Consider the following 72,089-nt stretch of genomic DNA (forward strand, 5'->3'; position numbering starts at 1 on the left):
CTCCTTCAGAGGGTCAGAGGCTATTTAGTCTCAGCAGTTATGGATGCTGGTGCTGTGACTTTGCACCAGCTACCGTGATACCCTGCATTGCTCTCTTGTGATTTCTGACCTGACTTGTGCCTGGAACCTGACTACGTCTGTCTGCCGCCTGCCCTGACCTGTGCCTGGAATCTGACCACGTTTGTCTGCCATCTGCCCTGACCTATGCCTGGAATCTGACTACATATTTCTGTCGCCTGCCCTGACCTGTGCCTGGAATCTGACCATGTCTGTCTGCTGTCTGCCCTTACCCTCGCTTGGCTCCATACTGCATTGGCCTGCCACCTGTCTCCACACTGAGGCTGCTCCAGCCTTCCTCCTCAGGTAGTGTGACCCCAAGGGTGACAACCTGGGGACCCCCAGCAGCAAAGAGGCCTTTAGCCTCCTGGCTACTGGTCCATCACCCCTTGCGGAGTGCCCTGGTGAAGACCTAGTGTCACTTAGACTCCGCACCTTGGGTGATCCCGTGCTACCTGCCTGGGCAGATCCTGACAAAATCGCAGCAAAAATGTCGGCTTCTGGAGACAGCACACCTCTTAAGGAACTGTGCAAGCAGGTTGCTGAGCTCAAGATTTCTGTACAAGAGGTTCAGAGAGGGTACTTCCGTTTGAAAAGCCGTTTTCAAACTTTGCCTGCTCAACCTCTAGCTCAGTCACACCTGATCCCAAGATCCCGCTTCTGGACCGGTTCGCTGGGGACCGCAGCCAGTTCCAGGTCTTCCTGCAATTCCTGCCAGTTATATTTTTCACTGCAGCCTAGAACCTTTACCGAGGAACACACCAAGATGGGCACTCTAATTTCCCTCCTCCAGGGGGAACAACAGGCCTGGGCCTTCTGATTGATGGAACACGGGGATGAAGCCTTTGGTAATGTTAATGTACTATTTGAGAAATTGGCAGAACTTTATGATGATCCCTGGCGTGCTGCCACCGCTGAAGCAGACTTCCGCAGATGGAGCTTTTATCCCGGTGGAATGACGCCGCTCTTAAACATGAATTTCACATTGTCATGTCTGAATCTCTGAAAGAAGAGCTAGCGAGAGTTGGATGTTCCAGACTCTTTAAATGATTTAATCAGGCTAGTAACTCAAATTGACAGAACATTATGGGAGCGCAGGATGGAGAATTCAGGAACCCCTTGCTCGCCCTGGTCTTCCATTTCTACACCTCCTCCCTCACCATTACCCACTCCACTTCCTGCCTCCACAGATTGCCCAGAACCTATGCAGTTAGGTCTAGCCAGACCCTCACAGTCAGCGGAGGAGGCATTTTCAGGCCAATCTCTACCTGTATTGAGGCTCTCCTGGTCATCTGTTGTGATATTGTCCCGGGGGGGAAAGGTGAGTTGACTCCCTCACCCCCAGCCATGCTAACTCCTCCATCCTCAGCTCATATTTCACTCTCCTTGTTCCTCCAGGGCCCTGATAGAACTATTGAAGTACAAGCCATTGTTGATTCTGGGGCTTGCACCTGTTTCTTGGACATCAACCTGCCAAGCTAATCCTTGTACCTCTTTGCAACAAGAAACAACCTCTCTTTCTGCGACTCGCAGACGGCTCTACCATTAAGACTGGACCAGTTACATCGGAGAAAGTTCCCCTTTTATTATTATTATTAATCAAGATTTATATAGCGCCAACATATTACGCAGCGCTGTACAATAAATAGGGGTAGCAAATGACAGACTAATACAGACAGCGATACAGGAGAAGAGGACCCTGCCCCGAAGAGCTTACAATCTAGTAGGTGGGGGAATTTACACACAATAGGAGGGGAGATATGTAGTGGTGGGAAGTAGGGATGGTTTCAAAAGGAAGAAGAAGATGGGTAGGCAAGTTTGAAAAAATAGGTTTTGAGTGCTCTTTTAAATGAGCAGAAGCAAAAGTAGGAGCAAGCCGAATAGGACATGGAATACCATTCCAGAGAGTTGGGGCAGCTCTAGAAAAGTCTTGTATCCGTGCGTGTGATGTGGTTATGAGCGAGGAAGTCATTAGTAGGTCATTGGAGGAGCGGAGAGAGCGGCTGGGGGAGTACTTTTTTACCAGGTCAGAAATGTAAGTGGGACAAAAACTGTGGAGGGATTTGAAGGCAAAGCACTGGAGCTTGACTTTGATTCTAAGGTGAAATGGAAGCCAGTGTAGAGATCTGCAAAGAGATGCAGCAGAAGAGAAGTGGTGGGAAGGATGGATGAGTCTGGCTGCAGCATTCAGATTAGATTGTGAAGGAGAGAGTTGGGTTAGTGGAATAGAGGAGGTCACAGTAGTCCAGACTAGAGATGATAAGAGCGTGTACAAGGAGTTTGGTGGTCTCTGGGGACAGGTAGGGGTGGATTTTGGAGATGTTGCGTAGGTGAAAGTGACTGGTTCTGGAAATGTTCTGAATATGGGGGGTAAATGAGAGGGCAGAGTCAACGGTGACACCAAGACAACGTGCCTGAGGGGAGGGCCAAATAACAGTGTTGTTAACAGTTAGATATATGTCAGGAGGAGATTTGGAATTTGAGGGGGGGATGATAATGAGTTCTGTTTTATCCAGGTTGAGCTTGGTCAGACATCCATGATGTGATGGCTGACAGGCAGCATGAGACCTTATCCAGGACTGAGGGAGACAGATCAGGGGTTGACAGATAGATTTGAGTGTCATCAGCATACAGATGGTACTGTAGGCCAAAGGAGGATATGAGACTACGGAGAGAGGAGGTGTACAGAGAAAAGAGAACCGGTCCAAGGACTGACCCTTGGGGAACACCAACAAGGGGGAGAGTGGGCAAGGAGGAGTTACCATTGAAAGAAACTTGAAAAGAGCATTCAGAAAGATAGGAAGCAAACCAAGTGAGAGCAGTGTCACTGATACCAATGGAGCGCATGATTTGTATTCGAAGGGGTGGTCAACAGTGTCAAAAGCAGAGAAAAGATCAAGGAGAAGGAGCAAGGAAGAGTTGCCTTGAGACTTAGGTCTGATGAGGTCATTGGCCACTTTAGTAAGGGCTGTTTCAGTGGAATGGGCAGCACTAAATCCAGACTGGAGAGGGTCAGGGAGAGAGTTGGTGCTCGAGTAATCGGTGAGTCTTTTGTAGACAAGGCGTTCAAGAGATTTAGAGACATATGGGAGAAGGAATATAGGATGGTAGTTAGAGGGTAGGGAGGGGTCCAATGGGGGTTTCTTTAGGATGGGGAGAGTTATGGCATGTTTGAAAGCTGAGGGGTATTTACCAGTAGAAAGAGAGAGGTTAAATAGTTCGGTTAGGGCAGGGGCCAGGGTGGATGAATCGGCACGGAGTAGATCAGAGGGAATCGGGTCAAGCGGACAGGTAGTAGATGGAGATGATGAGAGAAGACAGGTGACTTCATCCACAGTACTAGGGGTGAGGGAGGTCAGTGATGATTTACAGGTGGAAGCGGTGGGTATAATTGGAGTGGCTCGGTGAGCAGAGACATCATGTCTGATTTTGTCTATTTTATGTCTAAATAAGGTGGCAATGTCTTGGGCAGAGAAGGAAGTTGTCGGGGGAGCAGGTGTGGGGTTTAGGAGGGAGTCAATTGTTGAGAAGAAGTTGCGTGGGTTGGAAGCTTGGAGGAAATGACTGTGGAGAAATAGTATTGCTTGGTGACAGTGAGCTCTGTGTTAAAGCTTTGTAGCTTGGCTTTGTAGTCCATGAAGTCAGCACTGAGGCCAGATTTTATCCACTTGCACTGCACGAACAGTCTTTTGTAGCTGTTTGGTGTAATTGTTGTGCCAGAGTCGGGGGTTGGCAGGGCAGGGGTAGCAGAAGGTGGCAGGGGGTACTTTATCCAAAGCAAAGGAAAGAGAGTGGTTTAACATGGTGGCAGCATCATCTGGGGGAGGGTGATTTTGGAGAGGGTGGGGGTTAGGGACGCAAGGCAGTTTGAGAAAAAGTTGTGGTCAATGTTATTGATATCTCTCTGCCATTGACCAGGTCTGGGATGTGGCAAGGGAGGGCAAGAGTTCGATAGGTTGAAGGTGATAAGGTTTGTGATCAGAAAGGGGAAATGGTGAGTTGTCAAGGAGGGTGAGGTTGCAGAGTTTAGAAAATACCAGGTCTAAAGTGTGTCCGACTATGTGTGTGGGGCCATTGATGTTCTGAGTGAGTCCAAATGAGGAGGAAATGGAGAGCAGTTTGGTTAAGGAGGAAAGGTTGGGCTCATCCATGGCAACATTAAAGTCACCAAGGATGAGGGTGGGCAGGTCATGGGAAAGAATGTGTGGGGGCCAGGATGCAAAGTTATCTAAAAATTGTAATACTGGGCCAGGGAGGAGGTAAACAACAGCAACAATGAGGGGTAAGGGGCTAAAGAGACGGACAAAGTGGACTTCAAAAGAGGTGAAAATGAGAGATCGTGGGGTAGGAAGGACTCTGTATGTACAGTTTGGTAAGAGAAGGAGACCCACACCCCCCCTACTTTGTTGCCAGGTCTAGGGGTATGTGTAATGTGCAGGCCTCTATAGGAGAAAGCAGCAGCAGAGGCAAAGTCAGAGGAGGAAAGCCAAGTTTCAGAAAGACCCGGAAAGTTCAGAGATTTAGAAAGGAGAAAGTTGTGTATGGAGGTAAATTTATTGCCAACAGATCGGGCATTCCATAGCCTGCCAGAGAGAGGGGGTAAGGACTTATGGGTAGGGTGAATAGGGATGAGGTTAGGAGAAGGGAGTGTCTTGCTGAGAGTATATGGAAGGGGGTTAATCGCGCAGCTGAAATCTAATCGCCTTAATTGGCAGATTCGCGCTCCCTATTGTGAAGGCTGGAATCCGGCTGGTAGTGAGGCGAGTGTACGCGCATACTCGAGTCCGGACTGCGGTAATCCGCGATCAATGGCCGCGCGTACGTTCGCGCTTCCAGCGAGCGCAGATTTCATTGATGAATCAGGGGCAATGAGTTATCAGACTGGGGAGAACAGGGAGTAGTGCCAACAAAGAGAGAGCAGGGTGAATAATACATTTTTACAGATAATTGCAAACCATAGGTGCAAATTAAACAACGTGGCAAACTGAATTCCAAGAGAAGCAGTCGAGTAACATGGATTCAGGTGAGGCTTGTAAACTTGCTGAGTTCCAGGAGTGGGGGATGATGATTCAGTCAAAGAGATGGTTTGATGAAATATCAGTTCAGAATGGCAGCAGCAGAGGAGTTCAGATGGATAAATCAGTCCAAAGGCAGGAGATGGGAGTGGCAGAGTAAAATAGTATGTCCAAATCTGTTTCAATTCCTGTGTCAATTCCCTGGATTAATTCCCATTGCACTTATAGTTTTGGCACTTAACATTTGGGCACGTGACTAGGGTCCCAACGTGATCTTGCCTGTTGTTTAAATAGAAGTGTTTTGGGTCCTGATTATGGATGGACTGATCAGAGTTTAAGGAACTTGGGATATCAGTTGCTGTAGAAGGAGAGATAAATAAAGATTAGTTGCAGGCAGATGAAGAAGATGAATTCATCAGTGATGTTAGTAGAGGATGATGATGATGATGATGGAATTCCCTGGATTAATTCCCATTGCTCTTATAATTTTGGCACTTAACATTTGGGCACTGTTGTTTAAATAGAAGTGCTTTGGGTCCTGAATATGGATGGACTGATCACAACCATACAACCTGGGCATCAGGAGCTTTTAAGTTTCAATGTGATACATTCACCACTCTTTCCTGTTATCCTGGGAATACCATGGTTGCGGGCCCATAATCCCTGTAATAACTGGTCCACTGGCGAAGTGACTTTTTCGTCTGCGTATTGCCAGCAGTGTTGTTTCCCAAATTGCAACGAGCTATTGTGCCTGGATCCTGAGAAGAAAGGGCTTATTCCCCCTCCTTACCATGACTTTTTGGACGTTTTTGACAAAAAGGGGGCTGACGGCCCTTCCCCCTCATCGACTTCCCAATTTAGCTTTTGCCTGGAGCTGAGAGTCCGTTTGGCCGCATTTACCCTCTCTCTGAACCTGAACTTATTTCCCTCAAGGAGTACATTGATGAAAACCTGAAGAAGAGATTTATCTGGCCTTCTATTTCACCTGGAGGGGCCAGCCATTTTTTTGTACAAAAGAAGGATGGTACCTTCTGTTCTTCTATAGATTACTGGGATCTTAACAGGGTGACAATCAAGAACCGCTATCCTTGGCCCCTTATTCCAGAACTTGTACAGAGGTTGCCAAAAGCCAAAGTTTTCACCAAGCTGGACTTGCGGGGAGCCTATATTCTAGTAGGGATTCAGGAGGGAGGCTAATGGAAGACAGCATTCAGAACCCACTTTGGTCACTTTGAATATGTTGTCATGCCTTTTGGGCTCTGCAAGGCCCTTGCTACCTTCCAGCACTTTGTAAATTACATTTTCTGTGATTTTCTAGTAGTCTACCTCAATGACATTCTGATCTTCTCTTCATCTTTGGAGGAGCATAGAAACCATGTCAAAATCATCCTAGGTCACCTCCGGGTTCATAGACTATATGCCAAGCAAGACAAATGCGAGTTTGAGAAAGACGTCATCAAGTTTCTGGGTCTTATCATTTCCACCCAGGGGATCGCCACGGATCCTGAGAAAGTATTAGCAGTAATGGAGGGGCCAGCACTGACCAACTGGAAAGGTTACAACAATTTTTCAGGTTCCCGAACTTTTATTAGAAATTTTTTAAGGGGTTCTCCACTATTGTGTCCCCTCTAACGAAGCTCACGAGTCTGCCTTTGACCGACTAAAGGTGTTATTTACCTCCGCTACAATTCTGAGACATCTGGATGCATCACTCTTTGTCCTAGAAGTGGACGCACCAGAATCTGCAGTTGGGGCCATCTTATCGCAATGTTTTGGACCCAAGGCTCTGTTGCATCCTGTCTCTTTCTTCTCCCGGAAGATGAGCCCTGCTGAAAGGATCTATGACATGAGTGACTGGCTTTACCTTTTGGAAAGAGCAGCACATCCTATTCTGATATTCACTGATCACAAAAATCTGAAATACCTGAAAAAGGCCAAAAGGCTTAACCCTCACCAGGCCCATTGGGCTCTTTCCCAGCGTTGATTTTCATGTAACCTTCCGCCCTGGGGTAATGAATACCAAACCCACTGCCCTATCTCGTATATTTCCAGAGGACCTAACCTCATCTTTGTCTGATACTATTCTAGCTGCCAAGATGTTGATCTGTTCTGACCTAATGGAACAGATAAAGAGAGTGTTGCACACCTACCCAGTTGACCCAAGCCTCAACCTCACCAGAACAGGTGATTTTTTGATGCATGAAGGGAAGAGTTTTGACCCTGAGACACTCTGGCTTGCCGCTCTAGAAGCTTGTCATGACAACCTGTTGGCGGGTTACTTTAGAGTGTCCATGACTCTGGATCTCATACAGCTGACCTTTTGGTGGCCAGAGCTTCCCCAGGATATGTAAGACATTTGTCTCCTTTTGTGCCACCTGTGCCTGTTCCAAGAGTATGAGAGGTAAACCATGGGGGTTACTTAGACCCTTGCCCATCCCAAACCGGCATACAATCCAGCATGCAATCTATGGACTTCATTGTGGAACTTCCACCTTTTAGGGGTGTACAACTCCATTTTGGTACTGGCCGATAGACTCACCAAAATTGCTCATTTTATCCCAAACATGGGGACACCCTCTGCGGGAATGACAGCTGAGACATTCCTAAGGGAGATAGTCCGACTCGATTGAATTCCGGTTGATATTGTACCTGATAGAGGGGTGCAATTCACCTACAAGTTCTGGCACAAGCTCTGCAAGAAGCTTTGTAAAAAACTTTATGAAAACTTCTTTGTCCTTTGGCTATCATCCCCAAAGTAATTGTCAAACGTAGAGAACTAATCAAACCTTTTAACAATATCTCTGCTGTTTCTCAGCTGCTTCACAGGACAACTGGGCCTCCCTGCTGCCCATGGCGGAGTTTTCATACAACAATGCTGTTCATTCAGCCACCTCTCACTCACCGTTTTTTGCGAATTATGGATTTCATCCTACCTTGATCCTAAATTGAGTCTTCAGTATTTCATGTGTCTTGTTTTAAACCGGTTGTAGTGAGTCCCTTGGCTGGCAGATCCTCTCAGCCACCTACGCCGGTATTGGTTGAAGGCAATGAAGAATTTGAGGTTGAGGCCATCCTAGACTCTAGGAGGTCAGGAAGCCGTCTTCAATACATAGTTTAATGGAAAAGATTCGGTCGAGAAGAAAACTCCTGGGAGCCCTCTGGTAATGTTCATGCCACCAGGTTGGTAAGGGCTTTTCATTGGGCACACCCAGATAAACCAGGCCCTGGGGTCACCCTGGGGTTGCCCCTAAGGAGGGGGCACTGTCACATAACCTGTCGGTTCCCACAGCGGTCCCTGCTAAACTGTCACAGATGGAAGAAACAAGGTACTTAAAAAGTAGATAGGTTACCTCTAGAAATAATGTTAAAGTACAGACAGAACATGCAGTTATCTCTGAGGATGATTGAAAGGCATCAGTTCCGGAGAAGAGGTGGAGGAGGAAGCAGAAATGTTGTGGAAGTTGGTATCCTATCTCAATTTCTTGAATTGTGGAGACAAGGTAATTGAATCCTCAATTGGGGACATGATGCCCAAAGATTTTATTAAGGCACATAGTTCCTCCAATAGAGGGCAGGAGTAATGTTTGCCTTTGTAGGAATACACAAATCAAAATATAATTCCCCATTTACAAATAACCAAGTAGGGTTTGAAGGTGCGTCTTTTTGCGAAGGTAGGTAGAGCTAGATCGGTAAAAAACTTATAATCATGTCCTTGAAATGAGAGGGGGGTCGACTGGCTTTTTTCCCTCAATGCTTGTAACAGGCGTTCTTTAGAGTAAAGTAATTTGACCACAATGCCCCGTGGGGGGCCTGCTGGCTGTCATTTAGTAAGGGCTCTATGGTATTTTTTCATTTCTAGTCTGTCAACTATTGCTGGAATGTCAGTGATATGCTCAGGTAATCCATGGATTCTCAAGTTGGATCTACAAGATCTTTTATTTGGATCCTCAAGTTTAGCTTTTAAGGATATATTCTCATCTTTGAGAGCACATAGGTCTTTGCCTTGTGTAGACATGGAGACTGCAAACAGATTGGTTAACCTTGCCCTGTGTAAGCCCTTCTCAGCCTGCTGGTGCTTAGATTGGTATTGAGCGTGCTGGAAAATCTATCTTTAGGGTGTGGGCTGAGAGGCATTCATCACACACCTTACTGCTTACAGTAGGTCTATGAATATGAAAAGTTAACAACATAATGTTAATGGAAGACCTCACCCTGAAAGTGTGCAGGGACTTCTGACAAATTAAATGCTGTCTGGGGCAGCTGGAAGTATTACAGAGAAACTCTGGACCTTAAGTGTCACCTGGACCCCATGTTTTCATGATATTGTATACTACATGAATATTTGTGCCTTACTTCTGTGCTTTACATGAAATAAATATGGACTTCGCTTATCTCTTCTCTCCTACAAACAGAACTGTATTCAACTGACATTGTTCATCTTCATATGAACACACATTTTGTTTTGCCAAGATCACAACAGACTTTGATATGCCTCGCTTGTTGGTGTTATATGTCTTCTTTTGTTTAATGGTTGAAAACCTATAAATAATGTTAAAAAGACAAAAAAAGGTAGAGAAAAACTGTACTGAACTGAACTCCAGACTAATTCAAATACACTAAACAACTGTAATTGTAGCAAAGGATGGTCCTACAAAGTAATGTTTTTATTTAATTATTGTTTTGGTAAAAAAAAATGTGTACTTTTGTACAAAAAGTGGTAGGCATATTGTGTAAAAGATGCTAACTAGTGTTGGGCGAAAAGCTCACTATTCGATACGACCGCTATTCGGTCGAATAATGCATAATTATTCGGGTGAATGAACGTCGAATTCGAACTTCATTAAAGTCAATGGGGGAAAAGTTTTGGTTGTTTTTCGGGACTGTGTAGAGCTTCTACAGCCTATAAATACATTTGAAAAGACATGTCAAGACTCCCCCAGCTCTGCACAACACTGTACAAGTAAAAAAAAATAGGGAAGTCTTTTTTCTGTTGCTGGCAGGGCCATTTTATGGGGCGGTCAAGGGAACATGCTGGATTTTATACGGGTCTCCGAGAAGAGGCAGAGAGGGCCACGAGGGGATTCCTCCGGTCCAAAAATTAGCCACCAGGTTTCACCGCGCCGTTACAAGCCTTACACAGGCCTAAGAGTACAGCCAGAGGTCTCTGAGGGGGGTTTTTCAGTCAAAAAATTAGCCAGCTACACAGCTCTGTTATAAGTTACAAGTGACAGGTGGCAGCAGGAGGAGGAGAAGGTGGTGGGCACTGAGACGGAGCGGGGACCACATTGGTAACTGGCATCTAGAGCTGGGTGTAGTGTATCATCAATGCCACCTAGATGGCTGTAATGCCATATTTAGGAACGGACTACTGACAGGTGGCAACAGCATGAGGAGGAGGCGGCAGGCCCTGAGACGGAGTGTGGACAGCATTGTTAACTGCCATCTAGAGCTGTGTACTGGGCAGGCGGAGGCAGCAGCAACAGCTTGAGGCCATCATCCCTAATTGACAGTGTAGAAGGTGTAGCTATTGGGAGCAATGAGATTCCCACTGTACCTACGGTGGCAGTGGGCCCTGAGACGTAGTGTGGATGGCTGTGTTACTCCTCCTGCTCCTACTGCTTCCGCCTGCCCACTTCCTAGTACCCAGCTCTAGATGCCAGACTAGACGTAAGCTCAACAGGGTCTTCTTTCCCCGCTGATTCCGCCAAAACCGTTCCTTTTCATGTGGTTTCGCTACATAGAGGGTAGGGACAGATTGGAATCTTGTTCATCCATTCATGTCTCCAATAGCTACAGCTTTGACACTGTCCACATAGGTGATGACCTCAACCTCTAATGCCGTTCTTTCTCTGTCTCAGGGCCCACCGCCTCCTCCTCATGCTATTACTGCTGCTGCCTGCCCAGTACCCAGCTCTAGATGCCAGTTACCAATGCTGTCCACACTCCATTTCAGAGCCCACTGCCTCCTCTTCCTGCTGTTCCTGCTGCACGCCCCAGGCTTGATCAATATGAGCCATCAGGATGCAGGTATACTTCTGATGAGCAAGCTGATTCGATTGGGTGGCATCTTTAACCCTGGAGCGCAGTGGAAGTGCATGTCAATTACATCCAATTGGTGCAAATCTGCCAGTGTGGCGCTGTAGAAATTCCCTTCTTTGATGTCCCAGCGCACATTAAGAATTGGGTACTCTAGCACTTCAGCAGCTTTGAATCCAACAGACATGAACATGTTGCATATCACCAGACATTTGGGGCTCAGCACCTTGGTGAGCTGAATAAACAGGTGGTCCAGGTTGGTTTTGTACATTTGCAGTGATTGCTCATGATACCTGATAACATCTTATATACACAAGTTGATGATGACATTGGCGGTAAATTATGCCATTGTGCATTTCACCCAGAGATCCCCCAATGTGTCGCTTGCAAATGACATCTCACCCTTCCCTTTCAGCTGCTTCTTAGTCTGAAACTCCTTATTCTGCAGTATTTTCACAAGAATATCCTTGTTGACGGCGTATACTTGTGGAGAAGTCTCTGGACGTGTGCTGACCTCAAAAACTTCATGGCTCAATGTTGTCATCCAGGACCTCTCGGTTCCTGTTAAACATACTGGTGTCTCCCATCTCATCCCCCCGACATATACAGAGTGACTGCTGTCCCACTTCCCAGTTCCGAGGTAACATACACAGAAATTAAGTCCGATAAAGCGTGGTACCGATGGATGAAGATGATACATTCAATCACAAATTTCAGATTAAACACTTGCATTACAAACTTCGGGGTGTCAATAAAGATGCACTTCACCCAGCTCTAGATGCCAGTTACTAATGCCTTCCACACTCCATCTCAGGGCCTGCTATCGAGTGAAAGCACATGAAAGGGAATGGGCTTGGAGGAATCAGCGGGGAAAAACCCTGTCGAGCTTGAGTCTAGTCTGGCATCTAGAGCTGGGTAGTGGTCAGTGGGCAGGCGGCAGCAGTAATAGCAGGAAGAGTAGGCGGTGGGCCCTGAGAAGTGTGGATGGCATTGTTAACTGGCATCTAGAGCTGGGTACTGGGAGGAGGAGGCAGTAGGCCCTAAGACGGAGCAAGGGCGGCATTAGTAACTGGTATCTAGAGTAGGGTAATGGGCAGGGAGCAGCAAAAACAGCATGAGTAGAAGGTGGTGGGCCTTGATACGAAGTGTGGACGACATTAGTAACTGGCATTCATATTTGGTTACTGGGCAGGCGGCAGCAGTAACAGCAGGAGGATGAGGCGGCGAACTCTGAGACCAAGTAAAGATGGCATTGTTAACTGGCATCTAGAGCTGGGTACTGGGAGGAGGAGGCGGTGGGCCCTGAGACGGAGCAAGGACGGCATTATTGGTGGAGGCCATCACCTATATGGACAGTGTAGAAGCTGTAGCTACTAGAGACATTGCTGTGTAGTTGACTGCCTATCTGCCAGCTGTAACTTTGTAAAATATGGCATGTACAGCGTTGTTAACTGGCATCTACAGCTGGCTACTGTGTACTGGGCAGGAAGCAGTAACAGCAGGAGGAAGAGGTGGTGGGCTCTGAGACAAAGTCTGGACGGCATTAGTAACTGGCATCTAGAGTAGGTTACTAGGCAGGCGGCAGCATCAGTAACAGCAGAAGAAGGAGGCAGTTGGCTCTGAGACTAAGTTTGGACGGCATTAGTAACTGCCATCTAGAGTTGGGTACTGGGCAGGCGGCAGCATCAGTTAAAGCAGGAGGAGGGGGCGGTGGGTCCTGAGAAGTGTGGATGGCATTATTAACTGTCAATTAGAGCTGGGTACTGGGAGGAGCAAACAGTGGGCCCTAAGACGGAGCAAGGACGGCATTATTGAGACATTGCTGTGTAGGGGACAGCCTTCTCCTATCTGATAGCTGTAAATTTGTAAAATGCGGCATGTACAGCGTTGTTAACTGGCATCTACAGCTGGGTACTGGGAGGAGGAGGCGGTGGGACCTGAGACGGAGCAAGGACGGCATTAGTGGTGGAGGCCATCACCTATATGGACAGTGTAGAAGCTGTAGCTACTAGAGACATTGCTGTGTAGGTGACTGCCTTTTCCTTCCTGCTAGCTGTAACTTTGTAAAATGCGGCATGTACAGCGTTGTTAACTGGCATCTACAGCTGGGTACTGTGTACTGGGCAGGTAGCAGTAACAGCAGGAGGAAGAGGTGGTGGGCTCTGAGACAAAGTCTGGACGGCATTAGTAACTGGCATCTAGAGTAGGTTACTGGGCAGGCGGCAGCATCAGTAACAGCAGAAGAAGGAGACATTTGGCTCTGAGACGAAGTTTGGACAGCATTAGTAACTGGCATCTAGAGTTGGGTACTGGGCAGGAGGCAGCATCAGTTAAAGCAGGAGGAGGGGGCGGTGGGTCCTGAGAAGTGTGGATGGCATTGTTAACTGTCAATTAAAGCTGGGTACTGGGAGGAGCAAACAGTGGGCCCTGAGACGGAGCAAGGACGGCATTATTCTTTGAGGCCATCACCTATATGGACAGTGTAGAAGATTTAGCTACTAGAGACATTGCTGTGTAGGGGACTGCCTTCTCCTATCTGATAGCTGTAACTTTGTAAAATGCGGCATGTACAGCGTTGTTAACTGGCATCTACAGCTGGGTACTGAGAGGAGGAGGCGGTGGGACCTGAGACGGAGCAAGGACGGCATTAGTGGTTGAGGCCATCACCTATATGGACAGTGTAGAAGCTGTAGCTACTGCAGACATTGCTGTGTAGGTGACTACCTTTTCCTATCTGCTAGCTGTAACTTTGTAAAATGCGGCATGTACAGCGTTGTTAACTGGCATCTACAGCTGTGTACTGGGTACTGGACAGGCGGCAGCAGTAACAGCAGGAGGAAGAGGTGGTGGGCTCTGAGACAAAGTGTGGACGGCATTAGTAACTGGCATCTAGAGTAGGGTACTGGGCAGGCGTCAGCATCGGTAACAGCAGAAGAAGAAGGCGGTGGGCCCTGAGACGAAGTTTGGACGGTATTAGTAACTGGCATCTAGAGTTGGGTACTGGGTAGGCAGCATAATTTACAGCAGGAGGAGGAGGCGGTGGGCTCTAAGACAAAGCGTGGACAGCATTAGTATCTGGCATCTAGAGTTTGTTACTGGGCAGGCGGCAGCATCATTTACAGCAGAAGGAGGAGGCGGTGGCCTCTGAGACGTAGTATGGATGGCATTAGTATCTGGCATCTAGAGTTTGTTACTGGACAAGCGGCAGCTTCATTTACAGCAGGAGGAGGAGGCCGTGGGCTCTGAGACAGAGTGTGGACAGCATTAGTATCTGGCATCTAGAGTCCTGTACTAGGCAGGAGGCAGCATCAGTTACAGCAGGAGGAGGAGGCGGTGGGCTCCGAGATGGAGCATGGACCGCATTAGTATCTGGCACCTAGAGTTTGTTACTGGACAGGCGGCATATTCATTTACAGCAGGAGAAGTAGGCCGTGGGCTTTGAGACAGAGTGTTGACAGCATTAGTCTGTGGTATCTAGAGTTTGTTACTGGGCAGGCGGCAGCATTACTTACAGCAGGAGAAGGAGGCGGTGGCCTCTGAGACAGAGTGTGGACGGCATTAGTATCTGGCATCAAGAATTTGATACTGGGCAGCTGGACAGGCGGCAGATTCATTTACAGCAGGAGAAGGAGGCCGTGGGCTTTAAAACGGAGTGTTGACAGCATTAGTCTCTGGCATCTAGAGTTTGTAACTGGGCAGGCGGCAGCATCATTTACAGCAGGAGAAGGAGGCGGTGGGCTCTGAGGCGGAGTGTGGATGGCATTAGTATCTGGCATCTAGAGATTGTTAGTGGGCCGACGCAGCATCATTTACAGCAGGAGGAGGAGGCGGTGGGCTCTGAGACAGAGCGTGGATGGCATTAGTATCTGGCATCTAGAGTTTGTTACTGGACAGGCGGCAACTTCATTTACAGCAGGAGGAGGAGGCGGTGGGCTCTGAGACAGAGTGTGGACGACATTAGTATCTGGCATCTGCAGTCGAATACTGGGCAGGAGGCAAGATCAGTTACAGCAGGAGGAGGAGTCGGTGGGCTCCGAGATGGAGCATGGACGGCATTAGTATCTGGCACCTAGAGTTTGTTACAGGACAGGCGGCAGATTCATTTACAGCAGGGGAAGGACGCAGTGGGCTCTGAGACGGAGTGTTGACGGCATTAGTCTCTGGCATCTAGAGTTTGTAAATGGGCAGGCAGCAGCATCATTTACAGCAGGAGAAGGAGGCAGTGGGCTCTTAGGCGGAGTTTGGATGGCATTAGTATCTGGCATCAAGAGATAGTTAGTGGGCAGGCGCAGCATCATTTACAGCAGGAGGAGGAGGTGGTGGGCTCTGAGACGGAGCGTGGACGGCATTAGTATCTGGCATCTAGAGTTTCTTACTGTGCAGGAGCCAGCTTCATTTACAGCAGGAGGAGGCGGGGGCTGTGAGACAAAGTGTGGATGGCATTAGTATCTGGCATCTAGAGATTGTTAGTGGGCAGGCGCAGCATCATTTACAGCAGGAGGAGGAGGCGGTGGGCTCTGAGACGGAGCGTGGACGGCATTGGTATCTGGCATCTAGAGTTTGATACTGGGCAGGCGGCAGCATCATTTACAGCAGGAGGAGAAGGCGGTGGGCTCTGAGACGGAGCATTGGCGGCATTAGTATCTGGCATCTGCAGTCGGGTACTGGGCAGGCGGCAGCATCAGCTACAGCAGGAGGAGGATGCGGTGGGCTCTGAGACGGAGTGTGGACGGCATTAGTATCTGGCATCTAGTTTGTTACTGGGGGGGGCGGCAGCATCATTTAAAGCAGGAGGAGGAGGCAGTGGGCTCTGAGACGGAGTGTGGATGGCATTAATATCTGGCATCTATAGTCGGGTACTGGGTAGTCGGCAGCATCAGCTACAGCAGGAGGAGGATGCGGTGGGCTCTGAGATGGTGCATGGACGGCATTAGTTTCTGTAATCTAGAGTTTGGTACTGGGTAGGCGGCAGTTTCATCTACAGCAGGAGGAGGAGGCGGTGGGTTCTGAGACAGAGGGTGGATGGCATTAGTATCTGGCATCTGCATTTGGGTACTGGGCAGGTGGCAGCATCAGTTACAGCAGGAGGAGGAGGAGGAGGGGGTGGGCTCTGAGACAAAACGTGGACGGCATTAGTATCTGACATCTACAGTCGGGTACTGGGCAGACGGCAGCATCAGTTACAGCAGGAGGAGGAGGCGGTGGGCTCTGAGATGGAGTGTGGACAGCATTAGTATCTGGCATCTACAGTCGGGTACTGGGCAGGTGGCAGCATCAGTTACAGCAATAGGAGGAGGAAGAGGCGGTGGGCTTTTAGACAGAGTATGGATGGCATTGGAATCTGGAATCTACAGTTAGGTACTGGGCAGGTGGCAGCATCAGTTACAGTAAGAGGAGGAGGCTGTGGGCTCTGAGACGGAGTGTGGACGGCATTAGTATCTGGCATCTAGTTTGTTACTGGGTGGACAGCAGCATCATTTAAAGCAGGAGGAGGAGGCAGTGGGCTCTCAGACGGAGTGTGGACGGCATTGGTATCTGGCATCTAAAGTTGGGTACTAGGCAGGCGACAGCATCATTTACAGCGGGAGGAGGAGATGGTGGGCTCTGAGACGGAGTGTGGATGGCATTAGTATCTGGCATCTATAGTCGGGTACTGGGCAGTCGGCAGCATCAGCTACAGCAGGAGGAGGATGCGGTGGGCTCTGAGATGGAGCATGGACGGCATTAGTATCTATCATCTGGAATTTGTTACTGGGCAGGCGGCAGTTTCATCTACAGCAGGAGGAGGAGGCGGTGGGCACTGAGACGGAGTGTGGACGGCATTAGTATCTGGCATCTGCAGTTGGGTACTGGGCAGATGGCAGCATCAGTTACAGCAGGAGGAAGAGGCGGTAGGCTCTGAGATGAAGCGTGGACGGCATTAGTATCTGGCATCTAGAGTTTGGTACTGGGCAGATGGCAGCATCATTTACAGCAGGAGGAGGAGGTGGTGGACTCTGAGACAGAGTGTGGATGGCATTAGTATCTGGCATCTAGATTTATGTACTGGGCAGGCGGCAGCATCATTTATAGCAGGAGTAGGAGGAGGTGGTGGGCTCTGAGACAAAGAGCCTGATTTATTAAAGCTCTCCAAGGCTGGATAGAATACACTTTAATCAGTGAAGCTGGGTGATCTTCCAAACCTGCAATGGATCTGGTCCAGGATTCAAAACATTTGCTAACAAATAGCAAATGATTTACCGAAATCCATTCCAGGTTTTCTGGATCACCCAGCTTCACTGAAGAAGGTGTATTCTCTCTAGCATTGGAGAGCTTTAGTAAATCAGGGTAAAAGTGTGGAAGGCATTAGTATCTTGCATTTAGAGTTGAGTACTGGGAAGGCAGCAGCAGTAACAGCAGGAGTAGGAGGCGGTGGGCCCTGTGACGGAGCGTGGGCCACATTTGAGGTTGGAGCCATCACCTCTATGGACAGTGTAAAAGCTGTAGCTAATTGGGACATGAATGGATTAACGAAAATCACACTTTCCATACCTACTATCTAGTGAAACCACATAAAATGGAATGGGCTTGGTGGGGAAATACATACATTTTTTATTATTTGTGGATATCTAGCAAGTGCTATCACAGTTAAATGTCTGTATTTGTTTCTCATAAATACATAATTTTTTATGGGTTTTAGGATACATACCAAGTGCTATCAGAATAAAATATCTGTATTTTTTTGCAGAGAAATACATCAATTTTTATGGCTTTAGGATCAGAACTAAAGATCTGTATTTTCTGTAGAGAAGTATATAATTTTTTATGGTCTTTTGGATAAATACCAACTACCAAGTCCTACCGTATTAGAATTAAATATCTTTATTGTTTGTAGAGAAATACATCCATTTTTATGGCTTTAAGGATATATAGCAAAGTGGGATCAGAACTAAAGATCTGTATTTTCTGTAGAGAAATACAGAATTTTTTATGGTTTTTGGATCCATAACAAGTGCTATCAGAAATAAATATCTAGATTTTTGGGAGAGAAATATAGATTTTTTTTGGCTTTGGAGATATATAGCAAAGTGAGATTAGAATGAAATATCTGAATTTTGTGGAGAGAAATACCGAAAATTTTATGGGTTTTAGAATAGATACCAAGTGCTATCATAATAAAATATCTGTATTTTTTTCAGAAATACAGACATTTTTATGGCTTTTTTGATAGATATTAAGTGGTATCAGAATTGAATATCTGTATTTTATTTACAGAAATATGGAAACTTTGATGGCTTTTTTGATAGATAGCAAGTGTTATCAGAATGATATATCTGTATTTTTTTTACAGAAATACAGAATTTATTCTGTTTATTTTGATGGATTGCAAGTGGTATCAGAATTAAATATCTGTATTGTTTTTACATAAATACAGAATTTTTTCTGTTTGTTTTGATAGATTGCAAGAGTTATCATAGTTTATGATAACTCTTGCAATCTTTTAAAATAAACAGACAATTTTCGGTATTTCTGTAAAAAAACAGATATTTATTTCTGATACCACTTGCAATCTATCAAAATAAACAGAAAAATGTTGGTATTTCTGTAAAAAAAATACTGATATTTAATTCTGATACCACTTGCTATCTATCAAAAGAGACGTAAAAATTTCTGTATTTCTCCTAAAAAAAATACAGATATTTAGTCCTGATACCACTTGCAATCTATCAAAATAAACATATAAATTTCTGTATTTCTGAAAAAAAAAAGATATTTATTTATGATACCACTTGCAATCTACCAAATTAAACAGAAATATTTCTGTATTTCTGTAAAAAAAATACAGATATATCATTCTGATACCACTTGCTATCTATTTAAAAAAGCCATCAAAGTTTCTATATTTCTGTAAATAAAATACAGATATTCAATTCTGATACCACTTGCTATCTAACAAAAAAGCCATAAAAATGTCTGTATTTCTGTAAAAAAAAACAGATATTTAATTCTGATACCACTTGCTATCTAACAAAAAAACAATTTCTGCATTTCTGTAAAAAAAATACAGATATTTAATTATGATACCACTTGCAATCTATCAAAATAAACAGCACAATTTCTGAATTTCTGTAAAAAAAAAATACAGATTTTTAATTCTGATACCACTTGCTATCTATGAAAATAAACAGAAAAAATTCTGTATATCTGTAAAAAAAATACAGATATTTAATTCTGATACTACTTGCTATCTATCCTAAAGGACAGAAAAATTTATGTATTTCTCTACATAAAATACAAATATTTAATTATGAATCACACAGCTCCATTACAAGTGATATAGGCCTCAAAGTAGATAGAGGCAGAGGGCCCTGAGGGAGGTGCTTGGTACAAAAAAATAGCCAGTTACACAGCTCCATTGCAAGTTATAGACCTCAGAGACAGAGTAGAGGTAGACGGCCACTAGGGGGAGAAGTAGAAGGAGATGCCAAAGGCTGTGAACGTGCTCTTCCTATCAAGGTGTCAGCAGGCTGTGCAGCAGTTGACGTCTAATCAGTACACTCAGCAGAGGGGATGTTGAAATCATTGCCGATCCAAGCCTTGTCATTTTAATAAAAGTGATTTGGTCGACATTTTCTGCAGAGAGCCGAATCCGCTTGTCACTCACTACGCCCCCATCTGCACTGAATGCTTTTTCAGATAACACACTTGTGGTTGGGCAGGCAAGGATCTGAATGGGATGTTCTGCCAGCTCCGGCCACTGCTCAAGCTTGGATACCCAGTAGCCCAGTTGGTCCTGGCCCAGGTTGCAGATGTCCTATGCAGAGCTTAGGTATTCCTGCACCATGACTGAGTACCGCTGCTCAGTGTCATTGGCAATTGCTGCACGACTGGCAGCTTGCTTCCCCTGAAAAAGAGCCTGCACAATTTGGCTTAGACGACCTCTACTACTGCTGCCACCCATGCCGCCTAAAGCAGTTGTTTGGCTCCCATGGCTGGTGGAACTGCCATAGGGATCCCTCCTGCTGCTGCTGGCAGCCGGAAAGGCTGAGCACAAGCCTCTTACAAGCACTTCTTGGTAGTGCTGTATTTTAGGTCCCCTGTATTGGGGCATAATCAGTTGTTGTATCTCAGGCTTTTAACGTGGATCCAGTAACGTAGCAATCCAATAGTCGTCAGTCTTTGTTTTTATTATTTGGCTATGCACTCCTGCATGAAGGCTGTCATGTGCCTCAAATTACCCACAGCTGAGGTAATTCTGGACCCACACTCCACACTGGGTCAAACAGCAGCACAGGGTCGTCCTCCTCCGCCTGGTCTTGCCATCCACGGAACATGCCGCCTTGTGTTTTGGTGGATGGATGCCATGTACCCTCAATATCCTCCTCTGCCCCTTCCTCCCCTTCCCCCATACCTGCAATTTCCTCCTCATCCTCTTCCAACTCCTCCTCTTCCTGGATTTATGGTGCACTATGCCTAGTAGGCACGCATGTACGAGATGATGTTTGAAACGTCATCTCTTGATGCAGCGTCCGCTCTGTGTCGTGTCCGAGATCCACCATCATCTGTCCTAGCAGGCATTTGATGGGGATATTGTCACTGACACAGGCCTGATCTCTGCTACACCTGAAACAAACAGACTGCCACGTAATCCACCACCGCTTTCTGTTGTTCAGCCAGCCGCTGCAGCATGTAAAAGGTGGAATTCAAACGTGTGGCCACATCACAAATTAACTGGTGCACTGGCAGGTTGAGATTTTGCTGTAAATCCACCAATCTGGCACTGGCTGTTTAAGACCGGCGGAAATTCGCTGACAACTACCTGGCCTTCAGCAACAGCAACAGCGGCTGAAGGCCTGGGTGGTAATTCCTAAGGAAGGGCTGTACTATCAGGTTCATGACGTGTGCCAGGCAAGGTACGTGTGTGACTTTCCCACAATGCAGGGCTGCCAGCAGATTGGCCCTGTTGTCACCCACGACCTTGCCTGGCTGAAGACTGTTGGGAGTTAACCAAATGTCCTTTAGCTCCTGCAAGGCACTTAGAATGGCGGCGCCCGTGTGGCTGAGGGAACCCAAGCTTCGCAACCTCAGGACTGCGTGGCAACGTCTGAATTGTGCACCAAAATAGCAAACTGCAGGTTGTTGCTGGCTGTGAACAGATGCTGCCGAATAGGAGGTGCTGGGTCTCCAAGGCAAAGTGTCCTTGGAGGAAGAGGTTGAGGCACAAGAATCAAAGGAGGAGGTGTAAGTGAAGGTTGAGGAGGAAATTGCATGGCGATGTGCTCTGGGCAGAGGTAGGTATGCAGGCATTGCTGCAGCTGCATCTTCCCCTGCTGCTACTAAAGTTATCCAGTGAGCTGTATAGGAAATGTATCTTCTCACTCCATGCTTGCTCGACCAACTGTTGGTTGTCAGGTGCACCTTGCCAGAAAGTGCTGCAGGGCCAGGAAAGCAGGAACACATTTTTCTGCAAAATACTGTCGCTTAGGCATAACGTACTGTGGGTTCGCGCAGAGGTATGCGTAATGGGACAAAATGGAGTCAACCAGCCTGTAAGGGAGGAGCTCTAACGCAATCAGCTATACAATTACCAAATTGATTAGCTTTGTTTTGGGGTCATTTGGGCCATATTTCCTCTTGCACTCCAGCATCTGGGGGATGGAAGGCTGGATGCTGCTAATGCTAACCACAGAAAGATTGGACGATGGGGTAGAAGTTGTGGGGGATGGCAATGATGCCTGGTCTTGATTGCTAGCAATGCGACAAACAGAAGCCGATCTGCGTTGGAGCTCCTGCTCACCGCTGGTGGAGCCTGAAAAAGGTAATGCTCGGCTACATGCCCCACTCAAATTGTTGGCTGCAGCACGGGTATCTCTGATGGCAGAAGGAGGAATAGCAGTGGAGGAAGATGGAGTAGTTTAAGCTTGCTTCTTGAGCGAAGGTGGTCGCACGGAGCTCTGTGCTTTGACCAGATGTTCCCACCAGGTTACCGGGTGGAGTGCTCATGCAACTTGTTCCAAGTTTGTTTGGGTTTTTGCCTCGTTTCAAGTGTTGAGCACACAGTTTGCAGATGACCATAGTGTTGTCATCACTATGGACATTAAAAAATGCCCCCACTGGTGAACATCTAACTGGGCCGAAAGGTGCTCTGGAGCTGGTGCTCGTGGTGGCGGTCCGCGGTTGTTGAGGCATAGCTGTGGTGACAGCTTCCAACGATTTACAACTAGGACTTACCTCACTGGTACTTGAGGAATGCAGAGTGTGGGAAGCTTTTACCCTCCATCTCCCCCTTTGAGGGCGCTCTGCAATCTCCTCCTCCTCTTCTTCCTCCTCCTCTTATGCCTGCCTATGATGATCTCCTTGTTCGCCCCATGTTGGATCAAGGGCATCCTCATCATCATCATAAGAAGAATCAGTTTCCCTATATGTGTCGAAAGGAAGCAGCGGCCTTTCGGAGCCAGTTTGAATTGGCTGTTCTGGCTCAGAGTGTTCTGGTGAAAAGTAAGTGGGGGGAAATCCTGTGAACTGACTCTCTTCGTCAGATGACGGAAACAACTGAGCATCTTGAAGGAATGCTTGTAGCTCCGCCTCTCCAACCCCTCGGTGGGACTCCTCTAAATACTGCTGTACACGTGACTTTCCAACCGCTAATGAAGAACTAGGAGGAACAGGTGTATCATGGACTGTTTGGGACACCTGTAAGGCCTGTGTCTGGGATTTGGATGAAGAGAGGGTACAATCACTTGACCCAGGCTGGGTCATGTACTCCACTACGTCTTGTTCATGGTGTGGCAATAATGGACGCCCACCACCAACAGCAGCGCTTCTTGTTCCTGGGTCTGCAGCTAAAAACAAACTCATACTGCTTTGCTTGCCACCCCTGCCAAAAAGCTGCCCTTTCCTCTTTGGCCAGACATTGTAGAAAATTTTTTGTGTTGTATGACACCCTGCAAAATACTTTGTAGCTAATTTGCTATATGTATATGTAAATTTGTACAGTAAGTGGATTTTTTTTATTGGGGGGAGGGTTGACACAAAAAATGCAAGTGCGCTGCGTGTGTTGTATGCAGCACTTTCCTTCAGTGGTGACGCTTGTAATATGCAGCACAGTATACAAAATATATACTGCAGTATACACTGCGTCTGTGTGTCTGTCTCTCAGTACAAGTGTGATACTGTGCACGCTGTCAGGGAGGGTACCCTGCCTCTGGCTGCGTGTATGTAACACACTGACTGACTATCTATCTATCTATCTATCTATCTATCTATCTATCTATCTATCTATCTAACACTGAAACACTCTACCTATCTGAGTACAGTAGATTTCAGGACTTCACCAATACAGTACAATCCAACAATCTGTCTGACTAATAGTGTAAGTGTGACACAGTAATGCACTTTTTTTCACTTTGACAAAGCAAGCCAAGCAGCACATAAAGGTTGTGATGCTAGCAAATCTCTGTCAGGAGTGGTAAATGCAGGCACGCCCTGGCCTTATATAGGCCAATGGCTGCCTGTGTGGCATGCAGTGACAGACAGCCAATCGGCTGCCTGCCACAACAAACATGGAGGGGAGCACCCCTGCTGTTATTGGAGGGCCCTAGGCATTATGGGGGAGGTCCCTGAGCATTGTGGGAAGGTCAAATTCGGGGCTTCCAATCCAGCAAAATTCAGGTCGGGTCCACCCAAATTCGAACGGTCATATTCGGGTCAAACATTAGGACGACCCAAATTCGAACAACAACACTAATGCTAACCTCTAAAAAAATCCCTAGAGATGAATACTTTTGTAAGGCACTCCAAGCTTCTGCCTCTAATCCAACTGCTCCTATGTTAACGGCAATTATACCTGTCAGTGTTACAGTTTATTTATCTCAAACTCTCCCCCTGGCATTTTTTTTAGACAGTTTTATGTAAAATAAACATATCATTACACAGATCAACATGTCATTTTAATCAGATAAAGTTTTACGTGGGATTTGTAGTATTTTTTATGCAAATTTCAAATCTGTGTTCAGTTTTTTTAAGCACATCTAGTTTTTGTGATGCAGCTAATTATATATTGTGTGAAATTCGTTATATATAGCCTTAACATATTACAAAATTTAACAACAGTTTTTTTTTTTTAAGGTTAGAGACCACACTAACTGCGATTGATTTCATTTGTCATCATGCCTAGAAATTGCCCTAATGATTCAGACAGTTTCTGTTACGTGTGTGGTTCATTGACGACTAAAGCACAACATCTCAAAATGACCACAGATCTTAAAAAGATATACAAATTATATTTCAGCTTTTCACATGTTCACCAGGATGAATCTTGGGCTCCACATGTCATCTGTACCAGTTGTTCCAACGGACTGCGCGACTGGCTAAATCGGCTTAAAGCAGCAATGTCATTTGCAATCCCGATAGTGTGGAGAGAACCTTGAGACCATCTAATCGACTGCTATTTTTGCTGTGTCAACAAAAGTGGATTCTCAGGTAAAATTAAGCACAAAATTCTGCAATTAGGCCTGTTCCCCATGATGATTCATTGCCAGTTTGGGTACCACCACATGATGGACTTGCTTTTGTAGAAGGTGATGAGGAATGCGCTGGAGTTGCAGCCAGTAACAACCCCGAATCATCTGATCCTGACTACTTGGCCGATGAAGATTCAGAACCTTTACATAAGCAGAGCTGAATGATCTCGTTCGTGATCTAGATCTCTCCAAAGAGAAAGAAGAACTTCTTGCTTCAAGGCTTAAACAGAAGCACTTGCTTGCAAAGGATGTAACTGTAACTTACTACAGAAAACAAAATCATAACTTGACAAAGTTCTTTACTAGTGATGGCTCACTGTGCTACTGTCATGACAAATATGCACTTTTTAACAGTTTGTCACACCAGCATGTTCCATCTGAAAGGCGTATCTTCATTGATTCCACCAAAAGAAGCTTAAAGGCAGTTTTCCTGCATAATGGTATTTCCAAACCAAGTTTACCGATTGTCCATTCTGTTAACCTAAAGGAGACATATGACAACATGAAGTTACTACTTGAAGCAATCCAGTATAAAACACACCAGTGGAACATCTGTGGGGATCTAAAGGTCATTGGCTTGCTGATTGGAATGCAAGGAGGAATTACAAAATATTGCTGTTTCCTATGCCTGTGGGACAGCTGATCTACGGGGGACCAATATGTCAAGCGTGATTGGCTACCAAGAGATACCTATAAGCTCGGAACAAGCAGTGTCAACTTTCTGCCTCTGGTTGATCCGCATAAATTATTTCTGCCACCTCTCCATATCAAGTTAAGCTTTATGAAGACCCTTGTAAAGACCATGGGTCAATCAAACTCCATGTACCACTACCAAAGTTTCTTGAATAAAAGTATAATGGCTGATTACTGCTGGATGCTGTACCGCGACAATCCAGACAAAGAGTACACAAGAAAATCATACTCTAAGCAATTCTGAAGAAACAATGGTACCTGACTCACACTGTTCAGTAGATCTATACCGCAGTGTGCCTTATTTTACTTCACACTGAAGAAGTATTAACATTCACTTCAGCGGTGCTTACATTTTAGTACAAAATACATGCACATACAATGTTAACTAAAATAGTACTCATAACTCAGGAACTTTATGAGTGAGGGAAAAACTGAAAACAGATCTGAAATCTGCTCCAAAAACTGATTTAGAAAAATTTGCTGTGGTTTCTGATGATTATCAAAACTATTTTTTGTTGACCTGTGTTATTTGTCGAAAGCTGGCATGTTCACTGGAGTAAGTAGTAAATAGTAGTCCTCAAAATTTTTTAGGTATGTAGGAAAATAACAGATTATCTTTCAATTTACCTAAAGCTCTCTGATATTCCCTTTTCAAAGTATGATTACTATACCCTATCACTCTTAGATGCTTTTAAAGAGATTTATCTTACATGATAAAATCTTATTCTGTGAAACAATTGTGACATAGTTGGAGATATTGTCCATTAGGAATAATAACATGAATTAAGTGGTGGGGTTGCAAGCTGATTGTATTACCCACAGTACTTTCCCTATATAAGATTGAATTTACACCTCCAAGTGTAATAATGAGATTTTGTAAAAAAAAAAAAAAAAAAAAAAAAAAAAAAGGATATAGTAAATTGAAGACTGAAATTGTTTGTTTGAAGTGATTCAAAAAAGGAATAAAGTACCTCAGATGATCATATATCTGTGCCAAGACAAAATATGACTTAGATATTGTCACGAATAACAGGGAGGGGAGGGAAACAGAAAGGTAAATACAAGGGCTAAGCCTCCAATGGCTAGGGAAAAGGGAATGGTCATCCCTTACAAACACCCTAACCTTGCCCTAACTCCTGACAGTATGAATATCCCCTGATGGTGGGAATACTCATACATGGGAACCTAGGCCCTAGTAGCCCTGAATAGCCCTAGGAGTAGTGACTGGGCATGGGACTACAGGTTTCTTCTCTGATGAAAGAACCAGTGTCTCCCTGAGGCCTAGTAACAACCAAAGAACAACAAAACACCAAACGTAGTTCAACTTATCTTAATAGCAAATAGAGAAGCAGGAACTCTGGAGAGGACAACACACCAGATCTTCACATCCCAGAAGTGAATATCAACCGCATAGCATGAAGTGTGAGGCCAGACTAAATGAGGAGCAGTAATGACCACCAGCTGCAGCGGATACAAGGGGTGTGGTCATTACAAACAACAACACAGAAACAAGTAAAAACAAAGAGACAGTCAGATAACCTCACGTGCAGCTTGTCTCACAGATCCTCTAACTTCAGTCATGGAAGGGACCGTAATGTACTTACTGCAGAGTGGTATTTAAGACTTTACTTCCAATTTCAGAGTGCTTTGCCCACTTTTATTCAAAACAGCAACAAAAATAAGCAAATTCCACTGTTTCCCCTCACAGGGAATCAGTGTTATCACAGTATGACAACATACTGGCTCTTCTTTTTACTGACATTCTTCAGAGCTGTTGGTCTCATAGACCTAAACATTGCACACAGCCTGTCAACCTGAGCCACCCGGCCTCAGGCTCAACTTGCCCCTGTTTCAGAGATAGGTGCCTTTTTATTATAAGCCAGGTCCTTCCTAGCTATCCTCAATTTCAGGCCTGGAAGTAGGATGGAGTGCCTGGCCCACCCATTCCTTCCAGGACACTCTGGGCCTGGATCTCAAATAAAGAGCCACAAATCTGCAGCAACACAAATATTTATGGCCCTATCCAGGCCTGGTAATCCCTTTTCAGGTACACGATGCTAAATATCCTCTGAATTTGGCATCATAGGTTTCCATCTACTAATGTGATCTCTAATAACAAGAGGCAACAGATAAAGTCCCCTTTTCTAGCTTGGTGGCCTAACCATTGTCATCCACTGGTTAACTGCTCTTCTATACAGTCTACTGCATCTTTGCAAAACATTTTCTGTTCATGGAGTTTAAGTGTCTCCTGGCCTTCACCAGAGCACCATGTAAGGGGTTATGGGCCTGTGATCCTGGTGGTCACTGGACTACTTTGCTGCAGGGAGAACACCAAGTTGCAGGCCCAAGGTTCATGCCACCAGGGACAAGCAGAACATAGGGCTCTGGTGTAGGGTCAGCCATGATTAGGTACTGGGTAGGATGCTAAAGCAAGGTAATGTCTAGACCAGAGGTGGGCAAACTTTTTGGCTTAGGGGCCTCAATGAGTTTTACAATTTAATAGAAGGGCCGGGCCAGTATCCGATGGATGGAGAGCGTTTGTATGCACCATAGTCTGCCCATGCCTGGTCTAGACAAACTGGTCAGGCAGGCAGCAGGGACGTGTGGTTTAGGTCTAAGCATAGGTCAGGACAATCATAAAGCAAGCGTAGTCGAAGTCCAGGCACAGGTCAGGGTAGGCAAGCATAGTTCAGTTTCAAGCACAGGTCAGGACAGGCAAGTGTAGTGTTATTTAGGTATATTTTATCTGCATAAATATGGAAATTATATTCCTATCGATGCATATAGATATTCAATTAAAGAAGGTTCATGCACAAATAATAGCTAGTCATTCAAACAGTTTAATTAAGAAAACAAGGTAAGACAAAGTACACAGCACACACCTCTATATACATATACATATCTATTTACATATTCATAAACAATCTTGAGGTGCAACAGTAGTCAAAGGCCAGGCAGAAGTCGAACATAGTTGAGGTCAAGAATTCAAAAAGGCTCAATGTGGCAGAGTATAGCTGAGCAAGTCTCGGGTTTTGCTAAGGATCCAGCAATCAGAGCATGGAACCAGAGAGGTATAAATAAGGCTAGTAGCCATTAGCATGAACAATTCATTATGTTTTCAGGAGTAGCACAATTTATTGATGCATTTATTACCTGCGTACTACAGGTACACAGTCTCTAAACCTACTGGTCTGGATTCTGCAGACATACCTTCAAAGTTTACATCATTCTGCATACAGGAGATATCTGCTATATGCTTTTCCTGGGGTAGGGAAACAGTTTTACATGTTTTAATTGCTTTACCAGTGCCTTTAATTCCAGTCTGTACCTTACATTTTGGGCCAATATCATTGTGGCCATCTTCACTCTTTTGACTTGAGAACATAGCACAAATAAACCACATCTACTCTTTTCCTATTCTTTGGTTTAATTCCCACTGGGATTTTAGATGTGTCATTGCACTGCATTGCATGTCCCACAAGTTTAGGTACCAAAATATTTTGTTTAGTTCATTTTTCTTTTGTGTTTCTTTTGTGTTCTTGAAAATGGCTAAATGCTCAAAAGTATCCTTCAAGGTAGTTAATTTCCTGTATGTAAATTAAGTGTGGGGGGCTATCTACTTCTTAATCACTGGGTCAGTAGTTAGCAGTGGCCAGAATTGATCACAGATATGTTGCAACTCCCAATGTTGTAAGGAGTAATGGGTACTAATACCTAACTTTTGTTCATTATTGCAGTCTGTTTTGTTGACCTTAAAAAAAATCTTAGACTGTGTTCATATTTTTACATTTTGATATGCTCTTTTTTGATATGCTCCATTTTTAAAGATAGAAATCACATTGGCTTTACGCCAAACCATTGGTGATTGAAGAATCTCTAAAAATTAGAAACAATGGGCCCGATTTATTAATGCTCTCCAAGGCTGGACATTCATCAGTGAACCTGGGCAATCCAAAAAACTTGTAATAGATCTGATCCAGGAATTAAAACATTTGCTAACAAATAGCAAATTACTTTAAGAAATCCATGCCAGGTTTGTTGGATTACCCAGCTACACTGAAGAAAGTGAATTCTCTCCAGCCTTGAAGAGCTTTAATAAATCGGGGCCAGTGGGTTTTAAATAACTGAGCTCAGCTCTTTGGGGACATGTGGATGTAATCCACCACGATTAAATTCTAGCCTCTTAAACCTATTACCCATTGGAATATATTTTGCAGTGTGCTTTTGTAGAACAGACTTGAAACATTCCCATTTCTGGTCTGTGTTCCTTGAGGACAATATTGTCTCCCAGTCCAAGTCACAAAGAGCTGCCCTTAGTAATGCAAAATTTGCTCTCCTAAAATTCAATGTTTTTATCTTTCCTGTTTTTGTTTCCTGTTTACAACTTACATAAATGAAATCATAATATGCTCACTGCTACCCATATTCTCTTTTATAAGCACATTGGTTATGAGTTCTGTAGATTTTGTGTATAACAGACTTGAAACATTCCTATTTCTGTTTTGTGTTTTTTTGATGAATATATTCCCTCCCAGTCAAAGTCATTGGAGCCACCCTTGATAATGGAAAATGAAATGTTTTTATCTTTCCTGTTTTTCCTTCCTATTTACAACATTACATTAACTTACATTAGGTGAAATCATATTAAGGTGACTGCTACCTAGCATTTCTTTTCTATGCACATTTGTTATACGCTCTACATTGTTAAAATAAACTAGGTCCAGCAAAGTATAATTTCTAGTTGAGGCTTTTATAAACTGTACCATAAAATTATCTTTATTGTATTAAATACATACATTTCTGCCCTTTTCTGCCCTGTAGGTAATGTCAGGGTGGTTAAAATCACCCATCACTACCCCTGTCCAAGTAGTAGTTGATTCTCTATTTCTTCTTGTGTATTATGCATCCCTACATGCAACTTCACCCAGATTGTCTCAACCTCATCACATGCTCCATCAACAATTTCTTCTTTCACATTCATTTTCAGATCACCTCTCACATACAGACAGACACCACCTTCTTTTCATTTTACTGTTTTTCCAAAGGAGAATATAGCCAGGAATGTTAACAGCCCAGTTATGTAAAGAACACAGCTAGGATTCAGCAATACCAACCAAATCATAATGCTCTTCATTAATTAAGGCTTCCAACTCCCCAATTTTGTTTGCCAGACTTCTAGCATTGGTGAACAGACTCTTTAAACCATTGCTGCATTTACCAGCAGTGTTTCCCAAATCCTTTTGTTCATCAGTACAATTAGTACTGTGCACTCCAAGCTTTGTGTGTAACATAAGAAACTCCTTATATTTATCCATAATTCTCCCCACAGCTATCCCTAATCCACCCTCCACAGGTGACTGACCCCAGTCAGACCTTTCTGCCACCCTTTTTGACTGTCCCACCTACCTCTGGCCTAGTTTAAATATTCCTCCACTATTTCCATTAATCTTTCCCCTAGCACAGCAGACCCCCTTACAATTAGGAGCAAACCATCTCTGGCATATGGGTTATACCCCAATGACATGTCAGCCCAGTGCTGAGTGCAAGAACCCAAACCATTCTATTTTACACCAGGATGTAAGCCTTGTGTTTATCTGTCTAAGTTCCCACTGCCTTTCCTGTGTGGCGCATGGCACAGTCAATATTCCAGGGAATATTGGACCTTGGAGGTCCTTCCCTTCAACTTGAACCGATTTTTAAGGATCCTCCATCTTCCATATACCCTGCCATTGGTTCTAACATGGACTAAGACAGCTGGATCATGTCCAACCCCTCCCAATAATTTATCCACTCGGTCCACCACATGCTGAACCCTGGCACCAGGGAAACAGCAAACCATTCAGTTGAAGGGATCTAGGAGGACAAACTATTCTATCAGACTTCCTGATCATAGAATCCCTTTTTACAACCAATTGCCTACGCCTTCCTGCATTGTCTTTCCCACCCCTACTAGATGGGCTGCTCTCCCGGTTGTTAAGGGTAGCAGTGATATCTAGGGCTGCCACCTCTGAGTCTGCAACCTGCATATCTTCACATATCTTTTCAAATTTGTTTGGGTGCTCAAACACAGGGTTGGCATTTCATTTTCTGGGAGCCCTACCACTCCCTCCAACTACAGTAACCCAGCTCCGTACCTGTTTATCCTGATTTACCTCTCCACCCTCCACATCATTTCCATAACTACCTGCTCAGTGAGCAGAAGACCCCTCTCAAGGTGATCCAGTAATTTCAGTGTTGCAATTTGCTCCTCCAGATCTATAATGCGAAATTCCAGAAGGACGACTCACATCTGTCACATTGGTATTCACCTTGGATCTGTTGCTCCACTTGTGCATACATATGGCAGGCTGTCCACTGAAAAAAATTTTCAAGTTACAATATTTAGTACTTTATTTTTTAAAGTTTGCGTACAGTTTGTAGATCCTTTAAGGGGGTTCAACTCTTTTAGTTTTCATGCCTGTGTTTTTAACTCCACTTATTTCAGAGCCACTTTGTTCACCAGTCAAACGTGAGTCAGCTCAAAGGTGAGTTTACCCAAAACTTATATAACCTGTGAACCCTTAAACACTCCCCTTAATTAGTGGTCAGGTCCCAGGTCTGCCACTTCATATATGAACTGATGGATATTTCCCTTTTAATGGCCGTCCGATTCTCTCTCGTACAAAAATATAAGAAATCTTTTTTAATACATTTAGTCAATGTAGCAAAGGTATGCATCCCAGCTCTCTGGAAATCAGAATTACTTAGCAGCGCTAGGTCCCAGGTTTGAATCTCCGCCAGGACACTATCTGTATGGAGTTTGCAGGTTCTCCCCGTATTTGCGTGGGTTTCCTCCAAGTACTTCAGTTTCCTCCCACATCCCAAAAACATGTAGTTAGGTTAATTGGCTACACCCCAAAATTGACCTTAGACTGTATTAAAGACATATGACTGAGGTCCCTCCCTCACATTAGATTGCGAGCCCCTTTGAGGGACAGCTAATGACATGACTATGGACATTGTACAGTGCTGCGTAATATGATGGCACATTATAAATACTGTGTAATAATAATATTAACATTAATAATAACTATCCCTCAGTAGTTTTCTAGAATAAACGACAATGTGTTAATAACCCCCATCTGATTGTATATGGTACCTCTCCCATTGTAGATGAATTTATTGCACTAACTTTAATCTACTCATAGATTTATCTGTTCGCTATCCCTTAGTTCCAGCTGAGTGCAAATTGATATTTATTGACCTGCCAACCCCTCCCCTCCCCAGGTTCAACTGATATCCCAAATTCCTTATACTCTGATCAGTCCATCCATATTCAGGGCCCAAAGCTTCTATTTAAACAACAGGCAAGGTCACGTTGGGACCCTAGTCACGTGCCCAAATCTTAAGTGCCAAAATTATAAGTGCAATGGGAAATAATCCAGGGAATTGACACAGGAATTTGAACAGATTTGGACATACTATTTTACTCTGCCGTTCCCATCTCCTGCCTTTGGATTGATTTATCCATCTGAACTCCAACACATCCTCTGCTGGTGCAATTCTAAACTGATATTTCATCAAACCATCTCTTTGACTGAATCATCACCCCCCGCTCCTGGAACTCAGCAAGCATACAAGCTTTACTTGAACCCATATTATTCGACTACTTCTCTTGGAATTCAGTTTGCCACATTGTTTAATGTATGCCTATGGTTTGCAATTACCTGTAAAATGTATTATTTACCCTGTTCTCTCTTTTTTGGCACTACTCCCTGTTCTCCCCAGTCTGATAACTCATTGTCTCCCTGCTCCTTCACTCTCAATATTTCTCTGTCTGTGCTCCTGCACCTTTTTTCCCTACTGATACTCTCTGGTGAGATCTCACCCAACCCTGGTACCCCACACAGCCTCCACTTTCCATATACTCTCAGTAAGACACTCCCTTCACCCAACCTTATCCCCATTCACCCTACCCATATCTTCTTACCCCCTCTCTCTGCCAGTCTATGGAATGCCCAATCTGTTGGCAATAAATAAACCTCCATACGCAACCTTTTCCTTTTCCTAAATCTCTGAACTTTCTGGCTCTCACTGAAACTTGGCTTTCCTCCTCTGACTCTGCCTCTGCTGCTGCTCTCTCCTATGGAGGCCTGCATTTTACACATACCCCTAGACCTGGCAACAAAGTAGGGGGTGGTGTGGGTCTCCTTCTCTCACCTAACTGTACAGAATCCTTCCTACCCCACCCTCTCTCATTTTCACGTGTTTTGAAGTCCACTCTGTCCATCTCTTTAGCCCCTTACCCCTCATTGTTGCTGTTTTCCACCGCCCCCCTGGCCCAGTATCACAATTTTTGGATAACTTTGCATCCTGGTCCCACGTATTCTTTCCCATGACCTGCCCACCCTCATCCTTGGTGACTTTAATGTTGCCATGGATGAGCCCAACTTTCCCTCCTCAGCCAAACTCCTCTCCATTTCCTCCTCATTTGGACTCACTCTGAAGATCAATGGCCCCACACACATAGCTGGACACACTTTAGACCTGGATTTTTCTAAACTCTGCAACCTCACTCTTCTTGACAACTCACCATTTCCCTTTTCTGATCACAACCTCATCACTTTCAACCTATTAAACTCTTGCCCTCACTTGCCACATCCCACACCTGGTCAATGGCAGAGAGATATCCGTAACCTTGACAACAACCTTTTCTCAAACTGCCTTGCATCTCTAACCCCTGCCTTCTCCAAAATCACCTCCCCAGATGATGCTGCCACCATGTTAAACCACTCTTTTTCCTTGGCTTTGGCTAAAGTAGCCCTGCCACGTTCCGCTAGCCCCACCCTGCCAACCCCAGACCCTGGCACAACAATCACACCAAACAGCTACAAAAGACCACTTGCACAGCGCAAGTGGAGGAAATCTGGCCTCAGCGCTGACTTCATGGACTACAAAACCAAGTTACAAAGCTTTACCACAGTGCTCACTGTCACCAAGCAAAATTATTTCTCCGCAGTCATTTCCTCTCAAGCTTCCAACCCACGCAACCTCTTCTCAACAATTTAGTCCCTCCTAAACCCCACACCTGCTCCCCCCACAACTTCCTTCTCTGCCCAAGACATTGCCACCTACTTTAGAGATAAAATAGACAAAATCAGACATGATGTCTCTGCTCACCGAGCCACTCCAACCATACCCACCCCTTCCACCTGTAAATCATCACTGACCTCCCTCAGCCCTGTTACTGTGGATGAAGACTCTTCTCTCATCTTCTCCTACTACCTGTCTGCTTGACCCAATTCCCTCTGATCTACTCCATGCCCATTTCTCTGCCCTGGCCCCTGCCATGACTGAACTATTCAACCTCTCACTTTCTACTGGTAAATACCCCTCAGCTTTCAAACATGCCATAATTCTCCCTATCCTAAAGAAACCCCCATTGGACCCCTCCCTACCCTTTAACTACCATCCTTTATCCCTTCTCTCATATGTCTCTAAATTTCTTGAATGCCTTGCCTACAAAGGACTCACCGATTACCTGAGCTCCAACTCTCTCCTTGACCCTCTCCAGTCTGGTTTTAGAGCTGCCCATTTCACTGAAACAGCCCTTACTAAAGTGGCCAATGACCTCAGCAGGGCTAAGTCTCAAGGCAACATTTCCCTGCTCCTTATCCTTGATCTTCCCTCTGCTTTTGACACTGTTGATCACCCCATTCTAATACGAATCATGGGCTCCATTGGTATCAGTGACACTGCTCTCTTGGTTTGCTTCCTATCTTTCTGACCACTCCTTTCAAGTTTTTTTCAATGGTAACTCCTCCTCCCCCCAGTCTCCTACCTGTTGGTGTTCCCCAAGGGTCAGTCCTTGGACCGGTTCTCTTTTCTCTGTACACCTCCTCCTCGGTAGTATATCCTCCTTTAACTTACAGTACCATCTGTATGCTGATGACACTCAAATCTATCTGTCCACCCCTGACCTGTCTCCCTCAGTCCTGGATAAGGTCTCACGCTGCCTGTCAGCCATCTCTTCATGGATGTCTGACCAATTTTTGAAGCTCAACCTGGGTAAAACAGAACTCATCATAATCCCTCCCCTTAATTCCAAATCTCTCCCTGACATATATCTAACAGTCACCAACACTGTTATTTAGCCCTCCCCTCAGGCACGTTGTCTTGGTGTCACCGTTGACTCTGCCCTTTCATTTACCCCCCATATACAGAACATTTCCAGGTCCTGTCACTTTCACCTACGCAACATCTCCAAAATCCGCCCCTACCTGTCCCCTAAGACCACCAAACTCCTTGTACATGCTTTTATCATCTGTCGTCTGGACTACTGTAACATCCTCTCTCTGGTATTCTACTAACCCAACTCTTTCATCTACAATCTATTATGAATGCTGCAGCCAGACTCATCCATCCTTCCCACCGCTCCTCTTCTGCTGCATCTCTGTGCAGATCTCTACACTGGCTTCCATTTCACCCTAGAATCAAATTCAAGTGAGGCCTGGAGCAGAGAACGAAGTGAAAAATCAGTGGAAGGCCTGCATGACTGGGAAGGGATGGGAGCAGGCAGGGCAAGGGTTAGGAGTTAACATAGAGAAGGGGGGGGGGGGTTGCTGAATTAGTATGCTGGGACTGGCGTACAGGGGGGAGGGAGAAGAGGAGTGAAAAGGGGGGTGAGTCGGAAAGGGAGGGTCTTTTTTCAGGGTGGTCGTGCCGGCGCCGCTGCTCCTAATTGCAGGCATGGGCGCCGGGTCCTATCTTTCAGGTAGTGTAACCCCACTACCTGTGTTCCATGCCAGAGTTTCCTTCCTGCTGGAGACTTGCACTGGTGTTTGAGCTGACGTGGGTGTGTCTCTCTTCATCTATGCAACACATACACGCCCTCTCTTTCTACAGCCTATGGCTGGATCTCTGCAGGTATTTAAAGGCACTTCCTACTACAGGAAGTTGCCTGAGCAATCTCATGGTTTTAGCTTGTCTTAATCCTAGTGCAAAGGTGCTTCTTCTGTCTGCTTTGCTGTGTACCGGACCTTGTTTACAGAACCCTTGGACTTTGCCTGTTTGCCACCTGACCCTGACCTCGGATCTTGTTTATGGACTTTGCCAGATTGCCACCTTCCTCTTGGCCACGCAAGCCCCCTCGGTGCTTGCACCGAGTACCCTGACCCCTCTGGTCAGCTGCCACTGACCCGGGGATCACTCTGGAGTGGCACCTGGCAGCTACCCTGCGGCCCAAGCCTATCCTCACCATCAGAGGCTCTAGTGAAAACCAGGTAGTGGCTTAGTTACGGCCCTCCGGAGCATACCCAGTCAGTGGCAGAGTGGGTCCACACCTGCGTGCATTACAGTGTTGTATTGGACTGTTTTAGTGGGGGTGAGGGTCTCATCTATGGTATGGGACCCTCGGTAAGGTTGTTGTTGGGAGTGTTAAATTGATTTGTGGTAGAGCTGCGAGTGCTGCTGGTATCGTTCCTGAGCTTGAGGTGCGGCTGGGAGCATTACATATCACGGCGGTGCAGACCCATTAGGTGCAAGGGGTTACAATAGTGGGGCCTTTGAGGACCAGTAACCAGGGGGTGTGTTTAGGAAAGGATGTTTTATTAATGTATTGGTTACAGTTATTTGTGATTATTTGTAAGTTGTTATTATTTGTTGATTATGTGTTTATATATTGTTATTTATGGTTATTTTTATGGTTATTTATTAAAAGAGTTAATATTTAAGGTATTTGTTAATAAAAAGCCCAAAGGGGCCATCTAACCAAGTTGTTGTCTCAGTGTGTGTTTGGGGTAAGAGGGTGGGGGGCAGGGCATGTGGGAACTCAGCCCTATCACAGTCAAGCTCCTGTGCTTTGCCTTCAAATCCCTCCACAGTTATTGTCCCACCTCCATTTCTGACCTGATAAAAAAGTACTCCCCCAGCCGCTCTCTCCGCTCCTCCAATGACCTACTAATGACTTCTTTACTCGTAACCACATCACACGCACGTATACAAGACTTCTCTAGGGCTTCCTAACTCCCTGGAATAGTCTTCCTCGTCCTATTCGGCTTGCTCCTACTTTCTGCTCATTTAAAAAAGCAAGTTTTTTTGAAACTTGCCTACCCATCTTCTTCTGCCTTTTGAAACCATCACTACTTCCCACCACTACATATCTCCCATCCTATTGTGTGTAAATTCCCCCACCTACTAGATTGTAAGCTCTTCGGGGCAGGGTCCTCTCCTCCTGTATCACTGTCTGTACTAGCCTGTTTAATGTTCAGCGCTGCGTAATATGTTTGAACTATATAAATCATGTTTAGTAATAATAATAATAACAATAGAGGATTTGACGGCATAATTAGGAGAGAAGGAGAGAACCGAACGTAGTTCTATTAGTTAACTTTTCAATGCTCAGATTATTACAAATATCTTATGTTTAATGAAGAGGTAACAGAAGTTTTAAATATTTTGAGCTAATTATTTACCAAGATCAACTTCCTTGTAAGCCTAATCAGATTTGTCTTAATCAAACGTCTAAACTCGATACTCAGTAAAATCACGTTCTGGGCTCAGACCTTCTCTTTTGCCACTTTCTGAGTGCTAAGCCAAGCACATATACAACATTTCTTATAAAATAAATATAAAATAATAGGAAACCACTTAAAAGAATAGCAAAAACTGCAACAAAACTAAACAAGTGTCTTACACAAGAATGGTACGAATCAAAAGATTGGCCTACAACAATAAAGAATAAAAAAAACCCTATCCAGTTAAGTTCCTTCAGGCTGCCTGGCTCTGAACAGCAGCCAGGGCAGTGCCAGTGCAGTCAGTGTGGGTGCCACTGAAGCTAGCTGGTTGCTAAGCAACAGTTGAAGCATATATTCCTCAAAAAAGGATGAAGACAACAATGAAGTTTGTGTGCTTTGCTCTGTGCGGCACCCACATAAATGTCTGCCATAATACAGCCAAGTATAATACCCACAATAGGAAAAATATGAATTTAAGTTGAAATGAACAGAACAAAAATATAACAAATATGTTGGCTGAAAGTAAGTATTAATAAGTATTTGAAAATTCTTCATACATAAATCCTAATTTCAAAAGGCAATGTAACTTATTGAATCATTTAAGCCTGGGGTTTTAGTAGCTTCTAAATAAAATATTCAAAGTGCTTCTTTTTGAAGTAAAATTATATTTGAGTCTCCTCCACATGGGCTATTATGAACCCTATCCTGGTCCAGGGAAGAAATACCAGAGGGATAGAGTTTGTGGTTGTGCTGTCTATCAATAGTTAGCTTTTGTTTATTCATTTAGTTTGTATATACAGGTAATCCCCGTAGCCACTTACCTGTTTACATAAAGTGGTGTGTATTTTGCTGTATTTAGTATTTCGTTTGTAGTGCATTTTGACTGTAAACTTTGTGATGATGTGGTTCTGTTAAGTGTTTCAGGAGCTCTATACTTTTACAAAGTGGCAGTGTTTTTGCAGTTTTTGCTGTTTTCACTTATGTATGTTTGTCCTGTATGTATGTTTGTTTTTCATAGTTTTACCTTATCCCAGTTAAATACATTAAACAGGTTTCCAGAACTTGCACAATTTGGTGATTGGAAGTTAACTGTCTGTCAAATTATTTTGGGCAATAAGAATGGTCAAATGTTTCACCACTGGCTGGGTAAGTATACTGTTTTTATATTATAAATGACGTACTGATGTTTTGCAAACGTAAAAAGCATCACACTTACATCCTAAAATATATGTCACTCCCTTTATCAAACAGTTAGCAAGATGTTGGGAAGAAAATTTATGTTATTTGGTAACAAATAAACTGGAGTCACAAATCCATTAGCATTGTGTGCAAGAGCCATATTTGTAAGGCCAAACATATTTACACCTCCCTGTGTACTTCAATAAAAGCTCTTGCCCCTAATGTAGCCATGTCCCTAATGGAACAAGACCTTCTATATGTTATTTTAGAAGTGTTTTTTCCAAAATTAGAAGTTTCTGTTCACTAATTATTATATCACTATCTGGTAATGATAATTTTGATTTGTTGTGAATTTGACATTCTATATAGCAATCAGTCTGGTGGTGGATAGCTCAGCAACTTCCTGATAAGGTTGGAATAGAAAATCATATCTTTTCAATGTTTTAGCTTGTTGGTATGTCTGCTTAAGAATTCTTTTTAGAATAGCCCCTTTCTAATATTCTATCACTTGTTGCCTATTCTATCACTAATTGCTCCTAAAAAGTAAACTTGCAAACACTAAAGATTGATCAACTGTAAAAGGCATTCACCAAAACTAACATATATTTTTTCTAGTGGTTCCACTTTTAGGTTCTTGAAGCGGAATTAAACCCTTCTATCCTTTCACAGCTGAAAGCCTCAAATAATGCAACTATTGCTTGTCATGTAATCAGCTATAACATTACCCATTTGAGGGCTTCAAAATTTGGTTGTACTTGGAGTGCTGATATATGTACACTGGTAATAGGTGTGCCTTCAGTGTAGAATACACTGCACATATGCTTATAAACAGAATGTAAATAAAAACACTGCAGAAAATTACAAAGTTACAAATTACATTGAATTTTAAGTGTTTATTAACATTTTTTAATTTTTTCTAGTCTGAGCTTTTTTTTGGGAAGCAGTTAAATATGAAGGTTTAGTTTTGCAGATTTAGACCAGTCAGGTAACCAGATTTAATGCTTTAATACAGTGGTGCTCAACCTTTTTGTATCTGGGGGCCAGTGTTGACATTGGGATAAAACTTGTGGCTCACAATGAAACAAACATTAAAGATGTATATGTAAAACTAGAAAAGATTTCATTTAAAATGAAATTAAATTGAAATGTTTCTAGTTACCATAACATACATGCACCAAATAAAAGAGATGACAAATCAAAAATCTCTGCAATGGAAACTTCCAGAGAAATGCAATTCACGTGACATATAGCCAAGGGGTATATGTTCTTACTACTACATGACTGGGCTGTCAATATTCCTGAGTATACTCTCTTCTCACGAATTCTCGCGAAAATGTTCTTGAACTTCCGATGGGCCCACAAAATTTCGGCAAACCAATTTCGCAGACCCATCGGAAGTTCCAGGAAATCAGTACAGGAGGACTTCCAGGGCTGCATTCATTCATGCAGCCCTGGGAATCCTCCTGTGTGCGATCCCTGGGCACTAGAAATTGATTTGCTTCTAGTGCCCGGGGATCTCAGTGGACTTCCACGGCACTAGAGGCCTTTTTATAATTAAAATTCTATCTCGATTGGTGAATTTACACCGTCCCTTCTCGCTTACAATTTCGGTAAGCAAGAACAGCCGCATTTGCTGCGGGATCAAGTTTTAAAACTCTCTCGCTCATCCCTACTCTCTTTCGTAAACACAGAGTCAAATGAAGGGGTGGTGGTGTCTGCCTGTATGTGAGAAGTGATCTGAAAGTGAATTTGAAAGAAGAAATTGTGGATAGAACAAGCAATGAGGTTGAGGCATTATGGATGAATTTGAATGTGGGGTTGAATAACACACAATTAATTATTTGAGTCTGCTATAGGCAAAGTGTTAAGGAAGAAATAGAGAATCAACTACTAGCACAGATATAAAAAGCAGCAAAAAGTGGAAGTGTTTTATTCATGGGAGATTTCAACTACCCTGACATTGACTTGAGTAATGGCACTACAGGAACAGCAAATGTGAATATAAAAGAGAATCTGGGCAGCAGTGACCATAATATGATTTTATTTAATGTAAGTTGTAAACAGGAAGCAAAAACAGGATAAAAACATTTCATTTTAAGAGAGCAAAGTTCCACGGATCACTGAAATCACTGGCTCCTTACCGTGCATGCGTGGGGAGCCAGGTTTCACTCAAAGGAGAGAAACCCGTCTCAGAGTGACATCATTATGACATAACCCAGCCCACTCTCCCATCGCTGATCGAAGCCTGCTATGGGAGGGTTTTGTTCAAGGACACAGCCCGCCAACTTCCCTGAGCCTGGGAACTGCACGGTGGACGTGGTCCGCAGCTCTGGCCGGTGTGTCCCCCCCAGTGGGGTCCGTCTCCTGACCCCACTCGAAGCCATGGACCCCCAAAATTTTCGTGCGGACCACGGGTTGGCTTAAAGGATGTCTCTGGGTTGGTATCTGGGGAGAAAAGATAAGGAAGATTTACTGAACACTTTTTTTAGCTCTGTGTACACAAAGGAAAATGGGAGAGCTCAAGTCCCAATCTCAAAGGCCTTAAATGAGTCACAATGGCTCAGAATTGATTATGTTTGAGAAACAGCAAAATTAGGATTTGACAAAGCACCAGGACCCAATGGATTACATCCACGTGTCCTCAAAGTGCTGAGCTCAGTTATTTTAAAGCCATTATTTCTAATTTTTGGGGACTCTTTAGTCACTGGCATAGTACCGATGGATTGGCGTAAGGCCAATGTGGTTCCTATCTTCAAAAAGGGAGCAAAGTCATTACCAGGTAACTACAGACAGAGATTCTGCTAGAAAGTAATATTATAAGTGATAGTCAGCATGGCTTCAAGAAAGACCGAAGTTGTTAAACAAATTTACTCGCTTTTTATGAGGAAGTAAGTAAACAGGTAGACAGTGGAATAACAGTTGATATAGTGTACTTGCATTTGACACCGTATCCCACAGACGGTTAATATACAAGTCAGGGTCAATAGGTTCAGAAAAGTCATTCTGTAAATGGATAGAGAACTGGCCTAAAGACCACATCCAGTAAACTGTAATTTATGATTCATACTCTGAATGGTCTAAGGTTTTTAGTGGTGTACCCCAGGGTTCAGTGTTGGGACCTTTACTGTTTAACATGTTTATAAATGATTTAGAGTTTGGGATTAAAAATACCATTTCTGTGTTTGCAGATGACACCAAACTATGTGATGGAAGTCCATACAGCATGTCTATAATCTACAAGCAGACCTGGATCTACTGTTTGATTGGGCAGCCAAGTGGCAAATGGCATTAATTATAGATAAATGTAAAGTTATGCACTTGGGGGTTAACAACATGCATGCTTCATACTGTCTAGGGGGAATACATTTGAGGGAGTCAGAAATGGAAAAGGATCTGGGGGTTCTGGTAGACCTTAGACTTAATATCAGCATTCAATACCAAGCTGCAATATCTAAAGCTAGTAAAGTACTTTCTTGTGTTAAAAGAGGAATAGACATATTCCTGCCTCTGTGCAAAGCATTGGTCAGACCACATCTGGAATATCCAGTGCAGTTTTTGGCACCAGTTCACAAAAAAGACTTTGTGGAATTGGAGAGAGTGCAGAGAAGGGCAACTAAACTAATAAATAGAATGAGGAGCTCAGCTATGAGGAGAGATTAGCTGAACTGAACCGGCGCTGCATTCGTTGATCAGCGCAGCCCGCAATCTTTTTTTTTTTTAAATTCGAGCTTGATCAGCGAATTTACACTGGCCATTCTTGCATACAATTTTGATAAGCAAAAATGGCCAAATTCGCAGCGAGATTGAGTTTTAAAAACTTGCGCGCCCATCCCTTTTACTAATATTTATGATTATCTATTATTCTGTTATTATGGAGAACCATTCTATGTTTGTATAAAGAATGACCCTGATATCCTGGGAACCTCTTTACACCACCCCAGGTGATCATTCCCTTTGATCGTCATTAACATTTTAGACACATAAAAGAGACACAACTGAATGTACAGGATGTTCAAATCCCCCCTCCCCCCTTCCACAATGCAGACTTTTTTATATTTTTCTCATAGATACTTCTGTTAAGATGTAAATTAGATGGAGTGAGAAAGTATTTTTCCTTTTCAAGTGTTAAACTAAACTTGAACATCTAATAGAACAGTGGTCAGTTGGTCACAAGCCTGAACCCAGAGATCCCCCTGGGGCAATGTGTGTAGATATAACAGTCTTTTGTTGGTATAAGGCAAAAGCCTGGTGTATAATGTATTTTATGTCACACCTGTTTCTCACAAAAGCACAGGCATCACTCTCCTGCACATGATTGCAGTTCTGATGCTGGGCGTGCCTCTGTTTCCAAGCTTTATCAACTCCGTCCAACACGCTGGCCAATCAGGAAATAGCCTCTTGGTCAGCCCTGGCTATTTAGCTAGCACACAAACTGTATTTTTTGTTTGTGCAACAAATCTATACTAAGTGGCTCGACCTCCCAAGTTCTGTAATCTAGTTCCTTTATACCTGCTGCTTAATCCAGTGTTTCCTGTGTCCAGCTTCTGTGTTAACCCTTCGTTCTCCAGTTTGTTGCTTCCCAGCCAACTTCCCTGTGCAGTTCCTGTGTTCCTGTCTGCCTGTGGATATCCTTGCTTCACCTGTACCTCTTGCTGTTTCTAGTGTCTCCTGTGTTCCCTGTGCCCGCAATGGCCTCTGTGTCATTGGTGTCTGTCTCCTGGATCCCTGGCTATGGACCCCTGGCATGTGACCTGACCTCTCTTGCTTGCTGCCTGTCTTGACCCCAGCTTTCCTTGACTATCCTTTGGCTTAGTGATTCGGTATGGTGCTTTGCCCACCTTGGTGTGCCCAAGGACCAAAACCTGTTAGTAACCAGAGGTGCAACATCCTCACCATCAGAGGCTCTGGAGAAAATCAGGGTACTGCTTAGACTCTGCCCCTTGGCCCTTCTCAGGGCTCACACCACCTCCGTGCAAGCCAAAGTGCCCCCTAGTGGTCCTGTCTCTCCGAGCCTGACATTTTATGATTCCTTCTAATATAAAATCATAAAGTCCACATCAAATGATTGTTATTTTTGTGCTGTGAATGTAAAAGTTTTCAATCGTTACAAGAAAAACAAGTGGGAGTACCCTGATTTGAAATCAGCAAGACGACCTGTGCCACATGGTGCTGATGTTCCCATACCAGTGTTTAGTACACTCCCTGACATTCCTGTATCTGACATGGAGGATATACAGGGTTTGGATTGTAATCCAGGAGTTAGAAGTGGAAGTGTATATGAAGGAAGTGTTTCATCAAACCAGCAGTCCTCCCAAGAAGAGCTCAATGATTTAATACATGAGCTAAGTCTGTCAAAACAAGCATCTGAACTTTTAGCATCCAGGCTAAAAGAAAAAAACTGTCTGAGACGGGAAGTTAAAATTGCAGTTTATAGGACAAGAGAGGTGGCACTCCTACCATATTTCAGTTAAGATGGAGACTTTGTGTACTGTTGTAAAATCCCTGGACTACTAGCCCATATGGGAGTACCAGAATACCGAGCAGAAGACTGGCGGCTTTTTATAGACAGTTCCACTCGAAGTTTGAAATCCATTTTACTGCATAACAGCAACTGCTATGCATCAATTCCAATTGGTCACCTTACAAAACTTAAAGAAGAAAATAAAAATATCAAATTGGTCTTACGAAAGCTTTGCTATCATGAACACCAATGGTCCATATGTGTTGATTTAAAAAAGGTGAACTTCCTACTTGGACAGCAAAGTGGATACACAAAGTACCCATGTTTCATCTGCTTGTGGGACAGTAGAGCAAAGCAGGACCACTGGAAAAAAGTGACATGGCCTCCAAGGGAAAACATGAAAAAAGGTGCAGCGAACATCAATAATGAGCCAATGGTCAACAAAGAAAAAATCATTCTCCCTGCACTACACAAAAAGTTGGGATTAATTAAGCAATTTGTTAGAGCTCTGAACAAGGATCGTGATTGATTCAAATACATTTCTAGATTCTTCCCTGGATTGAGTACTGAAAAATTAAAAGCAGCAATCTTTGATGGACCGGAGATTTGGAAACTGATAAATGATTCACATTTCACATTTTCAAGTTACATGACTAATACTGAAGCTTCTGCCTGGCACAACCACAAAGCAAAAAAAATTTTGAAGAACTGGTACAAAACTTGCTCTTAAACTTTAAAAATTTGAGTGCTACTATGAGCAAAAAAAGGTACACTATCTCCATAGCTTTTTGCAAAAAGTTTCAGAAAACCTTGGTGATTTCAGTGGGGAACATAGGGAGAGGTTCCATCAAGATATAAAGGTGATGGACGAAAGGTATCAGGCAGATGGAATAGACACATGATGGCAGACGTGATTGTCCTGATCATCAGCATAAACGGAAATCATACAAACAAAGTATGTACATGTAAGTACAATTACTTCTTTGTGATTGGTTCTGTAAATAGAATATATAGAATATATTGACATTAAGTATTTAAAAAATGGAATTTTGTATTCGTAGGCATATTTAGTTTAATTTTGCTTAATTTTCATGTTTCATTAGTTTTCTATAAAGATATTATTGAGACCATTATTTCAAAAACTAGAGCAAATCTAGCAAAACCAATACCATATTTGGAATATGTACATCAAACATAACCTAAAATGCCATTATTCTGTTTGGCAAGAAAATGATTGTTGATTAGTGTTATTTTATTATGTGATTTATTAAAAAAGATTCATATGTACATTTTAATTGAATATAACAATTGTTATAGTTTTTGGTTTTAGAAATATTATTATGTACCATATTTGCCACTAAAACCCCTACTGTTGTTCTTACCTTTGGAAAGCAGGGCAAATCATCTTTTCTATGTTTTGATTATTTTGCCTAGGGATGTAGTAAACATAATACATTCTTTGAACAGGACCCTTTATCATCAATTATTAGCCTTTACTTTTTTTTGCTTCAGTAGATGGGAACTGAAGCTTCTAGCAGGTGTTCCAGGTGGGCTCCAGAGGTGAATGCTTATTATCATTTTTTTACATTATATAAAATAGTAGCTAACCCTTTTATATAATAAAAAAAATTTTTTTTTTGTTTATTTTTTTTGTTTTTTTTTACATTTGTTGTTAAATTGAAAGGAGAGGACCCCTCTGCTTGTGAAGAGTCAAGGGTAAACCCGCAACCTCCTGGGAAACATTCATCACCCAGGAGGCTGCGAGCTGGTCAAAAAGAACAAAAAGAAAAAACAAATTCTTTAAGCGTGCATGAGATTGGCACCTTTTTTACATTTAAAATGCCCTAAACATGTTCAGAAGGCACAGAAGTGCTGATCTTGCGCATGTGCAGTGAGATTAGTCCTTTTTTTTGCAGTGCAAAATCAAGTGGTGACACCAGAAGAAGGAAGATGAAGCGCCCTGTGTCTGATCCACACTGGGAACAAAAAGGTAAATGGCGCATTTTTTTTCCAATGACATTTAAGCTTTAAGCAGGGATATGTGAAAAAGCTGATTCAAAGTAAAGGAGGCAGTGCTTGTATGCAACATTGTCAATTCTTTTAATGACAGGAAAAGGCATGAGGAATTATGGATCTAATTTATTGAAAAACAGCATAGTTTAAGATTTGTTGTGAATAGAAAAAGCTGTTCACCAACAGAAAAGGAAGAAGTATCAGATATCTTACATTCTGTGAATTTCTTATATCATCATATGCTTTCAAATTTTATTGAAAAATACTGTGGCAGGAGGCACTCTTATCAGCAAAGTTTTGAGTTATGAGAAAACTAAAATTCTTTGGCATTTCTAAAAGTAAATTGGAACGAAACCTGTCATTTACTTGTAAAAACATAAACTGGGTAGAGGAATGAATATACCTATTGTAACATTTGTCAAAAGGTAACAAAGAAGATGAATCACCTTGTGCATGATTATTGGAATAATTATTGAATTTAGACCCAGTCAGATGTCAAATTGTGTGGAATATTTTTTAGGTGGTTTATTCAATGATGATCTGGGCACGTTCAGACAAAGACAAGAGACCTCAATGTAAAATGAAGTAGACCGTCTAAGAAAATTTTCCTGTGTCCATAGGTATGGTGTTGACTTCCTTGACTGGATAATCTAGTATAAAATCTATGGTGACATAACTTCATAATCTGTTGGTACTAGTAATGGGAATTTGTAGAAACTGCTCAAATGAGTTAGACAATAAACAAGCAAATGATTCACGGAATAGGTAATTATTTTTATTATCAGGGGCTATAGCAAAAAGATGTTGAAAAAGTCCAGAAGACCAATCTCCACAATAGACATCAGCTATTTTTTACTCCAAATACAAAACATAAATAAAACACTATTAGGTTTACTACTGAATATACAAAGGACCATATCTCTGTCTGTAATATCTGTTCTAAATACTGACCATTACTAACTTGCAATTCCCCAATTAGGAACTTTATACCAGAGTTTCTATATAGAAAAGCTCTCTCATTAGAAGATAAACTAGTCAAAAGTCATATTGCAGCACAACCTTGTAACAAATTTGGTACTTTTAGATGCAATGCCAGCAATCAAAGTAGCTGTATCTACTATGAGAAAGATGATGCTTCCTACATTTCATTATCTACAGGGATTAGTATTTGTATAAAACATTATGCCAATTGTGGGATGTTAGGTTTAATTTATTTAGAATTCTGTACCTGCAGCAGGCATACATATATGAACATAAATATTGAATCTAAAAATTTTAAAGGGATAACAACCTCAAAGTGCTTTTTCTGCCTACTAGCAAATCAATTGACTAGATTAAACAGTGTTTAAAGTTTTTAATTGTTTTCATAATTTGTTTTTCCTGAAAACATATTATTGTAATACAAATGTTGAAACTTGTAAATACAACTTATATACATATGTATGTATGTACACATATAAAGCAAGATTGTCTGTGTGCACCACATCAGCTGTGAGAGTCAGACACTGCACTTGCAACACAGGCAACAATAGGCATTGAACTTGTTACCACCACTGGAGACTAGGCACCTCCTGTTGCTGAATGCTACAGCCATTATTATCTGGCCACCACTTTCAACAGAAAAAGACACATCTTTTTTATTCAATCAATTTTAGTGTTTTTTTTATTTTTAATATATATTTTATTAGTTTATCATTGATGTAGAGGTAAAAGATTGGTGGTGTTACTCATTATCATCACCAAAATTATTTTATTAGTCTATATTTATGATATTTCTTACATTATTTAAAATTATTATATTTATAAAAATAGTCAATAATACAATTTGCTATACTATATTATATTGATTTTTTGATAGCCATAATGATTCTTATTACATGATATTGCATCTGTTTCTAAGGACTTCACACCTTGTTTTTCTTGGAAATTATACCTTGGCTATGTGCGAATACCTAAAGCATTTTTTTTATTTGTATTTATTTGTTTTGTTATAGTGGGTATGGAAAATATACATTCGTTTTTTTTTTTCTCTGTTTTTAAATTACAGTACTAACCCCCTCATTACACTGCATCACAAAAAAATAAATATTGTCTGCTACTTGGTCTAATCTATGTGTCCTATACTAAATCAAGTGCACTGAATCCAAATCTGCGATCCGATTCTGCCTAGGACATCAGGATCTTAAGATAATTGGGCATATTGTTGTGATTAGCTACATTCCCTCGTTCCCCAGCTACTGTAATAATAATGTAATCGCTATACATACCTAACTTTTGCCTCATAAGTCCATGACATTACAAAAACATAGTTTTTGTAAGGAACTTACCTGTCCTGCAAGCCCGCGGCCTCCCTGGGGATCCCAGCAGCAGAGGCAGACGCCGCTGCAGCAGGCAGCATGGCCGAGGCTGCTGCCCTGCTCGCAGCTTGTCTCTTTCTGCAGGCAGAGGGATCCATCCTGGCCAAACTACTGTTCGGCCAGGCAGCATCCCTTGCATCTCTATGGACGTGTTTACAGAAATTTCTGTTCTGCAAAGTAGTGCACATCCCAGGGGTGTTGTGGGAAGAGGTGCACGTGCTACCACGCGTGCCTCTTGTACCCCCCGAGGGCGTGGCACTCGGCTGCCTCGCCTCGGGGAGAGACATAATTAGTTTGAATTCCCTGCGGCCAATCAGCCGCAGGGGATTAAGTTACTCTCCAATCAAATGGCGCCAGATGGTGCGAGGTCATTGGTCACTCTGGCTATTTAAGGAGAACCTGTCCTGACCACGTTTGCCCGCTATAAGCCTCTGTGAACACAGTGTGCTTGGGTGCGTTCTTGTGTTAGTTTATGCTAATCCCATTTGTCATTTCCATAGCGACCTGGTCTGAAACCTGACTCTTGCCTGAACTCTGTCTGCCCTGACCTCAGATTGTTTGGGAGCATTTTTGTCTGCTGCCTGCCCTGACCTTGGATTGTTTCTGACCTGCCTTTGTCTTACCCTTCTGTACTACGTTTATCGGACTTAACCCTTGTCTTGTTTTATGACAATAATAAAACTTGATAAAGGGATATTTGGAGTTGGCTGTGGTTTGTGTGCCCAGGCGCATTACAGTATAGCGGGCCACTCACACACCACGCAGCCCTAATGGAGGAAATCCAGCGTGGCCTACAGGAGCTTGCATTAGGGGCTCCCACCGGTCACCCCACAAAGGTTCGTGAGCGCCTCCTGGAAATGGCAGGTGAATTACGGTCGCTCCCAGGGCAAGACTCGGGTCCAAATGTATCCAGCCCAGCTTTGCCAGTGGAACCCCAGATTCCATTACCAGAGAAATTTTCAGGGAACAGAGAGGACTTCCCCAACTTCCGGGACTCCTGTCTTCTGTACTTCCAACTTCGCCCTATTGCCTCGGGGACAACACGCCAACGTATTGGAGTGGTCATCTCTCTCCTGAAAGGTGAGCCGCAGAGATGGGCATTCAACTTGCCTCCAGATGATCCGGCATTCAGTTGTCACTGACTTCTTTTCTGTTATGGGGGTGATTTATGATGACCCGGACCTGACCCGGACAGCGGAGATAAACTTGGAATACCTAACTCAGGGGAGACGTTCCGTGGAAGAAAATGCAGCAGAATTTCGGCGCTGGGCCACCTGTATTTGTTGGGGAGACGCAGCTCTACTCCATCGCTTCCGTCAAGGTCTCAGCGATCAAGTCAAAGACCTGCTGTTGAGTCTCCCTTCTCCATCCACCCTGGATCTTGCGATACAGCAGTCCATCTGTGTTGATCCGGGAACGTCGTCTAGAAAAAGCCGTCCGTAGAACCAGGAGTCGTTCTCCTTCTCAGTTGAAACCTAGACCTCTGGTAAATACTTTCAACGCCTCACCACCTTCAAAGTTACCATCCTCTAGGCCTGACCTGGGGGAACCCATGGAGATTGGGTCATCCAAACTCGCCCCCACCGAGCGCAATCAGCGTTTGCAAGGTGGACTTTGTCTTTACTGTGGCGATCCTGGTCACAGGGCAAGCAAAGGACCTGCAAGGTTCCAGTGTATCGGGGGGGGGGCAAAAGGGAGCCTCTCAGACCCATTGGCTAGGTCTACTCGACGCATCCTGGTGCCGACTATCATATCCGGAGATGGGAAGTCCGGCCAAGTCATGGCCTTTCATGCCTCCGGGGCAGATGGTAACCTATTGGACCAAGATGTTGCCTCTGAACTAGGAATACCAGTCGCCCCTCTTGGGCCTGAACTGTCCTTAGCCGCCATTGATGGCACCCCTCTTCAACAGGGTCTTACACCCTCTATTACCCCAAAGGTGCAACTAACAGTGGGAGCCTCCCATAAGGAAGTGATCCACCTTATTGTGATCAGGATGGTAAAAACCCCCCTGATTCTAGGCCTCCCTTGGTTGAAATCCCAAAACCCTATCATTAATTGGGAGTTGGGTCAAATCATTCAGTGGGGAACCAAATGTCAGGCTAGATGCCTGACTCCAGTAATGCCAGTACGGGCCCTTGAGGTGTTAACAAAACTGCCCGAGCCTTACCAGGAGTTTGCTGATGTCTTCTGCCCCCGATCAGCTGACAAACTCCCAACTCATCGTTCCTATGATTGCCCTATTGAGTTACTCCCGGGTACCATGCCCCCTAGGGGTCATTTGTTCAATCTCACCGGGCCAGAGATAAAGGCCCAGAAGGAATACATCAAAGAAAACTTAGAAAGGGCTTCATCTGGCCATCCTCTTCCCTTGCGGGTGCTGGCTTCTTTTTTGTGAAGAAGAAGGATGGCGGGTTAAGACCTTGTATTGATTACAGGGGCCTAAACAAGATCACTGTAAAGAATCGGTACCCTTTGCCCCTTTAATGGATGACCTGTTCTCCCAGGTCAATGGTGCCCGATTCTTCACCAAGTTAGACTTGACGGGGGCTTACAACCTTGTCCGTATTAGGAAGGGTGATGAATGGCAGACTGCCTTTAACACCAGGGATGGGCATTTCGAATACTTAGTAATGCCCTTTGGTCTGTGTAATGCCCCGGCAGTCTTCCAGGAATTTGTGAATGATGTATTCCGAGAATTTCTGGGTAAATTGGTGGTTGTGTATCATGATGATATTTTGATTTATTCATCTGATTTTCTCCTCCACAGAGCACAAGTATGCCAGGTCCTCCTCTATGCGAAATTGCAAAAGTGCCCCTTCGAGGTACGTGAGGTTGCTTTCCTAGGGTATATTCTGTCAGATCACGGGTTGGCCATGGATCCAACCAAAGTCTCAGCAGTTCTGGAATGGCCGCAACCCACTGATCTCAAGGACCTTCAGCGCTTTTTAGGTTTTGCAAATTTTTATAGGAAGTTTATACGAAACTTCTCATCTATTGTCCACCCTCTGACGAACCTCACTAGAAAAGGGGCGGATTCCTCAAGGTGGACTCCAGAAGCTTGCGAAGCCTTCAAAGCGCTGAAAAGGGCTTTCTGCAGTGCACCCGTATTGGTGCATCCGGTGCCCACTCTCCCATTTATTATAGAGGTGGATACTTCGGAGATTGGCGTGGGAGCAGTCCTCTCCCAGTACTCTGGAGAACCGGAGAAATTGCACCCTTGTGCCTTCTTGTCCTGTAAGTTCTCCACAGCGGAGAGCAACTATAACGTGGGCAATCGGGAGCTTCTGGCAGTAAAATGGGCTTTTGAGGAATGGAGGCATTGGCTGGAAAGGGGCAGAATATCCCATAACGGTCCATATATCCCTATACTGACCATAGAAACCTGGAGTATATTGAAAGGGCTAAACGCCTCAATGCCTGGCAAACCCGTTGGGCCCTGTTTTTTACGAGGTTCAACTTCCAAATTACCTACAAACCAGGTTCAAAAAACGTGAAGGCTGATGCCTTGTCCCGTTGTTTCCCAGAGGGAGCTTCCCTTCCGGATCCGTGCCCTAGCCCCATATTGTCCCCGGAATGTTTGGTGTCAGCCATACAGACTCCGGTATTATTAGAGAATCTGATGAACCTCTTAGCCCCCCACCAGACCGACTACCCCCCCGCAAAACCTGAAGGGCGGCCTTATGTTCCCCTCCATCTTCGCTTGAAGGTTATCTAACAGCTGCATGATTCTATAACTGCTGGCCACCCAGGAATTAAGAAATCCCTAAATTTAGTAAAAAGACACGTTTGGTGCCCTCACATGTCAGTGGATGTTGAATCCTATGTTCGTGCATGCCCAGTTTGTGTTCGGAGTAAGTCCTCCCGTAACGCTCCCTCCGGCACTCTGCTGCTTCTGCCCATTCCTGCTGCTCCATGGACCCACATTTCCATGGACTTCATCACGGACCTTCCAGGGTCCTTAGGGTTTACAGTGATCTGGGTAGTGGTAGATCGCTTCAGTAAGCAAGCCCATTTCATACCACTACCCAAGTTTCATGTGCTCCGCCTGCATGGGGCTCCGGAGAACATTGTTTTAGACCATGGGGTTCAGTTTGTGTCTCGGTCCTGGAGGGAGTTCTGTTCCCAAATGGGCATCGAGCTTTCCTTTTCATCAGGGTTCCACCCCGAGACGAATGCCCAGACTGAACGAACCAACCAATCATTGGAACAATATCTCCAGAGCTTTGTATCTGATTGCCAGGAGAGATGGGCTGACTATCTCCCCTTTGCGGAGGTGGCATATAACAACGCAGAGCACTCCTCCACCAGGATCTCTCCGTTTATGTGTGTCGGGGGTCGGAGTCCCAAAGTGTCCTCTCTGCCAGGTCCACCCTCTGATCTTCCCATCCTTAACGATTGGGTAGAACGCTCCCGATCTGTTTGGAACCAGGTCCAAAGTAATCTTAGAGAGGCAGTAGCCCAGCAGAAGAGGTTTGCAGATCGCCATAGATCCCCTGAGCCCCAGTTCCAACCGGGTGATCTGGTTTGGGTGTCTACCCGCAATATTCCCCTGCGCCAACCCTCAGCCAAGCTAGGACCCAAATTTATTGGCCCATTCCCAATATCGGAAAAGATTAATAGAGTGACTTATAGAGTCAAGCTTCCCAGTTCTTTGAGGGGGGTAGACACCTTCCATGTCTCTTTATTAAAGTCTGCTGCCGACTCTGCTCCCCTTTCAGATTCCCCCTCCGCCAGTGGAGGTGCAGGGGGCACCCAAATATGAAGTTGAGAGGATCCTGGACTCTCGTAAGGTGCGTAACTCTCTGCAATATCTCATTGATTGGAAAGGTTTTGGACCAGAGGAGAGATGCTGGGTGCCAGCCCACCTCGTACATGCGGAAGAACTTGTGTCGGAATTTCACCGTGATTACTTGGAGAAACCCAGACATGAGGGTCCTGAGGCCCCTCCTGAAGAGGGGGTAGTGTAAGGAACTTACCTGTCCTGCGAGCCCGCGGCGTCCCTGGGGATCCCAGCCGCAGAGGGAGACTCCGCTGCAGCAGGCAGCATGGCCGAGGCTGCTGCTCTGCTCGCAGCTTGTCTCTCTCTGCAGGCGGAGGGATCCGTCCTGGCCAAACTACTATTCAGTTACTCTCCAATCAAATGGCGCCAGGGGGTGCGAGGTCATTGGTCACTCTGGCCATTTAAGGAGAACCTGTCCTGACCACCTTTGCCCGCTATAAGCCTCTGTGAACACAGTGTTTGGGTGCGTTCTTGTGTTGGTTTATGCTAATCCCGTTTGTCGTTTCCTCGGCCCTGACCTCGGATTGTTTGTGACTATTCTTGTCTGCTGCCTGCCCTGACTTTAGATTGACCTGCCTTTGCCTTACCCTTCTGTACTACGTTTATCGGACTTAACCCTTGTCTTGTTTTATGACAATAATAAAACTTGATAAAAGGATATTTGGAGTTGGCTGTGGTTTGTGTGCCCAGGCGCATTACAGTTTTATGTTGCAACAACATATACAATTACACATAATTCACCCCTGAGAGAGTCCCTGTTCAACACACATGTACACTTTAGAAGTGTTTGAAGCACTTGCTTTTACGTTTGTGGCTCTCCGCTGTCTCCCGAAACCAGAAGTAGTCGCCCATCATGTTGGGGTTGCACCAGCCTTGGTCTCGTTTCCATAACAGATATGTCCTGGTGGAACCTCTCCCCTTGTTCATTACTCACATCACCCAACTTTTGTGGGAAGAAGTCCAGATGGTATTATAAGAAATTAATTTTAGGTGACATTCGGCAGCCAAGTTGATGGTATGCGGTTAGCATGTTGTTCATGAGTTCAGCATGGTTTTCCGCTCGCTGGTTGCCCAGAAAATTTTGTGCAACTAGCACAAATAAATCTCAAGCAGCAAGTTCAAGTGGGTTGAGTTTGTCTCTGAATGTGGCATCACGAATCAAATTGCAGATTTGGGGACCAACAAAAATGCCTATTTTCAGTTTAGAATCTGTTATAACATTTCCAAATTTGTCCTTCAGATACTGAAAACCCATACCATCACGATCCATTACAACGACAACGTTTTTAAATAATCCAATTTTAATATGAAGTGGCGGAAGGTAAACTTTCTGTGGATCAATGAGTGATTTATGCTTCACATTGTACTGCCCAACAGTGTGTTCAGGTCTGGGTGGTAATTCTTTCATTTTGTAATGGTTGCTGTCATCACGACTGTTCCATAGGCACGGAAAGCACATATATTTTGTATATCCCAATTGCAGGCCAAGAAGGAGTGCCACCACCTTCAGGTCACCACAAACGTTCAACTTATGTTCTGAATAGCTAATAAATTTCAAAATGACCTCCATGGATTCGTATGTCTCTGTCATTCCCTCGGCATGAGCAAGAGGAACAGAAGGTTGTTTGTTAACTTTATGCAGCAATATAGCTTTCAAACTTGCTTTTTTTCGAGTCTCTGAAGAATCTCCACTGCTCTGGTATGTATTCGCAACCTAACTCCATCATCAGACCACTCACGTCGGTACAAAAGCAAATGTCATTTTACAGCTTGTAATAACCTGTGAACTTTGTGCGACAATCACAAAAGTGTGAAGTTGTTGTTCCTTTTTGTAGCAAATTCCACTTATTTATTCTGAAGGCTAACAGTTCAGACTTCTCTTTTGACAAAGACAAGTCCCTTACTAGATTATCTAAATCTGATTGGCTTATAAAATGTGGCTTACCCTCTTCAAATTGGGGTTCATAACATTCATTAACATCAGCATCATCCTCCTGTTCCTCATCCGACATGTCACTGTCAGTAACAACAGATGAAGGTGGGACAGGCACTGGATTCTCTGCATTATGTAGCACTTGCTTAGGAGCAGATTCACAATCAGGATAAATGATTTTTGACTTAGTCTTCTTCAAAAACCCAGCAATTTACTCATACAGAAGTAGCAGTCTGAGTGATGGTCTTTTGGCTCACGCCAAACCATAGGCACAGCAAAAGGCATTTTGTTCCTTTTCCCATTCAACTATTGTGTTAGGCCAAAGTAACACACCTGACAGCAGATATGAGGTGCCCAGCTTTTATCCTGATCTCCAATTTCACATCTAAAGTAATACTTGTAAGCAAATCTCACCCTCTTGGTTAGGTTCTCACGTTGATTACACGGGGTATACAGTATTTGCCACAAATGTAGCAAAAATTTTCCGGTTTATTAACACTCAGACTCACTATGGCCTAGCTGTACTCTCCAATAAGATGGTTTCACACTAGAGACAAGCCCTTGGTCGATCCTGCCTTATATATCTATTTCTGACGTCAGCTCATTGACTTGCCAAGACATGCCCAGCCGCTGGTGGAACATGCATGCTACCAGGGGATGTGATTGAGCTGAGGCGGAAGCAGGCATATTGGTAGCTGCAACTGTTCAAATGTTCCCATGTAAAAATACATTACCCAATTACCGACCAATAAAAGAGCTATAGCACGCCTATAACGTAAAATTTGTCCTTGATAGGCAAATTCTGAGTTAAGATTTGGAATCGGCATACTCGATATCCTGTAAATCACATCTGTTATTCCCAGCAGCAAAATCGTTGTTCTGCAGTGTATTATCATATTTCCTTAAAAAGCAGATTTGATCTGTGAAAAATCATTCATGTGAGGTTGTCACATGTCGACAATCTTTCTTAATAATCACTTAAAAAAAGTCAACTATAAAGTCTTGCTGAGGTGGTAAATGGTGCCAGTCTGGATCCACAAATTAAATTCAACTATTTTTCCATTATGTTACCGTGAATGCGGTCAAATGGGCACCCTGTATCATGCATGGTGAAAATGCCCTATGGTACAGAAGTTTTGGATCTGACTGTATAATCTGATCTACTCAATCACACAAATTATTATTCCAAAACATGTAGAAAATTACCTTTCCTCTAAACTGAAAGATTCAATACCCAGGCGACTTGGGAGACTAGTAAATTGTATTCAATTAGCAGCTTGCATTACGATCCTCTGTTATTGGAAAGTTGTCACTATACCACTTGATTTCACAAAACAAACTAAACTGGATAATTACTCTGGGGAACAATTTTGAACAAATTTTTTGTTGACTTAAGTTTTTAAGCTATCAGGTCAGGTTTTTTCTCTACCACTTATATTAATGCGATTAATGCAAGTAGATTTGTATAAGCTAATAATATACATGCAGGACAGTGTGGTCAGCGGTTGTGCGCTGCTCTACGTAGTGAATAAGCAAAATGTATTTTTGTACTTACACACGTATTTCCTTTCTTTCTGATCATGTCTGGCACTGCTGTTTCTCGTCATAAATGCAATAACAACCTTGATTCATTTTGTTATATCTGTGGCAGTTTCACCATTCCCAGTCAAAAGGCGAACATCAGCACATTTGCAGATGTTCGGTTAGCACAAGTTTATTTATTGTCAGTTATGTCTCACCAACATTAATAATGCTTTACCAGTATATACTGGTATATGTATACCATATATGAGGTCATCCTAAAGGAATGCAGCATATCTTTTAACTGATTTCCTTATAAGGTAAAATACTGGTTTAAGGGATGATCATTGGTCAGTACTGGTCAAACACTGGCCATTGGGCCTAATTTATCAATGAAATCCGCGCTCGCTGGTCGCGTGTACTTTCGCGCCGTTATATCGAGCTGGTTTACCGCGGGCTGGAGTTATATGCTCGTTCATTCGCATCTCACTGCCAAGCCGGATGCTTGCTTTCATAACAAAATGGGCAATAGGGGTCGCCCATCCGCCAATTAAGGCGATTAGATTTCAGCTGCGCGATTAAGGAGGATCTGTTAGGATGTCAATCGTGAGATCATAGCAATTAATTAGCGCACACCTGCTCTGTTCTGTGCATATCTACAGTTATTTAGAATCTTTAATGCTTCTTCCTTTGCAAGACACATTGCAACAAGTTCAGCTAAAACTTGCTAATATGGAAGACCATTCAAGGAGAAATAATATTAAGTTTAGAGGCATTCCAGAACCTATACTTCCAGCGGAACTAAGCAACTACCTCTCTCAACTTATCTCAGTGCTGATACCGGGAGCTGCTCCTTTTGAGCTCCTGATAGACAGAGCACATAGGCTTCCTAAACCTCCGCACCTGCCTGAAAAAGTATCTAGAGATGTGTTGGCGAGAATCCACTTTTTTCATATCAAAGAACAAATTATGGCTAAATCAAGACAAGATCCCAAACTACCGGAACCTTATTCTAATATATCCCTATTCTCGGATATTTCCCAAGCCACAGTATTAGCAAGAAAGAAATTTCTGTCAGTTACCCAGATATTAAGAGAAAACCGTATTCAATATAAATGGGGTTTTCCAGTCAAACTTATCATTTTTCGAAATGGCTCCACTTTTACAGTAAAGAATCCCCAGCAAGGTTGTGATCTACTGGACAGCTGGGGTATTCACCCATCTGCTCAATCTCACATATCTAAACCAAGCCCAAACCTGGGTCGTTTATCACCTGAATGGAAATCAGTTTAGTTTATAACCTTAAAGAAGAAAATTAGCATGATGGAAAGTAATCCGGTGCAAGACGCCATGTCTCATGCTCCCCGAGTTTCTTTTGGATGTGCAATGTGTCACTGCTTTTTGGACCCCTTAAGGTCCTTTCTTTTTACTTCTTAGTTCAAGTTCTCTTCTTTAAAATCGATTCTGGTTATTCTTATGTCTATACCTGTCACAATGGCGTTGTTATTTGTGTCTTGTCTTTCGAGGACATGATGAGTATATCTTTACAATACAGCATGCAGCTAATCATAGAAAAAAAGAGTCTCTTGGGAGACAAACGATTTGGATGATGGGACTTGACATCCTTTCTATTAATGTCAAAGGTCTCAATAGTCCTTATAAAAGAAGAGCTATTTGGGATGAAGCTAAAAGGCAAGGCTCCAATATTTTATGTATACAGGAAACACATTTTAAAAGAGATAACATGCCAAATTTTTATCATAAGGACTTTCCGCATATGTTTCACGCTACATCTCCCCAGAAGAAGAAAAAAGGAGTTACAATTGCAATAAAGGCTGAGATACCCTTTTCCCCCATAAAGACATTGACACAGAAGGAAGATACATCATTTTGGTGGCTAAAATCAATAATATAACTAGAACTTTGGTCTCTATATATGCCCCAAATGTTTATTCAGTGAAGTTTTTAATTCATGTCCTCAAAAAGGTGAAGAAAATCCGAGAAGGCTCACTTATAATCTGTGGAGACTTTAATAGTGTTCCAGATAGTTCATTGGATACCTCTAATTGCAAGAAATACACAAGACCGACGCTGAATGCCTTGTTGAGAAAAGAAGAGCTTTTCGATGTCTGGCGATGTCTTCATTCAGCAGAGAAGGATTTTACCTTTTTTTCAGCTCCTCACCAATCGTACTCAAGAATTGATCTGTTTCTTGTGGACAAATGGACGTTGCAGCAAGTATCATCTTCTTCAATTCATAGTATAACGTGGTCAGATCATGCACCTGTGTCTATGTGTGTAGCTGCGAACAATGATTCCTCGTTTTTATATCTTTGGTGAAATGATGCATCATTGTTTGCACGGGATGCTACTAGGTGTAAAATTTTAAAAAAATTAAAGGAATTTTTCTATTTAAATGAGTCACCAGAGGTTACACCATCTACCTTGTGGTGTGCCCATAAGGCTTATATGAGAGGAATTTTAATACAACTCTCAGCAATTGAAAGGAAAAGGAGGGGACGGCGTATAGATGAGGTGCTTGAGAAAATTCGTGACTTAGAAACAATCCATAAAACTAAAGTTAGCAACCAAATATCCCAACAATTGTTCATCCATAGGCAAAACCTACGTTTGTTACTGATTGAAAGACAGGAAAAATTGTTTAGAAGCATCAAAACTTCTTACTATGCTCAAGGTAATAGAGCTAGCAAATTACTAGCATCTAAAATCAAAGGTAAACATACAAAAAACTCGTTACCTTTTCTATATCATCATAAATCGAATGCTCAACTGTTTAATCCGCTAGATATGGCTAACGCATTTAAAGACTATTATCAAGAGTTATATAATCTTAAGGAAGATAAACAGTTGACCCATCCTACGCAGAGTATAATAGACTCATTTTTACAATCAGTTAAGTTACCTAAGCTCTCGGATGAACAAAGGGATATATTGAATAAGCCGATCTCTCCCCTGGAAGTTGAAAAAATTATTAAGGGACTACCTGGTCATAAGTCTCCGGGAATTGATGGCTTTACAGCTGAGTATTACAAAACCTTTAAAGAGATTCTTGTTTCTCGCTTAGTTCTGCTCTTTAATCAAGCTATCTCCGTGGGCTATTTACCTGAGGAAATGCTTAGAGCCATTATAATCACTATCCCAAAGGAGGGGAAAACACCAACTCACCCCCAGAATTTTAGGCCTATTTCATTATTAAATACTGATCTTAAAATCTTTGCCAAGTTAATTGCAGTGAGAATTCAAGAATTTCTTCCCTCATTAGTATATAGTGATCAAGTAGGATTTGTGTCAGGTAGACAAGCCTCAGAGGCGACTCATCGTATGATTAATCTGCTGACCATTGGGGAAAAATCCGGAAAACCTACAATCTTTCTCACATTGGACGCTGAGAAAGCTTTTGATAGAGTTCAATGGAGCTTTTTATGTGCAGTATTACAAAAATTTGGATTGGAGGGATCCATTCTCTCTGCAATTATGGCATTATATACGTACCCCTCAGCTCAGGTATTTCTTTCTAATATGCTGTCTTCTCCTTTCATTATATCCAATGGAACTCGCCAAGGTTGTCCTCTATCACCAACACTTTTTGCACTAATTATGGAACCATTTGCACAATCTATTAGAAACAACTGTAATAAATATGGAATACAGGTTGGTGATTCTTCACTCCAATTTGCTTTCGTACCATAGTTACTCATGTTCTTACTGCCGCTAGGATTGCTGTAGTCACTAAATGGAATAACACAACAACTCCTAATATCTCTGAAGTTGTGCTGAAATTACACTCAAATTATTATTATGAACGGGCCTTAGCATATAGCAACTTTCAAGCCCATAAATTTCATTCAAATTGGAATATGTGGGAAAAAGTCCTGCCTACCAATCAGTAAAACTGTCTAAAATTGTTTGGATTTATGTATCCTTTAATGCTGTTCATTGGTAATAACATTGACCATTGTGTTTAGTTATCTTACTTTCTCTTTCTTTATTGTATTTTCTCTTTGATATTTACTATGATATTAGATATAATGTACTGTTAAATTTACCTAATTTCTCTTGTCTTTCCTTTGTATCTTTTGTAATATCTTAAAAATTTTCAATAAAAATTATATAAAAAAATTGCACAATAGACATTTAAATATTCAAAGTAAAAACAAGTAAAAAAAGAAGCTATTATGCTAAATGGTAAGCAAAGTATCAAATGCAGCAATGCCGGAGATGCGTGGCTCTGGCCGCGAGCTCTTTTAGTTGCTGAATTGCGCGACGGCGTACGATTTCGGATCGCGAATACGAATGCGCGAGCGAGCTTCCGATTTTGCTTGATGAATCAGCCTCATTGTCTTAGTTCCTGAGTAGTTAAAAACACAGTGCCATACCTAATTAACTAGTCTTGACCAGAACTAACTGGATGCAACATGTTTTTTGATCATCTGCCAAGTTATTGATTTCCAGCAGAATCCTTGGGTGAATTCAGTTTTCTTCCGCAGCTAAGTATCTTTTGTTACAGCTTATTAATTGGTATTGCATTATTTTGTCTATCTGTCTTATTATTAAATAGTATAATCTTTCAAGTCTTTGTGTTATTTCTTTTTGTACACTTCAAATTCAACCTATTAACATTTGCATAAACTGTCACAAATTATATTCGTGACATAACACTTGGTACCAGGAGACATGAGATTTGATGTGTGCAAACTAGAGATATTGATCATAAGATTGATAGTGGGAGAATTTTGATTGTGTTTGTGCTGATTTATTAGTTTGGTTTTCATATCGTAAGTCATAGTGCAATCCGAATAAAATGCAGAAGTTGTTTAGCTGGGGTAAAAGAAAGTTGCAAGATGATCAGAGTGCGAGTCCACTCCCAAGTTGGGTGTCCACATCTGGACAGTGGAACTCAATTGCCCGCGAGTGTAATAAATATGTTGCACCGATCCGATTGGCAGATCCCTGGCAGTCAGTGAGGGAATTAGATCTGTCTCGGTATGACAAAAAGGAGCAGTAGGCTGCTGCACAGGTGGGATGGCTGTGTTTTCAGGCGCTCCAAGCTGAGACAGAGAAAAGAGAGTTATTGGAATCTGAACTGCAGGTTGTCACAGAGCAATTATCTCTATTGAGAATGTGTTTGCATGATACTGATATGCAGAGAGAAAAAGTAGTTTCACAGTCGATGTGATGCTGACTAATACTGAAGCAATTGGACTAGGAAGTGTATCCGTTGACCCGAGTCCATCTTCAGATGCACAGGGCACGCAATACTGATCGCCCTTTTAGTTTCTTGCATTTGATGAGAGACTCTGTGGCCCAAGTATATGAAACTACAACAGAACTGATGTATGTATCTTTTTGGCATACATTGGGTGAGGGGATTCAGAGAGTACAAGAGGCTGGGTGTATTACAGGATTGGTTAGGGATCCCCTTCCTATAGATGGATGTTATGGGGTATCTACCAGCTGGGTGGGGCCAGACATGTCCGGATTTACTCCTGTAATGAGACAGAAAATCCTTAAGACAGCGCCACAACGTTTACGCCCTGCATTATTCACAGTATTAAGTGCTTTGGATGGAAGGCAAGGGAATGTGCATGAAGCAGCTACATTAATGGGTCAGTTAGATTGAAAAAGGACCAGGACATAAGCAAAGACCAATACAGAAAACAGAAAAGGGAGATTTCATTAAGAGGTTTAACATGACAAGAAAACAGTTGTTTCTTGATCTGCTTAACAGTGGTGTTCCCAAAGCAGACATTGATGGGATTCCTACTATTGATCTGTTCAAGCTCTGGAAACAACTGAAGGAGAAAGGGAAGTTACAGCCAGCCAGACTCAAGAAGGTGTCAACCAGTGATGCAGAGGAAATAACCCCTCCTTCTACACCTCCTCAGAAAAGAGATAACCCATACGGGGAGGCAAGAGCAGCCCTAGATGATTATGTTACCACACATGCATCCTCCAAGGGAGAAAAAGGGTGGGGGTGCCACAGCCCATTTATGATTGACTAGAGGATAAATCCCCTGTTCCACTGATTCAGAATTTGAACAATGAAACCAGGGGATAGATGCCCATATGTATCAGTAGCAATTTATTGGCAAGGGCAATTACAGCCACACAGAGTTACAGCACTTTTGGACACTTGAGCTGAAGTTTCTTCATTTCACAGTAATCGTGGACCCAAAGGGACAGACACAACATGGGTAGCAGTAGAAGGTTTGGGAGGCCAGACTACATGGGCTGCTAAGGTTCACTGCAAACTACAGATAGGCAATGACCCTGTCTTCAATGCCAACATACTTGTATCTGAATTGCCAGACATTTTAGAAATGGATATCTTACGGGGCCAGACTATCCATACTATGACAGGAATATATGTGTTTGGCACTTCGGTTTGTTCTTTTGCTGTGTCTGCAGGCAAACCCATTGTGAGGGGTCATGCTAAATGGACGCCAGTGTATATTCCACCCCCGGATAACCCAGTTCATTTAAAGCAATATCGTGTTCCAGGGGGACATAAGTAAATTACAGAGACTACCCAGGCTCCAATGGAAGCAGGTGTGTTCAGACCAGCTGTCAGCCCTTTTAATGCGATGTATCATTATATTGATGATAATATGATATCTGGAACAACTCAAGATGAAGTCCGAAAGGATTTACAAATTGTGATGGATTATATGAAAGAAAGAGGTTGGGATATTAATCTACCTAAAGTACAAGGCCCAGCTCAGTCTGTGAAATTTCTGGGGATGATTTGGACTGGCTCTCAAAAGACAATTCCCCAGCCTGTGTTGGACACAATTGCCAATCTGAAAACCCCTACAACCATGGTATTTTGGAGAGCTTTTGTACCACAGCTGGGCCTAATTCTGAGGCCTATCTACAATGTTACCAGAAAAAAGTCTGTTTTCAGTTGGGGTCCAGAGCAACAGTGTGCCTTGGATTTGGCTAAAGAAACCATACGGAGTCATTATTCCCTGGGGCCACTACAGCCAGATCAGCCTTTCTTTTTGGATGTTTCCACAACTGAACATGGAATGTCTTGGGGATTTTGGCAAAAGTCCCCTTGTCAGGGGCCAGGAAAGTACCAATTGGTTTCTGGTCAAAGCAGTATTCAGCAGCTCAAAGGAAGTACAGTCCACTTGAAAAACAACTTTTAGCTGCGTACACTGCATTACAGCACATGGAATCTACAACTAAACAACAACCTGTGGTAGGACGAACTGACTTCCCTATTTCAGGTTGGGTTAGACAGGAAGGACTACAGTAGCATAAAAGCCAGCTCTTCAGAAATGGAAATGGTATTTAAGTGAGAGATGTGGCATCTCTGCTCAAGAACCAGCTGCTTTGAATCAACAATTAGCAGGACTTGTTACTTTTGAGTCTGTGGAGCTAGATGCACCTGCAATCATGATTGATGGCAGTCCATTTCAGGAGGCATCAGCCTGGAAGCCTTTGACAGTTGATGAATGTAAATGTGCATGGTACACTGATGGCTCAGCTATGGTCACACTGAAAGGCCGAACTTTGACTGCTGCCGCTTTTCAAACCTCCATAGAGACAATGCTATATCAGACTGAGGAGGGTGGGTCTAGCCAATATGCTGAATTACAAGCAGTGACTATGATGATTGAAGAAACTACAGGTCCTTTAATTATTTATACTGACAGTTGGGCTGTCTTTAAGAGGCTATCCACTTGGATTACAACATGGCAAAAAGATAACTGGACTGTGAATGGAAAAGAAATATGGGGAGGCCCAGAACTTTGGAAAAATAACGGGCATGCTGGTAAAACTCGAATTTTTAAAGTGGATCATGGTAATGCCCACTCTGGTGATAAAAACAATGAGTTTGTAGACCAACTTGCCAGTATTTCCTCAATTAAACTTACTAGATTGGGGGAGTGGGCCCATGGACAATCAGGACATAGGGGTGCTAAAGGCACCTGGGAATGGGCTAACAAGAAAGGAATTCCCCTCACACAGACTCAAGCTCAAGATATTGTTGCCAAATGCCCTACATGCCAGGAAGTAAATCATCGTAAAACTTTGCCTGGGGAACCCGGGCATTTTTATCGTGGATAAGCATCTGGCTAAATTTGGCAATTGGACTATATCGGACCTCTTCCTGGTGGGAGAAATGGATTCAAATACTGTGCAACAGCAGTTGACACTTTTAGTGGAATACTAACTGTATGTCCTACCAAATCAGCAGATCGAAATACCACCTTGAAATTACTGATTTTGCTGCAACAGTATTATGGTCTGCCTATAGAAGTCCAATCTGACAATGGATCCCATTTCACTGGTTGTAAGATCAAAGAATGGGCAAAAAAAATGTTAAATGTAAAATTAGTTAATTGGGTGTATCATATACCCGATTATCCACAAGCATCTGGACTCATTGAAAGCTATAATGGTTTACTAAAAGAACAAATAAAAATCTGACCCCTACACATACATCAGGAGGTTGGGACCAGGTTGTGTTACAATCTGTGTTTTTGTTAAATCAACGGATGGTAGGGGGTAGTACACCATTCCAGCGTATGCTAGGTCAGGGACAAGATAAAGTAATTCCTAAATTAGTTATCACTGTTAAAGAGAGAACTCAGGTACAGGATAACAAAATAGAAATTAATGCCCATGAAGAAATAGAATTTGGGGATCCATTGCAAGAGGGAAATTGTGAGTTGTTACAATTGGAATACAGTGTCCCAACAGGCATTCTCAGGATAGATGAAATGACTACATTACATTTCACTCCATTTTTTTGACATTACTAATTGGTGTGACTGGGACAATGACTTGATCCAAGACGTTTTTCAAGAAGGTCCTGCTGGGCAACAATTTGGACCCTCTCACTTCCGCCTACGTCCCCACCTCTACCGCAGCTGCACACCCCGTGATGACCAGGGCCCACGCGAGAACCGAACAGACCAGTTCCCCAGCTCGGGAGACCCAGGTGAGACCTTCCCTGACTGTGACTAATACCCAGACCTGGATAGCTTGGGACACACCTGAGGAGTTTGGGAAGGAGACTAGGGCGGATCCGTCCCTTCAGAAATATAGGGAAAGGGCAGGAATCGGGGCTGGGGGGTTGGACAACGAAGTTTTTGTGTGGGAAGCTAATAAGTTATACCGGGTCACTGAACAGGCAGGACCAAACCCCTACCAAAAGCTCCAGTTAGTAATCCCCAGCAAGTATTGAAAGGAAATCCTTAGAATCGGGCAGGACATTCCCTTGGCTGGACACTTAGGAGTAACCAGTACATTACACCTAGTAACCTAGACCTTCTTTTGGCCTGGGGTGCACGCAGATGTACGGACTTACTGCCGAACCTGCGATGTGTGCCAGAAACGAGGAAACGAGGGGATCACTCACTGCCCATTATTGAAGAACCCTTTAGCAGGGTAGCCATTGACCTTGTGGGACCCCTCGTCAACCCTAGTCCATCCAGTAAGAAGTACATACTTACCGTGGTGGACTATGCTACCCACTATCCCGAGGCAGTTGCTCTGTCAAATATACAGGCAGACACTGTAGCTACCGCCCTGGAACAGATTTTCTCCCGAGTCGGGTTTCCCAAGGAAATCTTCTCGGAGAGAGGTACACAATTTACTGCAGAACTGACACAGCAACTGTGGAAGGTCTGCCATATTAAATCGCTACTTAGTTCACCATACTATCCCCAGACTAACGGTCTCTGTGAGCGCTTCAATGGAACCTTGAAGCAAATGCTCAAGACTTTCACCAGTGAATACAGGGACTGGGAGCGATTCCTACCACACCTCCTATTTGCTTATAGGGAGGTACCGCAGGAATCCACTGGGTTTTCCCCGTCAAAATGTGTGGGAGAAATATATGGGAGAAAGGTACGAGGACCACTTGATCTCATCAGGGAGCATTGGGAGGGGGAAACGGAGAATGAAGGGACCCCAATCATATCATATGTCCTGGAGCTTCGGGACCGCATGGCCCGGGCAGTCAAAGACAATCTCCAGGCGGCCCAGGGGCGACAGAGTATGGTACGACAGGGGTGCCCGACAACGTAATTTCTTTATAGGGCAAAAGGTCTTAGTATTGAAGCCTGGGAAGCAGGATAAACTGTCAGGGACCCTAAAAGGTGATAGGGAAGCTGTGCGATACCACTTATGTCATCGCCAGTTGTAAGGATGAGAGGTTAAAAAGAGCCTTTCATATTAATATGTTTAAAGAATACTTAGAGAGACCGGCGAATGTGTCCTTTGTATGTAGCCCTGCCATGGAGGACCCTGACAACCTACCCCTACCAGACCTCTTAGAGAAAAGGGTCACCCGCCGATCTCCTTAGCCAGGTTCAATTAGGGGACAAACTCACTCCCACTGAGAGGGATCAGTTGCACACCCTATTACAGGCTAAGAGTCTTACTTTTTCCCAAGAGCCTGGGTACAACACTCTCGCAACTCACAGATTAGAAACCCCTGGACAAGCCCCACTCTGACAGGCCCCTTTCCGCATCCCGGAAGCAGTCCAAGAGGGGATGCAGAAGGAAATTCAGGAGATGCTGAGGATGGGGTTAATGGAACCTTCAGACAACCCCTGGGCATTCCCGGTCGTCTTAGTGCCCAAGAAAGACGGTACCACCAGATTCTGTGTGGACTACTGCAAGTTAAATGACAGGACGGTGACTGATGCCTACCCTATGCCCCGAGTAAAGGAGCTTTTGGAGCCAGGGGACATTAACCACCATTGATCTCTGTAAGGGTTACTGGCAAATTCCCCTAGCCGAGGAGGCGATCCCCAAGTCGGCCTTTGTCACTCCATTTGGCTTGTACCAGTTTAGGGTCATGCCATTCAGTTTAAAAAATGCCCCAGCCACGTTCCAGCGCTTGGTGGATAGACTGCTTGATGCCTTCCAGGATTTCGCTTGTGCCTGGATGACATAGCGATCTATAGTGAGTCCTGGAAGGAACATTTAGCTCACAAAGGAACAGTGCTGGATCAGATTCGGGCAGCTGGCTTGACTCTGAAACCAGACAAATGCCATTTTGGGATGGTGGAGGTCCAGTACCTGGGACACCGGGTGGGGTGTGGGAAACAGCGACTTGAGCCCGCTAAGATTGAGGCTGTTGCTAACTGGTCCACACCTCGCACCAAGACCCCAGTACTGGCCTTCCTGGGCACAGCCGGGTACTACCGACGCTTTGTGCCAGACTATAGCGCTATCGCCAAACCCCTGACTGATCTGACCAAGAAAAATTTTCCCCCGACAGGTCCGGTGGTCTCCTGACTGTGAAACTGCGTTCCAAGCCCTTAAGACAGCATTAGTTCATGCTCCCCTCTTGGCTGCCCCGGTCCCTAACAAACGCTTTATTGTTCATACAGACGCTTAAATGTTCAGACTGGGGGCAGTTTTGAGCCAGGTAGGAGAAGATGAAACCCTGATGACAGCTCAAGCATCATCAGGGTTTCCTTTTCCTCAGCCAATCGGGGAGAAGAGGAATCAGTGGAGCTTTACTATGCTGACAGCTCTGCTCCCTTGATCGCTCCACGATCAGTGGAGCAGAGCTGTCAGAATAGTAAAGCTCCGCTGATTGCTCTGCTCCCCGATTGGCTGAGGAAAAGGAAACCTGAGTTGCTGAGGAAAGGGAAATCCTGATGATGCCTTTGCTGTCATCAGGCTGTTGCAAGCAACGTTTAAGATAACGCTCAAAAACGTGCCTGAAGGAAACGTCCTGGTGTAGATTAGCCCATGGGAATGCAGTCCGTGTAGACTAAAGCTGCATACACACATCCAATAATTATCATTAGAAACGACTGATGAACAACCGATTGGCCAAAAAAAAGTGGAAATGAACGACGGCCACGGTGGATCTGATTGGCCGAGATCTTTCACTATCTATCGTGTGTACAGGATCATGACGTTCAGTGATCGTGCATGTTTCTGCGGTACACTTTCTCCTTTACATGTCCCTCCCTGCATCGTTCAAACGATTGTATCTAGTGTGTGGACGCTGTTGGTGGAATATATATGAACGATCATATTGTTACAGCATGTACAGAATTGTGCACAATATGATTGTTCAAGTATAATTGTGCATAATCGGTCGTAATCGTTCATTTTCTAACAATAATTATTGGAAGTGTGTACCTAGCTTTAGCCTAAAATAGATTTGACATGTGCTCTTTAATCTTCATGTGAAGTACAGGTGTATGTAATAGTGTTATGTATCTTTTTCTAATGTATCTTTTTATGTATCCTTTTATAATGTATCTTTTTACACCTGTTTGGAGGCTGTAGAAGCTCGACACAGTGCTGAAAAAACCCCGAATTTTTCCTCCCATTGACTTTAATGGTGTTCGAATTCGATGTTCGACCACCCAAATTTTTTTGCTATATTCGAGCGAATAGCACCGAATCGAATAGTGAGCTATTCGACCAACACTAGTAGAAAGCTTCTTCCCCGAGAGGTCAGCTACGCGGCGGTGGAGAAGGAGTTCTTAGCCCTGGTGTGAGCCCTAAAGAAATTGACTCCATATTTATACGACAAGATTTCATTCTTATTACAGACCATAAACCGCTTGTGTGGCTATACCGTGTTGCAGGGGACAATGGCCGGCTACTGAGATGGAGTCTGGCACTCCAACCCTACAACTTTACCATTCAGTACCGGCCCGGAAAACAGAATGGCAACGCGGATGGATTATCCCGGCAGACTGATCTCCACCCTGAATAACGGAGACTGGACAGCCCCAGGGTGCCCTGAAAAAGGGTCAAATCGGGTCTGCCAGTGTGTTCCACTAAGTGGGAGCCATGTAACAAAGGCCCTCTGTTTGTCTGTTGAGATGATTGGGTTATATACGGTGTCTGACCTATTTATCTCCCAGACAGAGGAGAGACATTTTGTGTTCGGTACGAGAAGAGGGGAGGTCCCCTTGCATGGGGACTTGTATATAATACCAAGTGTGGCATCAGTAAAGTGTTCTTCTTTCTTTTTCACCCTTAACTCGCAGCCGTGTCTCATGTTGTAGGGAACCGCTATATTACTACTAGCTCTTGTAGGAGTTGCCCAACTACGGGGAATCACAATTCAGCTTGGGGAGTCACTGGAGTAACTCTACAGGGCCACCATGACTAGGGGGAAGGACGTCGCCAACGGTTGATACCGTTACAGACGATCAGACTTTTGTCGCTGGAATACCTACATTACTCTTATTTAACTAGTTAGGAAAATTTTAAATGAAAGTTCATTGTCTTCCAATCCATAAGTGAAACACATAGATGGAACTTCACTCTATCTCAGCCACGGGAACTCATCTTCCTCATTTTCTAGTTCTCTACATCTCAACTGAACTTCTCATCTGGTCTTGCCATCAGTTCTTCTTGCTCCTCTTCTCGATGCTTATCACCTTAAAATGTAAAACAAGCAGATTATTTGTTCCTTCTAACTAGGCCAATATACACAGTTCCTTCCAACTAGACTAATACACTACTTAGTTATATCATTGTAGGATGCCCACTTTTGAGAGATGAAAGATACTTTCACGCAAAGGTCTGCTATTCTAGCGGTAGGAATACATTTGCTTCTCTCTCCATGCTGTCCTGGAAACACTGACTTGCTGCACAATTCTTCACAATATTGCACTTTTTTAACTTGTGTCCCAGGCTATGACAACAAAAAATTCTGATGCATCTGAATTTACCTTTCCCAACCACTTGCTTCTACCTCTTGAACAAAGCTAATGTTTGGATACATCTCATTTCGCAGCCTTCTAGAGATCACAGACTTGGCCTTTCTATTTTGGGATTCAACTTGTCTCTTACTATTAGAACTGATCACACTCACAGTTCCCAGTTCATGAAAAGTTAAAGTGCCTTCTTCTGGCTCACCCACCTTGCACTTCCCTGCTGCCAGCACCAATTCCGCTTCTGGATCCAACTCTCTGCACACTTTCTGGTCCAGGTCACGTGACTCTGGATCAGCTGCTCCCTTGCCTAAGAGGACTAGATTGTTCCGCAGATGCACTCCATCTGCTGGCAGGCATGTGAACAACATCTGAAACTGTCTCTTCATCAGCATTCCCTCTGTTGGTAGGTTTGGTGTCTGCGGCTCATATGACCCATTCTCATCACATGACATCCTCTTTTTAAGGAAGTGGCTGGCAACAGGAAGTTGCCTGGACAATGTGTTACGTGTGGTTCTGCTCCCAGGTTTCTACTGCTCCAGTTTGTGCGTTCTGTTCCTGATCTGTGTACCGACCCCGGCTTGTTTCCCGACGAATCCTGATTGCTGCCTGCCCTGACCTTTGGCTTGTTTGACTATACTTTGGCTCTAGCTCTTGCACTATGTTTCTGTTCCTGCTAGTTAGCAGTAACCTGCCTTGGCGGGCACGGGGGCCACAACCTGGCAGGAGCTCCTTGCACAACAACCTCACCTCTAGAGGCTCTGGAGAAGACCGAGCCACTGCTTAGACCCTGCACCCCGCGCATATCTCCACCCACTGGGTTGGTGACACAGAGGGTCCACCACTTTGCCCTGTGGAGACATGACAGTTTGTCCAGGCCATGGACCACGCTGACATTCCGTTGCCTGATTCCATGCAGGACCTGCGAGAGCAGATTCAAAAACAGGAGTCTCTTCAAATTAAAGTTGTGGACTTCCTCTGGAGTGTGATGAATGTCTGAATGAGCTCCAATCTGCCATTAACCAGCCTCCTACCTCTGCGACTGGAACTCCAGCCCCTGTACCTGAGACTCCAGTACCTGCTACAGTTCAAGCCACCGCGCCACCTTATACTTCATGCTTCGGATTCCTACTCCCACCCTGCTACTCCGGTGACCCCAAGCTCTGTCGTGGATTTGTTAATCAATGCCAAATTTAGTTTTAATTGCAGCCCTGAGACTTTCCCACTGAATGAACCAAGGTGGCTTTCTTCATTTCCTTGTTTTCAGGGTAGGCCCTTGCTTGGGACCATGATTAACCTATCCCTGAAGAGTGGGCCCGGCGCAGGCAACATCTGTTTGTACTGTGCTGGGGAAGGCCATTACAAG

Source organism: Pyxicephalus adspersus, chromosome 1 (genome assembly GCF_032062135.1).
Source record: "Pyxicephalus adspersus chromosome 1, UCB_Pads_2.0, whole genome shotgun sequence".
Taxonomy (NCBI): Eukaryota; Metazoa; Chordata; class Amphibia; order Anura; family Pyxicephalidae; genus Pyxicephalus; species Pyxicephalus adspersus.